This window comes from Hylobates moloch, unplaced genomic scaffold, assembly GCF_009828535.3.
Source record: "Hylobates moloch isolate HMO894 unplaced genomic scaffold, HMol_V3 SCAFFOLD_8, whole genome shotgun sequence".
Lineage (NCBI taxonomy): Eukaryota > Metazoa > Chordata > Mammalia > Primates > Hylobatidae > Hylobates > Hylobates moloch.
Window position 1 is genome coordinate 9,089,846 of NW_026652283.1, and position 72,089 is coordinate 9,161,934.

At 37.2% G+C, this 72,089-nt stretch overlaps 2 protein-coding genes across 3 annotated transcripts in view; one reads left to right on the top strand and one right to left on the bottom strand.

Annotated features, from left to right (window-relative positions):
• The first annotated feature begins 35,527 nt into the window (after positions 1–35,527).
• On the top strand, positions 35,528–53,324 carry KLRF1 (killer cell lectin like receptor F1). Of its 2 annotated transcripts, XM_032159013.2 has the most exons (6): positions 35,528–35,612; positions 40,611–40,709; positions 41,581–41,730; positions 50,107–50,246; positions 50,617–50,729; positions 52,737–53,324. In XM_032159013.2, exons 1-6 carry the CDS (start codon positions 35,528–35,530, stop codon positions 52,843–52,845), a joined length of 696 nt encoding a protein of 231 aa, XP_032014904.1. In that variant the 3' UTR covers positions 52,846–53,324. The 2 variants fall into 2 exon arrangements, with proteins under 2 accessions (XP_032014904.1, XP_032014906.1); XM_032159015.2 differs by lacking the exon at positions 41,581–41,730.
• A 13,350-nt stretch (positions 53,325–66,674) lies between these two features.
• The window catches only part of CLEC2B (C-type lectin domain family 2 member B), a 16,376-nt gene continuing 10,961 nt past the window's right edge, over positions 66,675–72,089 (bottom strand). Inside the window, exons 3-5 of the mRNA XM_032159020.2 lie at positions 70,922–71,085; positions 67,806–67,909; positions 66,675–66,831 (exon numbers count right to left, since the gene is read on the bottom strand). Coding sequence (XP_032014911.1) covers positions 66,723–66,831; positions 67,806–67,909; positions 70,922–71,085 — 377 coding nt within the window. The 3' untranslated portion in view covers positions 66,675–66,722. The remainder of the gene's footprint in view (positions 66,832–67,805; positions 67,910–70,921; positions 71,086–72,089) is intronic.

The following is a 72,089-nucleotide window of genomic DNA, read 5'->3' on the forward strand; positions in this document are numbered from 1 at the left end:
AGGCTCAAAAGGCTTTAAAAAGTGTAACCTGAGATTTCTTATGATAAAAAACGTTTCAGCAAGCCATTTTAAAAGGATCCTATAGGATAAATAATTATTCTTGGAGCACCTTTTGCAAATAATCAGGCAAAGTAAACTAAGACTACAATTTATTTTGCAAATAAATTAGTCCTACTATGATGTTTTCTTTGATAACAATGGGAGACTGGAGAGAGAAAAATTGTGTTTCAAAAGAACCTATAGTACACCTGTTGCTAGATTCTATCGTTGTCCATTGTTTTTCAGCTTTTATTATTTGTCTACAATTTAACTAGACTGGATCCTGAATACTACCTACAAGTCTGCAAACTAATGTTTCCAAAGATCTTTTTTCTCCCATTTTTCTGACTTGGAATCACTAGAAATTATAACTGCTTTTCTTAAAGCCCTGTAAACTGAAGCTAGACAACTTATTTATATGTATAAACGCGCACACACACACACACACACACACACACACTCTCTCTCTCTCTCTGTCTCTCTCTCTCTCCCCACATTCGTGACTGCCTCCTGATGTGTGGACATCTCAGTAATATAGCCTGAATCAGTTATCCAAGATTGTTTTCCCTTTTGTTGCTATAATCTGGCTTTGGTCCCCCTCTTTTTCCCTCCTTTTCCCCCAGTCTTTCTTTGCCTACATTTCCCCCCTTCTTTCTTCCTCCCCTTATTTTACTCTGTGGGACATAAGACTCCATGATCTAGAATGAGCCTTCCTAACAATGTGGGCCCTATCCTTCTAGGAATAAAGCATCACAGTGACAAGGGATCAGACCAAGTCTGTGACCAGAAACTCATTTCTTCTACAATACTTTCCCCAAAATATTTTGAACAATAGGGGGGATATATAAAAGAAAAATAAAATCTCAGGACCTCAAACACACTATGCAAAAGGGAAAGTTAGGCTTGGGAACTAAGTCATGCAAAAACTGATTTTTTTTTTTTTTGATACCAAAGAGATGCAATTTCACATGCTGACTTTATATTATGTAAAATGTAAATTTACAGAGTACAATCCAAATGCATAATTGGCTGTTTCTCCACTCCTTCTTTTTACATGTAAAATGTAGATTCAGTGAGTGTGAATCAAAGCCTCATAAGAATGTAACCACTTGCCTTGTGGTTACACAAGAATGTAACCACTTTCCAAAGAAGGTTTTGAGATTAATATTTAAAGACAAAAGAGTGAGCAGGGCTTTTCTTTTCTTTCTTCTTTCTCTTCCTGCTCACTCTCTTGTCTTTAAATATTGAAGTCTTCAAAACCTTCTTTGGAAAAAGTCAAGTCTCAGATTGTACTGTAACTTGCTTGTTTTTTTGTTTATTTTTTGTTTTTTTTTTCCCCCGTGTGCATCCTCAACCTTGACAAAATAAACCCTAAAACTATTGAGAATTTCCTCAGTCATTTTTGCTTTTGGTTTACAATTTACAATCTTCTGTTTAGCTCAGTTCATTATTGAAAGTGGATACAAAAATCTCCAACTATTATTGCTTAATTGTCTTCTTTTCCCCTTTAATTCTGTTTTTGCTTTATAAATTTTGGGGTATATTTTTAGGTGCATATAGGTTGAAGATTGTCATGTCTTTATGACAGATTAGCCTTTTCATCATTGTAAAATGCCCTTTTTTGTTTCTAGAAATAATTTTGATCTCGAAGCCTATTTTGTCTTTTCATAACTGTATTCATGATATACCTTTTTTATTATTTTATTTTCTAACTATTTCTGTATTTTAAACCTTGATGTGTCTCTTGTATACAGCACTTAGTTGGATCCCGTTTTGTGTCAATTTTTCTAATATCTGCCTTTTTTTTTTTTTTTTTTCCAGAAGCAGTGTCTCACTCTGTCTCCCATGCTGGTGTGCAGTGGCATGATCATAGCTCACTGTGGCCTTGAACTCCTGGGCTCAAGTGATCCTCCTGCCTAATCCTACAGGTATGTACCACCACCCCTGGCTAATTTTTAAACAAAGGTTTTTGTAGAGATGGGTTTCACTATGTTGCCCAGACTGGTCTCCTGGCCTCATGTGATTCTTTCACCTCAACCTCCCAAGTGCTAAGATTACAGGCATGAGCCAGTGCTCCCAGCCTCCACCAATAGCTACCTTTAGATCACGGTGTTGAATCCATCTAAATTTAATGTAATAACTGATTTGTTAGAGTTTAAATCTGACTTTTGTTGTTTTCTATATGTCTTATGTCTTATTTCTTTATCATTCCATTACCATATTCTTTTGTGTTAAATAGATATTTTCTCCAATTTAACTGTATTGTTTTATTTTAATACATTTTCTCATCTATTTCTTTAGTGGCTTTTCTGGGGGATTACAATTAACATTCTAATTCATTAACAATCTAGGTAAGATTAATACAATCTTAATTTTAACAGTATCTCCAAACATTACTCTTGGATACCTCTGGACCCTCCCACTTTCTTTATTGTTGCCATATAAATTACAGCTTTATACATTAAATATCTACACAAGTCTATAAAGTATGCATCTATACACATTTATAATTATTGCTTTATGCAATTTTATTTTAATAAGTTAGTAGAAAAATATAATTATTAAACAAAAATACATGAATACTGTCTTTTATATTTACTCATATAGTTACCTTTACCAATGATCTCTATTTTTTCATGTGGATTCAAGTTACTACCTAGTTGTCCTTTTATTTCAGTCTGATGGACTGTCTGTAGCATTTATTGTAAGACAAATCTGCTAATAACAAATTCTTTTAGTTTATATTTAACTTGGATTGTTAATTCTGGTAATGGGATTGCTAGATCAAATGGCAGGTCTACTTTAGTTCTTTGAGAAATCTCTGTACTATTCTCCATAGGGTTTGTATTAATTCACATTTTCATGAGGAGTGTATAAATGTTTCCTTTGTAGCACATCTATGTCAACATCCAGAGTTTTTCAATTTTGTAATTACGGCCATTCTTGCAGGAGTTAGATTATATCTCATTGTGATTTTAATTTGCATTTCCCTGATTATTAGTGATATTGAGCATTTTTCATATGTTTATTGGCCATTCGTATATCTTCTTTTGAGAAGTGTCTATTTATGCAATTTGCTCACTTTGATGGAATTGTTTGTTTTCTTCTTGCTGATTTGAGTTCTTTGTAAACTCTGGATATTAGTCTTTTGTTAGATGCTTAGTTTGCAAATATTTTCTCCAATTCTGCGGGTTATCTGTTTACTCTGATGATTATTTCTTTTGGTGTGCAGAAGCTTTTTCATTTAATTAGGTCCCATTTATTTATTTTTGTTTTGTTGCCTTTTCTTTTGGAGTATTAATTATAAGTTCTTTGCCTAACTCAATGTTCAGAAGAGTTTTTCTTTAGGTTTTCTTCTAGAATTTTTATGGCATCAAGCCTCAGATTTAAGTCTTTAATCCATCTTGAGTTGATTTTTGTATATAGTGAGACATAGGGATACAGTTTCTTTCTTCTACATGTGGCTGTCCAGTTTTTCCAGCACCATTTATTGAATTATTTCCCCAATCTACGTATATTTTGTCAAAGATCAGTTGGTTATAAGTATTTGGCTTAATTTCTAGGTTATCTATCTATCCTGTTCCATTGGTTTACGTATTTAATTTCATACCAGTACCATGCTGTTTTGTTTATGATCGCCTTGTAGTATAATTTGAAGTCAGGTAATGTGATGCCTCCAGATTTGTTCTTTTTACTTAGGATTGCTTTGGCTATTCAGGCTCTTTTTTTGGTTCCATATGAATTTTAGAATTGTTTTCTGTAGTTCTGTGAAAAATGATGTTGATATTTTCATGGGAATTGCATTGAATCAGTAGATTGCTTTGGGCAGTGTGGTCATTTTCATGATATTGATGATCATATTATTATAGGAATTATTAAGAAATTATTCTAGGCAGATAGGATAAGTGGTCCTTGGTAAGGTTTTTTTTCTTTAAATAAAAGCAGCTCCAGAAATGTTTCTTTTTTAGTAAAAAAACGGCTTGAAGGGCCAAGCCAGCAAGCTTCGATATGCAAATGCCGGCTGTTAGAAACTGGGTCCATCCAGTATGGCAATTCCCACTTTCTTCTCCTTGTCACCACATGTGCCAAGCATCATGGCCACCCCCAGAGGTCTCCACTGTGCAGAAAATCATGGCGGCCTGCATTTGCATATTAAAAGACTAGGGTGGGAAAGCCAGTTTTTTTGCAGGCTATGTGAATGACATACCAAGTCAAACCAATCCCCTGGGCCCTATAAAAATCAGACACCACCTCCTCCAGCCTCCTAATACAACAGACTGTTTTCCACCACACTTGGGATTTCCTCTCTCTGCTTGGAGCCACCCCCACCCCTCACCGACCCCCCCCGACCCCCGGTCTCTGTACCTGGGAGCTTCTTCTTTCTTTCTTGCCTATTAAACTCTCTGCTCCTTAAAACCACTCCATGTGTGTCCACATTGTTTTATCTAAATTGGCGTGAGACAAAGGACTCTGGTGTTCCTCCGTTCATTGAAGCTGTATCAATATTTTGTATCATTTCAATGCACTACTATAGGCAGCCCATCCCTCAAGTTTCCCTCTTAAGTTTTTGGGTCAGCTTTTGCTTTGCCCCAGCTGTTATTCCATATTAAGCAGCTACAATGTACAGCAATAGGTGCTGATTGTTTTTGTCAAATACCCCTAGGGAAAAAGCCATTTGCACTGAGCAAGCTCTGTTTGAGATCAAATAAAGTCGTAGGTGGGAATTTCCCAGATCATGTTGGATAGTTTGAATAATGACAGTACTCTGAGAATAATTTTTGGGACTTCTAAACCCTTTATGCCCCCTCTGAGACCTGTTGGGCTACAGTTGACTACTGCTACTATAGTCGTAAGACCTAGTATAGTTTTTCAAGGCTACTGTGAAGCTGAGGAATATGGAATAGGAATAGAGCAAGTTAAATCTCCACAAAGGTGACTGTTCTCAATTAAATTCACCTATTTTCTTGAGTAAATGCTTGCCAGATTTTTGCAAGTCTTTGGTTAAGTTACAGTATTCTGAGGAAGTTTGTTTTGACAATTTTTGTCAATGTTCTTGTTATTTTATGAAGGAATAGCTTTTTGTAGGTGTTTATTCCACTGTTTCTGCGGATGTCTGGCAAGACAATTAAGCAGGTAATTATGAGGGCATGTAGAACACATCTTGGAGAATTTATTCTCAAGGTGGCATTCTATAAAATTATGTAAATATTTAATCTGAGAAGTGAAAGATGAGACAGTTTGCCAGGTGAATAAGGCAGGGAAAGAAAAAACAACAACTTTGTAGACAAGGGTAAAATGTACAAGTCTTAGAGATGGGAGAAAGAATGGTCCACTACAGTGAAACTGAAGAATGGAACAAGAGACAAAGCCAAATTACAAGGTGAAATAAATGCTGTTAAATAGTCTGGAATTATTCTAAGTGCAGAAAGAAAGTAATAAATTGTTATAAATTTGGGACAAATTGCAATTAGATATTAATATTTGGAAGTGCCACTCAGTCTAACAGGTGCAAGATGAACTGGAATAAAGGGATACCATAGAGAGATGACTGCCTTTAAGACCAATGCAGTGGAAGTAGAGATGATGGAAAGTTTGTTGAATTAAAGACATTATTAGTCATTACAGTCTATGATTTATTAGATAGGGTTATTTAATCAGAAAAAATGCAGACAGAGAGTCAAGGATGGCCTTCATGCTTTGATTCCTAAAACTGTGGGCAGTATTCTTTCAAATGAGTCAGAAATTAGGCGGTAAAATTAGATTTAGAAAAGAATCAAAATGATCACTTTTGTTTCTGGAATATGTGGGAGATTGAGTTGGATATTTTGATGGACTTTTGGATATATGGTGCTAGCCCTAAGCAAAGGAGTCTGATCAAGAAAATTTATCTATCTATCTATCTATCTATCTATCTATCTATCTATCTATCTATCTGCATATACGTGTGTATGTATGTATATATGTGTGTGTGTGTGTGTGTGTGTGTGTGTGTGTGTGTATGTCTTCCTTATCTTTCGCTTTAAAAACTGGTTTTCCATTTACAATGGGTGCAATGGTGTGTCTCCACTTTGGACTGAAGCCTCATTCTCTCAGCACCTGGGAGTCAAAAGCTTTCAACTGAATCTTCCTTGTATGGCTCTCAGCTAAACAGAACTGCCTTCTCAAAGTCACACTCTCTCCCAGCGCCAGATGTATCAAACGGCTGGTTCATGTGGGAGTATAAAAGCTTGGACTTGTTGCCTTATATCAAGATAAACTTGAAAGGGCACTCACCTCCAGAGCTCCGTATACTGTTAGCTGAAGACTTTGTGTTACTGCATCACAATTCAATATCTGCCTTTGCCCAATCCTTTCTTTCTCATCCACAGATACTTAACATACTTTATGTAATCCTTCATCTGAGAGTCTGTTTTTGAGGAACTTGACCTGTAACACAGCCCGAAGAAATTTGGGGACAAATCCTAGCAAAAAATTGGGATATCAATCTTGATATATTTATTTTTTGGATGATACATATCATTTTACTCCCGAAGAGCCATACCAATCAATACTACAAAAGAACGAGCAAACAGAATTTCTCTGCAGCCTGTATCTCAACAAGCTGCTTCTCCAACTCCTGGCATCTGGCATTTTTTGGGAGATAATCATAAGGAATGTTTTGACTCTCCGATAAACACACGGAAATGAACATTTTGTAGGAAACCATAAACATGAGTCATACAAATAAAAAGCAAACATAGTTCCATTTACTGTCATCAGAGTATGTAGATCAATATTTTATTGCAATAGGAACTTCATCTGCCGTTTTTAAAGTAATCATTTCAACCAGGAGAATGGTGTATATCTGACTGAAAACCTCCCAGGACCATATCATGCGGGCAGATGATTTTTTCCAAAGAAATAGAAAGGAAAGTGCTGTAAAGACAAAATGTATACCTTTGACTCTAGTGGCTAAGGCTGTATATCTACGATTTCTACGTTGACCACATGGTTGGTTTGAGTCATAGGTGTACTGAGTCAAATGGAATCGAATGATAAAATCAAGGAGCATTTTGTATCCAGAAGTACAGCAGAACATATCAAATATTAAACTGATGCATAAAATAGGAAATATCTTTGTTTATCCAGATGTTAATACCAAAAAGTACTATTGCCCCATGCTTCACGATGAGTATCAGGAAAATAAGACCCATGGGAATAAAAAATGAATAACATAGTCTCTGACCTGTGTGTCTATAGTTGAATTTTATATATATAAGCCTTATAAATAAAATAGTTTACCTGCAAAGAAGTGATTGTAAAATAGTATGATTACACAATTACACAAGGTGATAAAAGGAAAAGTTCTAATAAAGGGGCTAAGGAGCTGTATGATAAACCAGTTGTAGGAAATACACTTCTCAGTCTTGCTTTGGATGTTGGAACGGTTTTTAAGTGTTCTGGTTTTAGGAAAACTCACCTTCTACCTTTCTTCAAAACTTCAGAATTCATTTGCCACCAAATAAGGAAGTAACTCCTACGCATCTGTTTCCTATACACGTTTCTCTTCATTTCACCACAAAACTATGTAATTTATAGGAAGTCAATTTAACTTCTTTTCTTAGAAACAAGAAGTTACAAATTTCAAGGGTATTTTTGGAGGTATTGGCAGTTTACAATTTCATTCAAGGTTATTGTCACAGTTTGTTACACTTATTAGTATAAGAAAAGCCTAATACAAAATATGTCAAACTAGCAAATAATTGAATTAATTTAAAAGAAGATAAAATGAGAACATTAATAAGAAGAATAAATATAGAACCCAACATACCTTAAATTTCAGTGACGCGACAAATTGGTTTTCTTAAAATATCTGTGTCTATATGAGCCCTAAGTAGGCTGGGACTGTAAAATCCTGTTAGTAACAGCGGAATCACCTTTGTATCATGACAGTGATGAAATTACTGTCTCTTGTCACAGCTGTGTGATTTGACTAATATAATCTGGCTTATATAATTCCCCAGCAATTAAATCTACTTTTCTGATTACACTATACCTGCACGTGAATAGGTCTATTTAGCTGGGGAAATAAAAAATCATGCTGAAATGTCTCATTTAAAAAGCATAACCCACTTGAAACAGGCTTTTGTAGTTAGTACTGCACCTTAAACTATTCCTGTCAAGACCACCAATGACCTTCATTTTACAAAACTAATGAGTGGTTCTCTGTTTTCATCTTGATTTCCATTTCTTTCTCTTTCTCTTTCTTTCAGTTTGGCTTGCATGAAACTTCTCTCCTTCTATGTCACTAGTCATTTCTCTGAAGAATCCTTTTTCACCACTTTGTTTTCTTCTACTTTATCTACACAAGCTTCCCAGATTATCTCATCCAGCCCATAGCATTAATGCCTTCCATATTCTTACAACCTGTTTTTCAGCTTTGATCTCCTTTTTGCATTCCATATTTGTCTGGCAACTGCTTAGTCATCCTCTCTACTTCAGTGTCAAATTGACATTTTGAATTTAAAATGTTAAAAACTCATCTTCTCATTTTGCCTTTCATAACAGCTTATTCTCCAGCTTTTCATATCTCAATGGTAGTTTTATCACATTCACACATATCAAAAACTCTTGAGTCAACTTTGTCCTCTCTCTCCTAAACACATCTAATCCTCAATGAGCAATGCACACAGAATCATACGTCCACTGCGACCACTGTATTTCACATTTCACGCTAACACCAACAATTGCCTGCTATTGTTAACAGTGTTTTAATTGTGATCTTTCTGCTTCCGTCTTGAAGCAATGGTAAAGAACTCCCTGGACCCTCATATTTATGCCTGGACCCTGCTTTGTTTCTTCAAGGCACTTTTCCACCAACCGAATTATTAGTATAAGATTGTTCTGTTTACTGCCTATCTCCCTTCATTTGAATGTAAGCAGCATAAGGGCATCAGTGTTGTTGTACTAATTGCTATATCCCTAGTGCCTAGAACGTTGCCAGGTGATAGCAGATGTTCAATAATTATTTATTTAGTTAATGCAGACATCGATGTGTACATATTATAGTGAGTGAGAGTGGGTAGATCGAGGGCGATTATATTAAAAGATGTGATCAGAGAGGACTTCTCTGAATAATCCAGATTTCTTCTAGATTTCTCATTTGTAAGTATGGTAGTGCTCCTGAGAGAAAAAGGCACTGCAGAAGTGATATGCAGATAGCAAGTCCAAGAAGTAAGAAGCAGAAGCCTTCTTACCTTGGGGTACCATATATTCTCTTTAGTTTTACCCTGCTTTGAAAGGTACCATAACTCTGTACCTCTCAAAATTTCATTTCCAATGGTCCAATATATACTCAGCATGAGCTTGCTGAAAAATCTCCAGCTCTTTTTTTCTGGGTAGGTGATACTGGTAGCATCCTGGCCAGGAGGTCTAGCCTGAGAAATAGAACTTTTTCAAATAGTGTGTGTTGTATTGATTCTTCTTGTTGCATCAGTTAACCACCAAACATTTATCATGATTTAAGTTTACATCCTCAACACTTTTCATACCTTTTCTATAGGAGAATGGTGGAAATCAAGGAGTAGTACTATGTCAACCACTGGAATATTGTGAGGACAAATACATCGGCTTTTACATGGGATTTAGGAAGAATCACATGATTGACAATGTCAGTCCACATCCCTTCTGATTATCCACAAATTAAAAATTGAGCTGAGATCTGAATGGTGATTGAATTTGTCTGGGAAGACACTACCATTGTTGTTTTGGTTGCCATTATTTAATATCTGACATTTAAAGACCCCACCATTTCCTTCCTTTAGGAGGAAAAAACATCTTGGCTTTTCTGCTGTAATTATTCTTCTGGATAAGCCTCAGAATCATTTTTGTTCTGATTTTGTCAAGGTATTAAATAATTACTGATATGTTGCTATATTATATATTTAATTTTCAGTTTTCTTCTTACTGGGCTTCTCAGAAAAATTTGACGTAATTGATCTTTACTTTTCCTTTATATACTTCCTTCCTTTGGTTGCTAGAGAAGTAGTATCAATAATACTAGTGATATCAACATCACCATCTTTACCACTTCTAATGCTGCTGCTGACTCAGAGATTGCTATCAATCTCTTCATGTGAATTATGCATAAGGGTTGTTCTGTGTTTCATATTAACTTTCTTAGGTGTTTTCTTTAAAGTAATCATAATTGTAACTATAGTATGTAGTTTACTATGTAATCTGATTTGACCGTGGAGGATTTATGATGAATTATTTTCATGAGACTGCACTGAAATTTTATACTCTCTGGTTAGAGATCTTTTGTTAATTTCTTCCCATAAGTGTGTGGGTGTGTGTGTGGGTGTATGTGTGTGTATGTGAATTTCATTTTAAAGAAAAAAACGAGAAAAAATTTATTTCCAGGACACAGAATAAATTGGAAATAGACATACTTTTTTTGTTTGTTTGTTTTCACTGCTCATTTTATTCAATTCAAAACAATATAAACATTCAGATACTCTTTGAGCTGGTTTCAGGATTTTAGATCTCTGTGAATAATTTTTTTTCTTCTTTCTTTTACAAGTATTCCAACCACATTTTTTGGGGGAGCAGACATATTCATTTTGCCATTGAAATTATGGCAAAAACCGCAATGAGTTTTGCACCAATCTAATACGTGCTTTCGTTTACAATTAGGTAGCTTTCAAAAGGCAGGGCCCAGTGGTCAGCCTTTTATGCATCTAATCTTGGGTAACAAAGACTGGCTGTAATGAACTGTAATCATCACTCCATTATAACTTGAGCTAAAGGATGTGTTGCATATTGTTTTCCTTGTAAACGTTAAACAGGGAGTAAGCATTTAGGACAAAGAATTTTCAGAAAAAAAAAATAAACACCACATTGAATGTTTACACAAATCTTTTTTTTTTTTTGAGACGGAGTCTCGCTCTGTCGCCCAGGCTAGAGTGCAGTGGCGCGATCTCGGCTCACTGCAAGCTCCGCCTCCTGGGTTCACGCCATTCTCCTGCCTCAGCCTCTCTGAGTAGCTGGGACTACAGGCGCCCGCCACCACGGCCGGCTAATTTTTTGTATTTTTAGTAGAGACAGGGTTTCACCGTGGTCTCGATCTCCTGACCTCGTGATCCGCCCGCCTCGGCCTCCCAAAGTGCTGGGATTACAAGCGTGAGCCACCGCGCCCGGCCCTTGTTTACACAAATCTTAGTGGAACTTACTTTGGCACAATGCCTAACAGACTAAGTTCCTAACTCTGTTTTTTATTCCTTAAAGAAAGAAAGAAAAGAAATGAATTTACAGTAATGTTGGAGCTTTCAAGCCTATTGAAGATTTGGGATAGAGTGTGCTAGAACAGATTGACATTGACAGTTTTCAAGTTCCTTTTGCAAGTTATTTTACTTTATATTTTAAAGAGGCAATATGTTTATAAAGCAATCAAATTAGCCTATTTGTTGTGTATAAACTTTTTATGTAATAAAGCAGGGAAAAAGAAACTCTAATTTCTTTACCAGCTTGAGAGCAATTGACTCTAATACAAGAGGGTTCCTAATCATTAACATATATGTTTATTTGCATTCATAAACTTGAAATGCATATTCAGTTGTCTTATTTGGTATTTAATAGTAGGAGGACATCCTAAATCAAAATTACTTTAATTTACATAATTGTAATCATTTCAATGTTTTTGGAGGGGGAGATAATCCTAAAAACTAAAATTTAAAAGATGAAACTATTCATTATTCCTGCTGTATAACAGAGGGTGAATGCAGGCAGATAATAATAGGTAGTGTGGCAATGACTGAGCACGGTGACCAGATCAGGGCAGATGCTTAAAAATTTTTAAAAAAATAATTAGAGTAATTGTTTTGTATGACTCGAAGAAAGAATCAGGTTAAATAATAGAGGGCACAGGGCCAGCAAATTAAAGCACATCACTTGATTTTGTGTTTCAAATAACTGCGTTGGAGTAAATGAGCTCCTCAGGCCAATTTCTGACACAAGGCCTCCACCTCACAGCCTTCCTGTTCTGCATTCCTGCAAGGGCTCCTGCGCGTAGACCTTCAGTTCGCTTGTGAACTGTTGCTCTCTAGTGGTGGTGTGAGGCCTTAAGGAAACACCTGCTACTGTGTGGTCAGGAGGTAAACTGCTGGGCTCTCATGTTGTCCTCCCTGTAAACACCTTCCTTTCTGCATTTGGACACCTTCACCAAATTCTATTTTCCATTTGATCATTAGCCAAACACTTATTAGACAAACAAGTGGGCCAGAAACTGATGGATGTTAGAAATACACAAATAAAAGTTATAGATTCTTCTATTTCATGTGTTTCATAAAGTATTATTGGTATATAAATTAAAAAGTAGACATTAGGTAAGAATAAACTCCATCACCAATATTTGACATTTCCTTTCTCAATTATAAATCATTGATCTTAAGTTATTGTACTTTCAAGAGCTGAAACATTCTAGGTATTAAATTGATACTGAGTGAGTGAATGAGTGAAAGAATGAATGCATGTATGGTAGAAGCTATTTTGGGGAAAATGGTCTTCAATGCTCAGGTATTATTAAGAGCAAGGCTGCCTTCTCTATCTATGTAGTGTTTATGACCAAGAGAAAAGGCTTAGATAAATGAGCAGAAACAGAGGATTTTGCAGTTTATTTTCTAAACTTTGGTCTTTTGTACTTTATGTGAGTGTTCAATCACATGGTTTTAATATATTTTTCATATATGTTTCAACTTTGTATGATGTGAAATCACAGAAATTATATCATCTGTTGCATTTTATTATATAATATCTATTTTTTTGATCCCATAGAAGTACCAGGGTGTTTATTTTTTTTCCTTTCAGGGGTCATTGTTTGCATAAAAAGAAAAAAAACTAATTTAACTAGATACTTAAGTGATTTGCAAAGCAGTGTGTTTCTAGCTGTTGAAGGACTAAGGTTTTAAGAGAGTATAGAACCAATTGTACTACTCATTAGTCTAGGGAAAGCTTGTGTGGAGAAACAGCTCCATGAAGTCAGATTTGAGGCCTCTAAGTCCTAGCCTCAGAATTTTACTATCTCTAGGTTACTTTGGAGAATAATATGATTCTTCTTATGTTTCTATTCTTCGTTTTCAAACAAGGATAACAATCTAAGCTGAAACTAAAGTGTGATAAGAGGTTCTAATGATATAATGCATGTAGAATACATGTAGAAATCACTTCATGTTTGAATTACCACTACCAATGCTCAATCAGAAAAACTATCTTAATATCCACCTTTGTCTTGTCAATTTGTTCCCTTTCTGTTTTATCAGATGTAGTTCTAGAGACTTCTAAGCCTTGCCATCGTACACTTTTTCTCTATATTTGAGCTTAGCCTGTATTGTAAATATAAAATCCTTTGAGGCACTTGCAGCTTTTACTAATATCTTTATTCTCCAGTACCTAGCACATTAGCTGACAAGCAATAAGTTCTTGATTTATTAATTTATAATGTATAGGAATTTATATTAACTTTTAAAATAATTCGACAATGAATATATAAATTCAGAGCACATATCCATTAAAGGCATGTAAGCAAATACATTATAAACATCTATAAGAAAAGGGCCCCATAATTTTTAAAAAAATGATTATGTGATATTTTATAGTTTTGTACCTCAAGAATATATTTTTTGCAGCTCACGTATTTTTAATATGCAAACTTTTTATTTAAATCTTTTATTTATTGAATTATTTAAAATATGCATTTTAAGGGTCTTCCATGCCTTTTCGTAGCTTGATAGCCCATTTCATTTTAGTGATGAAGAATGTTCCATTGTCTGAATGTACCACAGTTTATCCGTTCACCTACTGAAAGACATCTTTGTTTCTTCCAAGGTTTGGCAATTATGAATAAAGCTGCTGTAAACATTCATGAGCAGGCTTTTGTGTGGACATAAGTTGTCGACTCATTTGGATAAAGACCAAGAAGCGGGATTACTGGATTATATGGTAAGAATGTGTTTAGTTTTGTAAGAAACTGTCGACATGTTTTCCAAGTGGCTGTGCCATTTTGCATTTCGATCAGCAAAGAATGAAAGTCCTATTGCTCCACATCTTTATCAGCATTTGGTGTTGTTCGTATTTTGGATTTTGACATTTCTAATTGGTGCGTAAATGTTTTCAAAGAAAATTTTAAATTTCAATAGCTTTTGGAGTACAAGTGGTTTTTGGTCACATGGATGAATTATATAGTGGCGAATTCTGAGATTTTATTACACTTATCAATCACCCAAGTAGTGTACTCTGTACCCAATATGTAGTTTTTTATTCCAAAACCCCTCCTATTCTTCCCCTTCTGAGTCTCCAAAGTCCATTATATCACTCTGTATGCCTTTGTATACTCATAACTTAACTCCCACTTATATAAGTGAGAACATATGGTAGTTGGTTTTTCTGTAATGGCATGTTTTAATGTGAAATTACCTAGTGACATATGATAGTGATCATATTTTAATAAGGTTATTTTCCATTTGTATATCTTCTTAATGAGGTATCTGTTCAGATCTTTGGCCCATTTTTTACTCAGGTAATTCATTTTCTTATTGTTGAGTTTTAAGAGTTATTTATCTATTTTGGATTACAGTCCTTTATCTGATATGTCTTTTGTTAAGTATTTTCTTTTGGTCTGTGGCTTATCTTTTCATTGCTTTTTAAAATTTTATTTATTTATTTTTAAGTTCCAGGATACAAGTGCAGAACGTGTAGGTTTGTTACATAGGTATACGTGTGCCATGGTGGACTGCTGCACCTATCAACCCACTATCTAGGTTTTAAGCCCCACATGCATTAGCTATTTGTCCTAATGCTCTCCCTCCCCTTCACTCCTATCCCCTGACTGGCACTAGTGCGTGTAGTTCCCCTCCCTGTGTCTATGTGTTCTCATTGTTTAACTCCCACTGATGAGTGAGAACATGCAGTGTTTGGTTTTCTGTTCCTGTGTTAGTTTGCTGAGGATGATGGCTTCCAGTCTATCATTGATGGGCATTTGTGTTGGTTCCATATCTTTGCTATTGTGAATGATGCTGCAGTAAACATACGTTTGCATGTGTCTTTATAGTAGAATGATTTATGTTCCTTTGGGTATATACCCAGTAATGAGATTGCTGGGTCAAATGGTATTTCTGGTACTAGATCCTTGAGGAATCACTGCACTGTCTTCTACAATGGTAGAATGAATTTACATTCCCACCAAGAGTGTAAAAGCATTCCTCTATCTCCACAGTCTCACCAGCATCTATAGTTTCTTGACTTTTTAATAATCGCCATTCTGACTGGTGTGAGATGGTATCTCATTGTGGTTTTGATTTGCATTTCTCTAATGACAAGTGATGTTGAGCTTTTTTTCACATGTTTGTTGGCCATATAATGTCTTCTTTTGAGAAGTGTCTGTTCATATCCTTTGCCCACTTTTTGAATGGGATTGTTTGTTTCGTTCTTGTAAATTTGTTTAAGTTCCTTTTAGATTATGGATATTAGACCTTTATCAGATGGGTAGATTGCAAATATTGTCTCCCATTCTGCAGGTTGCCTGTTCACCCTGAGGATAGTTTACTTTGCTGTGCAGAAGCTCTTTAGTTTAATTAGATCCCATTTGTCAATTTTGGCTTTTGTTGCAATTGCTTTTAGCATTTTTGCCATGAAGTCTTTGCCCATATCTATGCTCTGAATGGTATTGCTTAGGGGGTTTTCTTTTAGGGTTTTTATGGTTTGTGTTTTATGAGGCCAGAATCATCCCAATACCAAAATCTGGCAGAGACACAACAAAAAAAGAAAACTTCAGGTCAATATCCCTGGTGAACATCAATGCAAAAATCCTCAATATCATACTGGCAAACTGAATCCAGCAGCACATCAAAAAGCTTATCCATCACAATCAAGTTGGCTTCATCCCTGGGATACAAGGCTAGTTCAACATATACAAATCAATAAATGTAATCCATCACATAAACAGAACCAATGACAAAAACCATATGATTATCTCAATAGATGCAGAAAAGGCCTTTGATAAAATTCAACATCGCTTCATGTTAAAAACTCTCAATAAACTAGGCATTGATGGAATGTGTCTCAAAATAATAAGAGCTATTTATGACAAACCCACAGCCAATATCATACTGAATGGGCAAAAGCTGGAAGCATTCCCTTTGAAAACTGGCACAAGACAAGGATTTCCTCTCTCACCACTCCTATTCAACTAAGTATTGGAAGTTTTGGTCAGGGCAATCAGGCAAGAGAAAGAAATAAAGGCTATTCAAATAGGAATGGAGGAAATAAAATTGTCTCTGTTTACAGACAACATGATTCTATATTTAGAAAACCCCATTGTCTCAGCCTAAAAACTCCTTAATCAGCCCAAAAATCAATGTGCAAAAATCACGAGCATTCATATACACCAATAACAGACAAGCAGAGAACCAAATCATGAATAAACTCCCATTCACAATTGCTATGAAGAGAATAAAATACCTAGGAACATGAATTTAGAACGTATGCCATAGTTGTAATAACAGGTAACTAGGGTTCATGGTAATCATCTATATATCCTAATATGTTAGAAAATATATTCACTTAAAATTAACTAGCTTAAAGATCAATGACAGGATGGTAAGAAAACAGTAGGCTCAAAAAAGACCCGCATCCCATGCAAAAGCAAGAGTGAATGCTAACAGTAGTTTCTCCATGTACCACAGAATGCTGCAATCATGCAGCCTTGGTTTGGTAGACGTTTGAATCAAAGAGCTTTAGGCAAGAGTTGGCAGAGTGCAATATTAAAAATATAGTTAGCTAAGTCTTAGTAAATATCCATATGTATAATATGAGTAAGGAGACAAGTCATGCTAGAATGACCTCGTATTCTTGGTGTTAAAAGACTCATCACATTAATGGTTTTGGAAAACAATGAAGATATCAGTATATGATTTTCACTGAGATATATGCCACAGAATGCTATAATATCTACATGAAAGCAGTGCTACCTCAGGTTAGGTGCCATTAGTTAGGAGAGAGATCATTTTCTATATGCCAGAATGTTTTGCGTTTCATTCCCTCTTACTCTACATTTTATAAATGCTTAGGTTAATATATTCAATGTATAGATGATATACAACTTGGATATCTAATACACTGAGTAATAGAATCATAAACTCCAAACATTCTGCATTTTGGAGAAAATTGAGAGTTTAGCAAGATGAATATTTGAAGTGTATTAAAATCTAAACTGAAGAAGTTAATAGGATGGGGAGAATTGTCTTTATTTGTAGATGTATGCAAGAGCACTAGGGAAAATTCAGTGACCAACAAGCTCAATATAAGACAAGACTGTGTGAAGTAACAAATCTTAGGTAAAATCACTACAAGTATATCTAAAAAGAAAGGGTGGAATTTTTTCCCTCCATTCCTGGCCCAGTTCTTCAAAATAATTTTTGTGTGATTGTTTCAAACCATCTTAACTTTCTCTTAGTTTTCCTCTGCATACGTGCACATATGTAAATGCCTACTTTTAAGAGTCCAGAAGAGAAAAAACAGGAAGTTGAATTAGTTGAAACCATAACTTAAGTATTATTTCCAGGAACTAAAGCTACTTAGCCAGAATCAGGAAAAGGGCTACTGGGAATAAGTTTGTTAACTTAAATTGTTCCAACAGCTGTCATATTAAGATGTTACACTTGGTTTACTGGCTCCAGAAGGCAGAATTGATACAAATTCTTGAAAGAACCATCCATATACCCCAGTTAATCTTGATTATGTCATGAGATTTTGTGTAGTGTTCAAAGATAAATTGTTATTGTTGTTGGAAAAAAACTGGTTACTTGGATTTAAACTTAGGTTAAGAAAATTGATTTAAAAAAATGTTCTACTTTCAAAAGTTGTTATTCTATTGATAAATCTGTTTTTTTTTTAAATGCTGCTTTATTTGATGTAAAACTACTGTTTTGAAAATATTGACTGTACCTATGGATTAATGTATCAAACAAAATTACCCCATGAATAAATCAAATATTTATTTACTTGAAGTATACAAAAGGAGAATGACATAAAGATCAATTAGCAAGGTTGATAAATCAGCAAGAAACAAGCTTCTCAGTCCTAAATTTCATCATGAAATCATTGAAACTCAAGAGTTGTGAATGACAACAACTGAATAGTGAATGTCAACATAGATTTTCTACAAGCATCAGGGTTTTTATCTAGGAACAATTTGGTTTGTAGGTCATCCTGGATATATTCAAGGGACCATTATTTTTGGAATTATACAATATAACTTGATGTTCTCATAGTCAAATGTGAATGCATTTCTCATACTTTATCTGAATCCTCCCAAATTAACAACCTGGCCCAAGCATATTCCCAAAATCAGTTTCTGAGCCTGAATGGAAGTTAAGCTCCCAGAAATCGCAGGGAGCTGTTTTAATAAGTAGTTAGAATAATTAGGGCTTATCTTTTGTGTGTCCTAATTTAAACAAATTAAATTCCTCTCCAAAATAGGTCTGATTCACAAACTTAATGACTATATGCTTAAATTTTCACCTATAGTTTAATGAAATGTTTGTTTTTAAAAGATTTTTGAAGTCCAAAATAGATTCCCAAAACAGTGTCTGGCATGTAATAAGTCCTCAGAAAATAATTCATAAATACTGAATGACTAGTAGGATATTAAAATGTGGTCACTCCTGCTGTTTACTTTTATCTGATGGCACAAGTGTCAAGAACAATTCTATAGGTGCTAGACCTCCTATACAGGACATGCTAACAAGCTTGCAGAAGTGTTTTTTTCAAATTTTGGTCTATCATCTGCTTTCAGAGCACATTAAGAGTTTATGAGTGTTCAGAGATTAGGAAGTGAGAATTTTTTTTATGAAGTGGCTTGCCAGTGTACTTCCCATTTCCCAATGTCTTTCTGTGTCAATAAGGAAAAGAACTTCTCTTTTACCTTAAGCCAAGTTCGGATTCTGACATATATTGGCAAGTGTCCTCTGGGAGTTGGAGGTTGCAGAGGTGAACACTTTCAGTATGTGAGGTTGTTAGAACTACACATAACCACAGAGTCAAAGTGGATGTGTAGATTAAGCCACACTTCCAGCAATGGTGAGGCTGAAGGGAGGGTTTCCTATGGGCCGGATGTAGATCTCATACAAAGCAGCCATTTGGGAAACATCCTAAAATAAAATTCACCTAAGACTGCTTCCTACCACAGGCAAGTCAACCTCAATGAAAAGAAGCTGGAAGTATAGAGTAGAAAGCAAAAAAAAAAAAAAAAAAAGTACCTGGGGAGTTGTGAGGGGTGAGGTACAGTGAATTGTAAGCAGGATTGCCAAAGGAGACATCACACATCAGACAACCGCATAGTACCCCAGGAGCAGAATTTCTGAAAAACTCATAGAAGTAGTCCAAAAAAAAAAAAAAAGAGAAAACATTTGGAGTGTCAGCATACAGATTAAAACTGTCCAGGCTGGTATCATCTTTATTCTGTGTTTATTTCTGTTCCCTTTGCTTCACCTTCACTCATTCTGGGGATCAGGGTTGGGGAATGGAAAGAGATACTAGAGAGGGAAGGAGCTCATGCAGAGCCCGTTATACTCACTTGCCCCCTTAATGGTCCCAAACTAAGCAGATCCAATCCAAGCTGAGAGAGAGGAAAAGTGTTAAATTAGATAAAAGTTGGACTTAAGATATTAGGCGGAATTGGATCTTTTATTATCTTCATTATCAAAAGACCATGAGATCCACAAAGGAAGGAAAGGAGAGGACTTTATTTTCAGAGGGAAAAACAACCCCAGAATTAGGGAAATGTAGCTTTGGGGAAAATCCGAAAGTGCACTCTCCAAAGAAGCGAGAGGGGGCTGGCATACATGTCTTATATAGTCAGTTTTACATACATACTGAGCAGGGTTGGGAAAATTCTGTGAATACTTATGAATATTCATGAAGGAAGTCAAGCACTTGTGCATTGGGTAAACAGATGTAACATGCACCCCACGGTCACTTTGGGATGGTGTTTTAACATTAAATCGGGTGGAATTTGGCTCTTTACCTCAAAAGGTGAACTATAGGGCACAAAAATAGTTTGTGCATAATCTCCACAAGCTGTCTGTAACTGGTTTAAGGTCTGTGGCCATTCATCAATAAAGAATGTTTATAAGATTGGGTCCAGCTGGGCGCGGTGGCTCACGCCTGTAATCCCAGCACTTTGGGAGGCCAAGGCAGGCGGATCACGAGGTCAGGAGATCGAGACCATCCTGGCTAACATGGTGAAACCCCGTCTCTACTAAAAATACATAAAATTATCCAGGCGTGGTGGCGGGCGCCTGTAGTCCCAGCTACTCGGGAGGCTGAGGCAGGAGAATGGCGTGAACCTGGGAGGCAGAGCTTGCAGTGAGCCCAGATTGTGCCACTGCACTCCAGCCTGGGTGACAGAGTGAGACGCTGTCTCAAAAAAAAAGATTGGGTCCTTTTTCCAATCTAAGTTATGGTAGGACAGTCTGAATTATGGCAGGACAGCAAGGCTGGGGAGAAGGTTGTCCGCTGGCATCAGGCAATCTATCAAGATATTTTGGAAATTTCCCAGCTATGGTTGTTTTGGCAATGCTTTTCAGCATTTCCTTCCTGTTTAATTATGGGAAGGAAACCTTATGGCAATTAATAACCCTGGCATACCTGACTAATCCCTCATCCGGCTAGCTATCAGATTCTGGTTTCTCATTTGTTTGTCTGTTTCTGTTATTTTACCCACAGGGAGTCTGTTTCATGTTCGTTGGGGTATATTTTATCACCAGAAATAGAGAGGATAATATTTATTACCTTAGAGAGAATGGAAAACTTATGGGAATTGCCTATGATGTGGGAAGAAATCAGTCTGACTTCCTAATAAGCAGGGGCAGTTCTGAGACAGAATATTGTTGCTGCTTTCTCTTTTAATGCAGTTTGACCGTATTTGTCGAATCAGTTACCTATTCATTTAATTTTGTAGTGTTGTTTAAGCATTTCCAATGCTTGTACACTTGGAGTCTATGAGAGCATTCACCATCAAGAGGTAAAACTTCCATGGGGGATGGGCTGATCACAGAGTGGGTGGTCAGCCATTGGGTTGCCCACCAGGCTTGGGGGAATAACCTTGCAGCAAAGTGCACTGTGGAAACCTGCTGCGAGTCTCATGGCATTCCCTCTTTTATGTCTTAACTGACATATAAATCTAACCAAAAATTCCTTCCTAAAAACTTTGTAGGATTTTAAAATTAATTAATTATTTTAGAGACAGGGACTCTTTCTGTAGCCAGGCTGGAGTGCGGTGGTGTGATCAGGGCTCACTGCAACTTCTAACTCCTGTGCACGTGATCCTCCCACCTCAGCCTCCCCAGTAGCTGGGACTACAGGCGCAGGCCCCCACGCCCAGCTGGATTTTTTACAAATAGAATAATAAATTTACAAGGTGGCAATTTCGACTCTTTTTACACATTTCATGGTACCCAGGAAGAAAACATTTTTCCCCCGAGAAGGGCTTCAGGATGGCTGACTAGAGGCCCTCAGTACTTCCCTCCACAAAGAAGAACCAAAACAGCCAGTAGAAAATCAGACTTGGAATACAGCATCTAAAAGAACACACTCGAATTAAGCAGAGAAGCGACAGGAAAGCTCTGAGGCAGGAAAGAGGCAGAAGGGAGGCAAATAGCTCAGCTGAAACTGTCTGGGAGCCCAGAGACTTCCTAGTGCAGGGAAAGTGTGTCCACATTCCCACCGCAGAGTCCTGCAGTCCTAGCCATGGGAGAGCCCTGGGGGCCCCGAGACTAGGATGGGGAGCTGCGTGGAGCCTGCACAACAGCACTGTTCCAGGACGGAGCTCAGGCGAGGTCCCACACACCTCCTGGACCAGGCCATTTGGAGCCCAGCCGCCACAAGACTTCATCCTGCCTCGGGTCTCAACAGCTTCTGCATCTCCACATCCCTGGAGCCCCGCAGACATCCTTCACTTCCCCCACAACGCCCCACACACCGGGAGGGCTGTAGTGGCACAAGGCTGATTGGTGCCGGCCGTGTGGCTGGGTCCCTGGCACTCTAGCCCCAAAGGTGTTCTACATCCCGGGGAATTGGCAGTGCAGTGCACTGGGGAGGCTGCCTCCAGTCAAAGAGAGCCAAAACACAAGCTCCCCAGAGCCTCACAGCCACTTGAGTGAGGTCGCTGCCACTGACAGCCACCCCAACTCCCAATAGCAAAGCCGCTGCGCACCGACAGGCTTTCTCCACCCACTGCCATCTCCACAGCCGGGGCTGCCACCACCCAAGCACGCCGCTGGGGGGCGCCTGGGGATTGCCCACTCTGCCAACCACAGCCTGAGCCCTGCGCACAACATAGGGGATTGGATTGTCTGAGGATAGGACCACACCACCAAGCAAAGCCTCTCCCCGTGCCTGAGCACACTGCCCAGGGGCCTGGGGATCCATGGCCCTGTCCCACCCGTAGCTCCGCGTATGCTCCTGCACCATCAGGAGGCCTGACTGAAGACCCAGCCTGGCTGCCGGCAAGCCCCACCGAGGCCTGGGGATCGCCTCGCCCCACCTACCACAGCCTGTGTGCGCCATCAGGAGGCCTGAGGTTGGACCCGCAAAGCCTGGCACCGCCCACAAGTGCCCAAGTGCATCATTCAGTGGCCTGGGGACCGCCTTTCCGCCACCGCTGACATCTGCACTCCTTTGGGGGCCCGAGGGCTGCCCGCCCAGCCCACCCTTTGCTGCCACCATAAAAGGTTATTCTAATGGAGGTAAAGAGTAGAATGATAGTTACTAGCAGCTGTGAAGGATGTGTGTGTGTGTGTGTGTGTGTGTGTGAGGGGGGGAGGTATACAAACATACAATTAGAAGGAATAAGTTCCAGTGTTCAACAGGACAGTAGAGTGACTATAGTTAACAACGATGTATTCTATATTTCAAAATAGTTATAAGAGAAGATTTGAAATGTTCCCAACACAAAGAAATAATAAATGCTTGAGGTGATGGAGATCCTAAATGCCCTGACTTGATAATTACACAACCGATGCATGTATCAAAATATCATATGTACCTTAGAGATACATGAAAATATTATGTACCAATAAGAATATAAAAAAGAAATAAAACAAAACAAGAATGCTTTTCTTATAAATCATGATGATAACAAGAACTATAAAAATTGCACTTTCAAATTAACTTGACAAGGCAAATCCTACCTATTTTCTAATATACTAGTTTCTAGCTTAAATGTAAAAAGCCAGTTATTTCAATGAATTCAAAATTTATTTGTGGAAGTAACAGAAATGTCTCAACATGCTACGGTTTGATCTATCATTTCTACACTAACTTCTGAGAGAAGATTTGACAAGAGGACTCTGGGATAGGAGCTATCTATATCCAGGATGATTCTATCTGAGCCACAGATGGACTTCTGTGGTCTTTTTGTGTGGTTCAGGTCTATTTCTCTGTCAGCAGATACCACTTGAATAGCAGGAGACAAGATATAGCTTGCTCTGCACTCCATCTTTCTTTTCTTTGACTCTGTCCAGCTAATTGTACAAAGTGTTTGGATCAAGCAATGACCTAGATTGTCATTATATTGGATCCAAGTTATTGGTGTGTTTATTGGGTTGGCCTAGCATTGTATTTACCAAGACTATGAGGAAAGTGGTGCTAAAATACGCTCCTGTAAATCTCCTGGCTTCCAGGCATAGTCCTTACCACAATGCGTAAGAGCAACCCAATTGCTGCCTGTACGGCTGCTGCAGCTGCTGCTGCTTCTTACTCCTCTTCTTATTCTTCTTCTTTTGAGATGGAGTTTCATTCTTGTTGCCCAGGCTGGAGTGCACTGGCATGATCTCAGCTCACTGAAACCTCCGCCTCCTGGATTCAAGTGATTCTCCTGCCTCAGCCTCCTGAATAGCTGGGATTACAGGCACACGCCACCACGCCCAGCTGATTTTGTATTTTTAGTAGAGATGGGGTTTCTCCATGTTGGTCAGGCTGGTCTCGAACTCCTGATCTCAGGTGATCTGCCCGCCTCGGCCTCCCAAAGTGCTGAGATTAAAGTGTGAGCCACCGCGCCCGGCCACAGCAATCTTCTTCTCTGCCAGCTGCTTCAATGACTGAGGAGCCCAACGTGCAACAAGGAAGTCTCATCTTCCTGTTCATCAGGATAATGGTCATATTCCTTATTAGAATAATCTTGCCATAGGCCTTAGAACCTCTAAACCCAGCACAAACAAGATCTTGGGAAAAGGAGACAATTTTCAAGTGAAGTATTAGGTGTGCTAGTACAAGGCTACTCCAAATCTGAATCCTAACTCTATGCTTTGGTTCCCAAACCTGTACATTCTGGCTATGGCAGAGACAGCAACATATATTGGTAAGGCAAATACCCCCTCTTATAAAACTGAATCCCACACTTGCAAACTGTTTTATTCCAACTGGTGTCATTAGTGTGCTTTCAGGAAGTCATTTCAATACCCTGGTTAGCCAGTTACTTAGGGGCAAGTAACTTCTTCTTTTTTTTTTTTTTTGAGATGCAGAAAACATTTTATTTTTTGATTACATGGCTCAGATAGTTTCATTCAGTGTCATCAGCAATGAACTTCATGAAACATGTTCATCTTTCCTGTCTAGGTAGATGTCACAGTAGCCCTGGTTTTTAAGTGTTGCCTCTAAAACTTGTCCTCTTTCCAGCATTCTCTTCTCTTTTTTTTTTGAGACGGAGTCTCACTCTGTCTCCCAGGCTGGAGTGCAGTGGCGCAATCTCGGCTCACTGCAAGCTCCGCCTCTCAGGTTCACGCCATTCTTCTGCCTCAGCCTCCCAAGTAGCTGGGACTACAGGTGCCCAACATCATGCCTGGCTAATTTTTTTTTTCTTTTGTATTTTTATTAGAGACGGGGTTTCACCGTGTTAGCCAGGATGGTCTCGATTTCCTGACCTCATGATCCGCCCGCCTCAGCCTCCCATCCAGCATTCTCTTCTTTCTCTCAACCTGCCACTCTTGAAAACTCACTTTTCTTTTGCATTTTGTCCTACGTGTGAAAACTATTGAGCTGAAGTAAGACCCAAGGTAGATTCCAAGGGCTTCAGATCTACCCCATCAAGGGCACAGAATGGTTAGCAACAGAGCCCCTTGTTAAGGTCAATCATGGTTAATAACATGAATCTTAAGTTCTAATATTACTTAACAGTACCTAAATTCTAACATCCTTAATTTCACAAAAACAAACTTTTCTAACACTTCTTACCAGTAAAGGATTTAGCTCACATGAATATACTCTGAGATAACCCTAAGAACTCTGCCTTGCTTTGTAATTCCTGCCAGTGCTGCATAAGCCAGCAGTTCTCAGCATCTTTTTATTCTAGCTGATCTCTAGTTTCTCTGGTAGCTTTTAATCACAGATGGAGCTGTTAAACAGGACATAGATTCTCTGAACCAGTTCATCCTTATTTTGCTTGAGATTTTTTCCAGAGTACTGTTTTGACTTTTCAAGGTCAAGCAAGAAACATCCAGGGACTTTGCACTTATGAGTCCTAGTCTTGCATTTTTCTACTTTGGCCACACCGGGTTTCTTCTTTGAAGGTCCACGCTTTTTCTGTCCTTTACCAGCAGGTGTTACACATACATTTTTGGTCTTTGCCTTCTTCTTCCTCAGTGGCTCCACTATATTTTTGGTCTTTGCCTGCCTTTTTCTCAGTCGCCCCATGATATTTTTTGGTCTTTGCGTTCCTTTTCCCTGATTGTTCCACCACAGGTGCAGGCACTTCCTTAGTTGGCAGCTTCCTCTCTGAAACCTCAAGGTTAGCGTCAGGATCACCTGGTGGTTCACTGAGATTCTAACCAAGATCATGCTCAACCAGCATCATCAGATGAATCATGCTGGCAGACAGCAGCCTCATCCAGCTCTTCTTCATCTGAGACAATTTGGTCCTCATCATACGAATCTTCTGCTGGCACAGGAACTTCCAAATCATTACTGTCATCATTGTCATCATCACCATCACTAATAACTATTGGAGGTTCCTGGATGGTAGGCTGCACATAACAACACTCCAGACTCTCATCGTCACTGCTTATTTCGAATATCTTAGCTTTCTTCTCCTCATAGGAGTAGCATTCATCATCAGAGTCAGAGTTGATCACTACCACAGAGCTGGTCTGTCTCTTCTGAGCTCTTCTGGCCATAGAAGACCCGTGGTTCTCATCACTGCTTGAATCGACATTAAGGATATATCAATTCTCCTCTGGGTTGTGCAAGTGATGCAGCTCTTCTTTGTACCTGTCCATGTCTGGTCTTGCAGCCTCTGGTGTGGCCAGCAGCAGTTCACCTCCAACTGCCCGTGGAGTGTGTGCGAGATCCCGAGCAACTGGGCAAGTAACTTCTATAGGCATGAACTGATTGTCAATCTTTCTTTGTTGTAAAATATCAAATACAATATTGTGTGACGAAGCATGACAATGGATAAGACATTCTGTAACTCTAAGTATTGATGTTAGTAGAAGCACTGTAGGCATAGAAGGCAAATCTGTTCCTAAAATATGTGATTATTCCTATGAAGACCAAGCAGCATCTAGTCCAAGATGAAAGAGACTTAAGTAATACATCTGCCCTCAGGTGACTTGCTGGTAAATCTCCTGGTTCCAGGCATAGTCCATGCCAAAATGAAAATGTTTTCCCCTTAAATTTTGCATTTATTTATTTATTTATTTATTTTTGTATTTAGAATTAGTCTTAGAATGCCAAAAAAAATTGTCAGTATTTTTTTGTCTTCTTCAAATTATAATATTGAGCAAGTGCAGGTAGCCAACTAAAAGCAGCTAGTGTGTGCTGTTCTCACAGGAGAAATAGAAAGGGCTAGTAAATACAGCACCTTCAACTGAAGCATCCAGGTACACACATTGGGATTCATCAAGAAAACAACTCAATCCGTGGAGGATGAAGTAAAGCAAGTCAGGACGACTGCCCGCCCGGGAGCAACATGGAGCCAGGGGAGCTTTCCCCACCCTGGGAAGCAATGATCTTTGCAACCCTTGGGTCAGGAGATCCCCTTGTGAACCCCTCCCACCAAGACCTGCAGTCTGACACACAGAGCTACAGGGAGTCCTGGAAGAGTAGCCTCTCAGGCACACGCAGAGCCCTGGGAGCCTTAGGTACCATGGCTTCCCAGCAAAAGTGGCTGGGAATTTAGACATCTCAACATCCCTAGGAAAGAGGCTGAATCCAAGGGGCTGAGCAGGGATTGGCCGCAGGCCCTGCTTCCATGGCACCTCACAGGATAAGACACACTGGCTTGGAACTCCAGCCAGCCACTGGTAGCAGGGTTATACTTCCCCTGAGATGAATCTCTCAGAAGGAGGGGCTGGACATCATTTTTGCTGTTTTGCAGCCTTAGCCATTGTTGCCAAAATCCAAGGTGACTAAGGATTGGAGAATCCCCCAAAATAGCATAGCTGCTCTACAGAGAGGCTGCCAGACTGCTTTTTTCACGTGGGTCTTGGATCCCATTTCTCTTCACTGAGCAAAGTCTCCTGACTGAGGTCCACAACCACCTCCACAAGTGTTTTTGAGCTGGCAACAGGTCTGTACCCCTCTGGGATGGGGTTTCCAGAGGCAAGAATAGGCCACCATCCTTGCTGTCTTACAGCGTTAGCCATTGTTGCCTTCAGGGAGTCTGAGGCGACTAGGGACTGGAGTGGTCCCCTGGCAGAGCACAGCAGCTCCACAGAAAAGGGCCAGATTGCCTTTCCATGTGAATCCCAGACCCTGTTTCTCTTTACTGGTTGGAATCTCACAACTGAGATTTACAGCCACTGGGTGTTTTCCAGTTGACAACAGGTCTGTACCTCCCTAGGATGGAGCTCCCAGAGGGAAAGGCAGGCTGCCATTTGTGCCATTTCATAGCCTTCACTGTTGTCACCTTTGGGCGTTGGAGAGTCTGAGGTTATGAGGGGGCTGGTTGGACCCTCAACACAGCACAGCTGCTTTACAAGAAAGTGGCCAGAGTGCTTTTTTATAGCAGTCACTGATCCTGTTTCTCCTCACTGGGTATGACTACCCAACTGGGATCACCAGCCACCCTCACCAGTGTGTTTGGGCCAGCAACAGGTCGGAACATCCCTGGGATGGAGCTCCCAGAGAGAGAGGCAGGCTGCCATCTTTGCTGTTTCACAGCCTTCACTGTTGATACCTTCAGGTACTGGAAAATCCAAGGTAACTAGGGACTGGAGTGGACTCCCAGAATACTGCAACAGCCCTACAAGAATGGTGACCAGATTGTTACATGACCAGATTTTTACCTTGACGCCATATCTCCTCACTGGGTGGGTCTTCTCAGCCTGAGTGTCCAGCCACCACCTGCTGTGGCTATCGAGCCAGTAGCAGCTCTGCAACTTCCTGGACAGAGTTCCCAGTGGGAGGGGCAGGTTGCCATCTTTGCTCTCTTGCATCCCTCGCTCTGTCTCCAGGCTCTGGAGAGTCTCTGGGGACTAGGGGCTGATCTGGCCCTCAGCACAGAGCACCCACCTCATGAATAAGTGGCTGGACTGTTCTTCACACACATGCTGGACCTCACTTCTCCTCCCTGGGCACAGCCGCTGGACCTGGTACTGCAGCACAACCACCCTGCCCCCAACTTACCACTTCAATCAAAGGCAGCCCACCATTTCTCTGAGGAGGAAATCACAGAGTCAACCCACAACCCCTCCACCACTGCAGTTGCAGTAGTGCTGCCTAACAGCCGTTGGGCTGGGGAAAGAACAAAGGGCCTAGTGACCACACTGTCCCCTCCAGCACACCACAGTCATCATACAGAGAAGAGTCCAGCCGCCTTTCCCTGGGAACTTCCACCTCCCAACTCTTCACCAGGCAGGGCCTCTGGCTCATGACCACAGAATGGTTGCCCCATACATGGCTGACCATACCCATTGGTAGTGGCCCAGAGTTCCCCTGGGGAGAGGCTTCCAGAGACATCCAGCAGTTCCTCTGCCACAGGGATAGAAACAGTTCTATTCCTGCTACCCTCAGTCTGGGGAGGAAACAAAGATCCTAAGGGCTACACTCAAGCTTATAGCATGCCACAGACGCCATAGGGAGAGGAGACCATTCCCTCCTCCTGGTGACTCTTAATCCTCTGCTCCCCAAAAAGTGGAATACCAAGCTCATGCCAGCAATGCAGCTGCCCCACCCCCCTGGCTGAACACTCCCAGTAACAGCAGCTCTGCATTCCTCAGACATGAGACCCTCAGGGGCAACCAAAAGCCCATCTGCCACTGCCTCTGCAGCGGTACTACTCCTGCTACCCTCAGGAGCAAAGACCCTAAGTACCTTATCCATACCCCCAACAAGCAACAGTCGACCCAAGAGAAGCAAAGTTCATCTCCCACAGTTCTCGCACACTCCCCCTGCTCGTCACCAAGCAGGGAAACCCTGTCTTGGGCCCATAGCACAGATACCCGCATCCTGGGCAGACTGCACTGAGCAATTGCTGACCCACACCTCTCTGGGGTAGAGCCCGTAGGAGGTAAATAAAAGACCTTCAGCCACAGCCACTCCTAAGGTCCCTTCTGCTGCTGCCTCCAAGTTGGAGAGGAAACATAAACACTGAGATCACCCCAGAGCTGTGGGGGAAAGCCCAGGAATGACAAGCCATAATCTACAGCCAACACTCAAGTGGGAGAGGATCCCAAACTTTCAGAACATTGAGAGGCAGCATGGCTGCAAATGTGAAGAAATATAAGGGAGCCACACAACTGATCAAGAGCCAACCAACTGAACACTCTGTCTAAGCACAACCTACTGGATCACATCCCAAAGCTTTAATACCAAACTACTTCACTACATACCCCCTACTCCATCATGAGACCAAAGACAAGTCAGTTGCAAGTAAAGACCCTGCACAAAGCCTCAACCCTGTGAATACATCCAGAAAAGAAGTCTACTAGCTATATGCAATCTACATCATGGCTAAAGAAACACTCACATGCAGAGAAGAGAAAGAAGCAACACAAGAACTCCAGCAACTCAAATGGCCAGAGTTTCTTATGTCCTCCAAATGACTGCACTAGTTATCCAACAAGGGTGTTTAACCAGCAGAGCTGGCTGAAATGACAGAAATAGAATTCAGAATATGGATAGAAATGAAGATCATCAGGGTTCAGGAAAACGGTAAAACCCAATCCAAGAAAACTAAGAATCACACTAAAACAAGACAAACGCTGACAGACAGAATAACCACTATAGAAAAGAACCTAACTGATCTGCTAGAGCTGAAAAACACACTACAAGAATTTCACAATACAATTCCAAGTATTAACAGCGGAATTGACCAAGCTGAAGAACTTGAAGACTAGCCCTCTAAAATAAGACAGTCAGACAAAAACAAAGAAAAAAGAATGAAAAGGAAAAAACAAAATCTTCAAGAAATATAGGATTATGTAAAGGGGCCAAATCTACAAATCATCGACATCCCTAAAAGGGATGGGGAGATACAAGCTGGCATAATAACCAACTAACAGTACAATGACAGGATCAAATCCACACATATCAATACTAACCTTGAATGTAAACAGACTAGATGCCCCATTTAAAAGGTGCAGAGTGGCAAGCTGGATAAAAAAGCAAAGCCCAATGGTATGCTATCTTCAGTAGAACCATCTCACACACAGTGACACACAGGCTTAAAATAAAGGGATGGAGAAAAATCTACCAAGCAAATGGAAATCAGTAAAAAAACAGGGTTTGAAATCTTAATTTCAGACAAAACAGACTTTAAACCAACAAAGATGAAAAAAACAAAGAAGGACATTACATAATAATAAATTCAATTCAATGAGAAGGCTTAACTATCCTAAATATATATGTACCTAGCACAGGAGCACCCAAATTCATAAAGCAAGTTCTTAGTCACAAAGAGCCTTAAATGTTTACACAGTAATAGTGGGAGACTTTAACACTCCAGACAGATCATCAAGGGAGCAAATTAACAAAGATACTCAGGACCTGAACTTGACATTGGACCAAATGGATTTGATAGACCTTTACAGAACTCCGAACCCAGAAAGCCAATATATACATTCTTCTCATTGCCACATGGCACATAATCTAAAATTGACCACACAATCGAACATAAAACAATTCTTAGCAAATGCAAAAAAAAAACAAAAAACAAAAAACAAAACAAAACAAAAAACAAAATCATGCCAAACACACTCTTGGACCACAATGCAATAAAAATAGAAATCAAGACAAAACAAATCACCCAAAACCATGCAATTACATGGGAATTAAACAACATGCTCCTGAATGACTTCAGGGATAAATAATGAAATTAAGGCAGACATCGAGACATTCTTTGAAACTCATGAGAACAAAGATATGACATACCAGAATATCTGAGACACTGCTAAGGCAGTATTAAGAGAAAAACTTATAGCACTAAATGCCTACACAAAAAAGTTAGAAAGATCTCAAATTTAACACTCTAACATCATAACTAAAAGAACTGGAGAAGTAAGAGCCAACCAACCTCAAAGGTAGCAGAAGACAAAATATAACCAAAATCAGAGCTGAACGGAAAGAGATTGAGATACAAAAGAAACATCAAAAAGATCAACAAATCCAGGGGTTGGTTTTTTGGAAAAAAAAAAAAAAGTCTCTTGTTCGACTAATAATGAAGACAAGAGAGAAGACTCAAATAAACACAATTAGAAACGACAATGGGGATGGTACCACTGACTCCCAGGAAATATAAATAACCATCAGAGACTACTACAAACACCTCTATGTATGCCAAACTAGAAAACTTCGAAGATATAGATAAATTCCTGGACATGTACAGCCTCCCAACACTGAACCAGGGTGAAATTGATTCCCTTAACAGACCAATAATGAGCTCTGAAATTGAATTAGTAATAAATAGCCTACCAACCAAAAAAAAGCTTAGATGGATTCACAGCCAAATTCTGCCAGATGTACAGAGCTGGTACCATTCCCACGGAAACTATTCCAAAAATTTGAGTTGAAAGGACTCCTCCCTAACTCATTCTATGAGGCCAACATCATCCTGATACCAAAACTGGCAGAAGCACAACAAAAAAAGAAAACTCGAGGCCGGCATCCTTGAAAAACATAGATGCAAAAATTCTCAACAAAATACTGACAAACTGAATCCAGCACCACTCAAAGAGCTAATTCACCATGATCAAGTGGACATTATCTCTGGGATGCAAGGTTGGTTCAACATACACAAATCAATAAATATGACTCATTTCATAAACAGAACTAAACACAAAAATTACATGATTATCTCAATAGAAACAGTAAAAGCTTTCAATAAAATCAACACCCTTTCATGTTAAAATCACTCAGTAAACTATGTATTGCAGAAACATCTCAAAATAATAACAGCCAGCTATAATAAACCCACAGCCAACATTATACTGAACAGGTGAAAGCTGGAAGCATTCCCCTTGAAAAACAGCACAAGACATGAATGCCCACTCTCAACATTCCTATTCAACATAGTATTGGAAATCCTTGCCAGAGCAATCAGGCAAGAGAAAGAAATGAAGGGCATCCAAATAAGAAGAGAGGAAGTAAAACTATTCCTGTTTTCAGACCACATGATTCTATATCTAGAAAACCCCCTACTCTTGGCCAAAAAGCTCCTTCAACTGATAAACAACATCAGCGAAGTTTCAGGATACAAAATCAACATACAAAAATCACCAACATTCCTGTACACCTATACACAACACCCAAGCTGACAGCCAAATCAGGAATGCAATTCCATTTATGATAGCCACAAAAACAATAAAATACATAGGAATACAGTCAACCAGGGAGGTGAAAGAGCTCTACAAAGATAATTACAAAACATTGCTTAAAGAAATCAGAGATGACACAAACAAATGAAAAACATTCCATGCTCATGGGTCAGAATAATAAATATCATTAAAATGGTCATATTGCCCAAAGCAATTTACAGATTTACTGCTATTCCTATCATACTACCAATGACATTCTTCACAGAACTAGAAGAAAACTATTTTAAAATTCATCTGGAACAAAAAAATTAGCCCAAATAGCCAAGGCAATCCTAAGCAAAAAGAACAACACTGGAGGCATCACATTACCCAACTTCAAATTATACTACAATACTACAATATCCAAAATAACAAGGTACTGGAAAAAAAAAAAAAAAAGCAGACACATAGACCATTGGAACAGAATGGTCCAATGCTGACACATAGACCACTGGACAGAAAGCCCAGAAATAGTGCTGCACAACTACACCCACCTGATCTTCAGCAAAGCTGACAAAAACAAGCCATGAGAAAAGGATTCCCTTTTTAATAAATGGTGCTGAGATAACTGGCTAGCCACGTGCTGAAGATTGAAAGTGGACCCCTTCCTTATACCATATACAAAGCTGAAATCAAGATGGATAAAATACTTATGTTTAAAACCCCAAAATATAAAAAACCCTGGAAGATAACCTAGGAATTACCATCCTGGACACAGGAATGGGCAAATATTTCATGACAAAAATGCCAAAAGCAATTGCAACAAAAGGGAAACAAAACAAAACAAACAAACAAAAAAACTAATTAACTGTAAGAGCTTCTGCACAGCAAGAGAAACTATCAACAGAGTAAACAGATAATCTACAGAATGGGAGAAAATTTTTGCAGACTATGCATTTGACAAAGGTCTAATATCCAGATCTGTAAGAAACTTAAACCAATTAACAAGCAAAAAATAACCCCATTAAAAAGTGGACTAAGGACATGAACAGACACTTTCTTGTTTTATTTATCAATCTTAATTTACTTCTTATCCATTTGGAGTGTCAAATAATGGACAAAGAAATTGTAATTATAAATTAAAGAACAAATTTAGCAAGTAAAAATAAACAAAAATAACACAAAAATGTGTTATTCTTTTGTCATTAAGCAACAAATATATTTCTGATAATTTGTCAAATATTTTCTCCTTGAATTAATAGTTTGTCTTATTTAAAAGGGTATATTGTGGTTTTTTTTAACATTTTATTTTAAATTCAAGAGTACATGTGCAGGTTTGTTACATAGGTAAACTCGTGTAATGGGGGTTTGCTGTAAAGATTATTTCTTCACTCAGGTATTAACCCTAGTATCCATTAGTTATTTTTCCTGATCCTTTCCTTCTTCCCACCCTCCATCCTCCAGTAGGCACTAATCATTAGGGAAATGCAAATTAAAACCACAGTAAGATACCATCTCATAGCAGTCAGAATGGCTATTATTAAAAAGTCAAAAAAATAACAGATGCTGATGAAGTAGTGGAGAAAAGGGATCACTTATACACCATTGATGGGAGTGTAAATTAGTTCAACCATTATGAAAGATAGCATGGTGATTCCTTAAAGACCTAAAACCAGAAATACCATTCGACCCAGCAATCCCATTACTAGTATATACCCAAAGGAATATAAATCTTTCTATCATAAAGACACAAGCATGCATCTGTTCATGGTAGCACTGTTCACAATAGCAAAGACATGCAATCAACCTAAATGCCCATCAATGGTAGACTGGATAAAGAAAATGGGATACACATACACCATGGAATACTATGCAGCTATAAAAAAAGGATGAGATGATGTCCATTGCAGGAACATAGATGAAGCTAGAGGCCATTATCCTTAACAAACTAATGGAGGAACAGAAAACCAAATACCACATGTTCTCACAAATAACTGGGATCTAAATGATGAGAACACATGTACACATAGAGGAGAATGACAGACACTGGGGCCTACTTGAGGGTGGAGGGTGAGAGGAGGGGCAGGATCAGAAAAACTTAATTATGTATACTAGTCTGAATACCTGGGTGATGAAATAATATGTACAATAAACCCCTGTGACGTGATTTTACCCATATAACAAACCTACACATGTAGCCCTGAACCTAAAAGTTAAAAAAAATCAAATTATATTGTTAAATTATCAGCATGATTTATAAACAATATTGTTTTAGGATAAAGAATTTGTTTGGCAATTACAAATTATTAAATTAAATATCAGTATATTAGGGAGGGTAATTCAAATGATATAAATATTTAGGCTATAACAAAAGGCAGCTATATATTATTTACCTCACCTCAAAAAAGGGCATAATTTCCATTCCCTTGACTTTAAGGGTAAATTAAGAGAAATTTGTAAAGCACTCAAAAGAATATTCAATTCAATATGTGGTGGACAGTTGAGAAATTATGTGTTATCTATGTCGTGGGAAAGCAACTTTTAAAAACAAAACATTTCCTCTGAGGTTTTCACAAATAAATGAAACTGTGAACCCTCATATGTACCGTGAAAGGACAATTTGAGGAGCGTCTCTGATTAGCAGCAGATTTATTATTCTTTCCTCATTTCATGTTATACTTAATAAAACAAAACATACCTGTATACACACACATTCACTCACATTGAAGATGCAAGATGAAGAAAGGTACATGACATTGAATGTACAGTCAAAGAAAAGGAGTTCTGCCCAAACATCTCAACTTACGTTTAAAGGTATGGAATTTAATTTTGCTTTTCAGTTGGTGTGAATTAACATAGTAGTTTCCCATATTCTGTTCCATTGTGTTACTGGATTGTTTCAGTATTTGGGTGCTTTTCTTTCTCTGTCTCTGTATCTCTCTCCCCTTCCCTCTCTTTCAATATTAATAATGATTTAAAAATAACAACCACTCGGCCAGGCGCGGTGGCTGACGCTTGTAATCCCAGCACTTTGGGAGGTCGAGGCGGGTGGATCACGAGGTCAGGAGATCGAGACCACGGTGAAACCCCGTCTCTACTAAAAATACAAAAAAATTAGCCGGGCGTGGTGGCGGGCGCCTGTAGTCCCAGCTACTCGGAGAGGCTGAGGCAGGAGAATGGCGTGAACCCAGGAGACAGAGCTTGCAGTGAGCCGAGATTGCGCCACTGCACTCCAGCCTGGGCGACAGAGCGAGACTCCGTCTCAAAAAAAAAAATAAATAAATAAAAAAATAACAACCACTCTTACTATGTAAGAAACACCAGTTGCAGGCACTATACAGAATGTTTTATCTATGTTCCTTCATTTAATCTCACAAATTTCCTATGAGATACTCTCTCTCTCTCTCTCCCATTTATCAATGTGGAACTGACACTTGTAATATTTTGTCTGATATAATTTCTTAAGGACATTCTCTGAGGAAATATGCACACTCAGTTAAAATTAATAATTTCAAATTAGTGAATATTTGATGCCATTCACCACCTTATCATTCATAGAATATGGTGTTTTAATGCTTTTTTTTTTTTTTTTTTTGAAACGGAGTTTCACTATTGTTGCCCAGGGTGGAGTGCAATGGCACGATCTCGGCTCACTGCAACCTCTGCCTCCCAGGTTCAAGCGATTCTCCTGCCTCAGCCTCCTGAGTAGCTGAGATTATAGGTGCCCGCCACCACGCCCAGCTAATTTTTTGTATTTTTAGTAGAGATGGGGTTTTACCATGTTGGCCAGGCTGGTCTTGAACTCCTGACCTCAGGTGATCCGCCCGCCTCAGTCTTCCAAAGTGTTGGGATTACAGGCATGAGCCACCGTGCCCAGCCTTTAATACTAATTTTTAATTCAACTTCTCAAAAACTTTAAAATATGATTTTCACCAAGTTGACTCAAAATAAAGTTTATACACCAGCAATCAACATTTTAATTTGCTACTTCAAGCCTACCCTCCATACATAGTGCGATTCCATCATGCCACCTTAATGTGATTTGGCAAAAGAGATAAGCAGAAATTAAAGACACAAATAATCACAGTTATAGAGACTGTCTGTTCTGTTCTGTTGCTTTCTAAATATTTCTCTTTTAATAACTTCACCCATGAAAATTTTACTTATCTCTTGAGTCTTTCCACAAGTATCATCCATCACTGATTCATCTTAGAGTTACATACGTGCTATGTATAAGAAATTTATTGCTTCTTTCATGTGAATTTTTAGATTCCCATATTTTCAAGTCTTTACTTCCTACACTCAATTTTTATTTCATTTTTGGAAACTAGAGATATTAAACCTGAAAGACTACAACATGTAGTGACTTCTCTGCAGACTTTTTTCCACACTCTGTTCATAATTGTCTCTCTGAAGCAAAAATGTGCAGATTTTCAGCTCCCAGATATTTAAGCAACACATACTAATATTTATGTCTTGTACCTTTAGCTAATATTTATTAAAGCTTGAGGTAAGACATATTTTATGTGAACTACATTGACAATGTGAGCCTTGGGGTTGTGATGTTCATTCATTTAACTTAATTTTGTGATGGCATATTTGTAAATCTTTTCTCATATATTGAAAAATCTTTGTTGCCAGTGATAGTAAGAAATTACATAATTGCTCTATCCCACTATACATATGTAGTAGTTTCAGAATCACTATAGAAATAATATAATAATATAGTTACTTAAAACAGATTAAAATGTTTTGCAGTTTTAAAAAATCCTTAAGATATATTCCATTGAGCATGCATAGTTAAATGTTTTAAAATCACTTTAAGTAATTCCTCTCTCTATAGTGAAGACACTAACAATACCTAGTTAGATTCATTTTCTTCATTTTTTATGGATTTTTTTTCATTTTTATTTAACTTATTTTATAGTAGCATAAAACATTTACATATTTTCAGTCAAACTTATATAATGAGGGGCCAAGTGTGGTGGCTCATGCTATTAATCCCAGTACTTTGGAAGGCCAAGGCAGGATGATTGCTTGAGGCCAGGAGTTCAAGACCTGCCTGGGCAACAAATCAAGACCCCCCCATCTCTACAAACAATAGAGATAAAAAAATTAGTCAGTCATGGTGGCACATGCCTGTAGTCCTAGCTACACAGGGTGCTCAGGCGGGAGGATCTCTGAGCCCAGGAGCTCAAGGTTACAATGAGCTATAATGGTGCCACTGCACTCCAACCTGAGCAACAGAGCGAGACTCTGTCTCAAATAAATAAATAAAAATTTTAAAAGTTTAAAAAATTACTTTCAGAGAAATCCACCTTGCATAAATCCAGCACCCTTCATAAAATTTACCATTTTGTATTTCTATATTTTCAGTGTTTACTTAGCTATTCTCACTCTTTTGTTCTTTCAAATAACTTTATAAAAAATTATTCAGCCTCACTTATCACAAACAACAAAAAATAGAACAACCCGATGTAGCTTTTACATCTAAATTACTTCCTAGTCTATCGTTAAGCTTAGGGAGAATTTATATTTTTGACACATAGTTTTCTTATCCAAGAACATGATCAAATGAATGTTACGCAGTTTTCAATTAGTTTAGTTTTGTTTTGTTTGTATTGGGTTGGGACACTTGTCGAGTTTCTGTCTAGTTTTCTTTCTGTTTGTTTTTTTTGGTTAACTATCCATGAGTAATGAATTTCTTTCATCTATGTTTTCACAGTGGTTACTGGATTATACAGGGTACTGATTTTAGTATGTTATTTTTATTAATGCAGCCACTATTTTTTGTTTCTGGAATTACAGTATTTTTTCAATTGATTCTTTTATTTTACCAAATCTGTACTCATATTACCTTCAAATAATTTTACCTTCTTTTTCTAATATTTCTACCTGTAATTAGAATATTTTTTCTTCATTGAATTATATATTATGTCTTCATATTAAAAAGTAGTGGAGATTTGAGCTATCTTTCTTTTTCTGGACTTAAGCAGAAAAGCTTCTTTCAGTTTTCTCATTGAGTAAGATGTTAGCTTCATTAGACATAAAAATATTATGTTGAACAAGTATCTATTAATTTCTGTTTTTTAACATGAAGGTATGAGATTTTATCAATTTCATTTTTTACATCTATTGAGATGATGATAGATTTTTTCCCTAACTTAATTAATGTAATATTAATATGGATTTCCTACTATTGAATGATCTTTATATTCCTAGAATAAACCAATCATGGTTATAATATATTTTGGTTGCTGATAATGTATTTACCATTTTTGTATAGACATTCATAAGACTGATTTTGGTTTTTTATTTTATTATTTCTGGTTTTGGGTGGTTAAAAGGCTTGTGTTTTAACCATTATAAGTTAAATTAAACCATTTCCTTGTAGGAGAAAACACAGGATACTTACTTTCTCCATTATTCAGCATCTTTTTAAATTTTTTTTTACTTTTATTTTTATTTTATTATTATTTTTTGAGATGGAGTCTCGCTCTGTCACCCAGGCTGGAGTGCAGCGGCGCGATCTCGGCTCACTGCAACCTGTAGTGCTTAGGAGAAATAATAAGTCTGAGCTGAATTTCAACTGCTTTCCACAACTTTTTTTCCTAATGTTTTCTGATAATTATTTTTTAAGTTTTAAAATAAATATATGACTTTTTAAAGACACATGCTTGATTTCTTGGCATTTATTGCTTATCAATATTAATATATCAAAAATTCAAAAATATCTCAGAAATGTGGAGTATTCATTAAATGAATTCTGATAAAATTATTTTAATATGTTTGACAATGTTATGATAAGAGAAAACCTGCAAACTATTTATCTAAAATATCATTCTATAGGGTTCATCATGTGCTTTCTTGACAGGGCTTGACAGCGTCAAATGTGGTTTCTCTATTTTCTCAGGTTTAAAGAGTATTTAGAATCTAAATTTCCGCATTAGTAATTCAATTTATTGACTGAACAATAAGAATAATTTCGGTTACAATAGGGGATTCTTATCAATTATTATGATAGATTTACATAAATTATCTTTGATAAGGACAAAGTGTTTCACAAAGTGTAGATATTCACTTATTCAGTATAACATAATTATTCGTGTAACTTCATAAGTCAGTGCCCAGCAGACCTAAATCCTCTGGATGAGGTTCTCTACTGTCTGTCCAATGATAGCAGTTTCTTGAATAATAATCATTGAACAAGCACTCTTATCTTAAACCTCACAGTGTAAGTATATGAAAAATACAACAGTTCTTAAAAGTTTAGCATGTAATAATAAGATGAAATATTATTCATGACTTACGAAGGATTTTAGGGTTTTTTTTATTAAAACAGCAGGATACCTAAAGCCATATTTAGTTCTGATTCATCCTTAGTAAATAAAAAAGGCTCAAAGGACTGACTTGTAAATGTTATATTAATGATTAATTAGAAAGTGTTTATGTGGATATACATGTATTATCTGTAAATGCATGTGCACGTGCGTGAGTGCGTGTGTCTCTGTAATGGTTGGAAAATTATTCAGCATATAGAGTAAAATTCTTTCTACAAGTTAACAATGTTAAATATTAGCAATTTCTTAGGATTTGATATGACACGTATCATAGCTTCTGACCATCCAGAGTGTTATCATTATTAAATAAATGTATATATTTTTCTATTTACTTAGCCTTCATGCTTTTGATTGCCTAATATCTTTTGAAACCCAAAACTAATATTTTATACAATCCTATTATTACAATTGCTATTATATTACTTCCTGGAAACATACTTTTCTAAACTAAGTCATGTGATTAATGTCTCAGATTATTCAGTGATGTTGCACTGGTATAAAATCTTACTGGGAATATCTGGAACCGTGAATGGTATTCTCGCTTTGACTTTGATCTCCTTGATCCTGTTGGGTAAGTTTAGAAGATCTTAATTAAATAAAAATATGAAAAATGTTTACTTGTCTCTTATAAATCTTTTTATAATTATTCATTCATTCTTCACTACATTAACCAAGATTGAATTAGAAGCTACTGCATGTAAAGCTCTATTAGTACACTCCACAGTGCTATATTTAATATGCAGTCAAATCAGGTAAGTATCTTGTCCTCAAGTGGCATACAGTCTAATACGGAGAAAGGAGTGTATGTGTAGAGTGTGTGTGTGGGTGTGTGTGTGTGTATGTGTGGTATTTGAAACCATTTTTCTGTGTTTCTTGGATACTTTAATAGATAAAATTTTACTGTTTTGCTGAAATATTTTAATACATTTATCTAAGGTTGCATTTAGTTTGCTTTTCCTTTTGCCCAACAAATATTCACTGAACAACTACAACACTCCAAATATTACAAATTCCCCAAAATTTTTAAGAAAAGAATAGTCAGGGTGAGGAATGTGATATTCTAGTGGGAGAAGCACGTATTAAGTAATTATGGTACAATGTGCTGAATACGGTATTGGAGGCTGCAGCAAAACATTAAGAAAGGATGAAAAGAGCCCATATACTTCCCAGAGCAGAAACTTGGCTTTATTTACTATTGTATTACCAGTTCGTAGGAATGCCTGGCATAGAATAGATTCTCACCAAATATGTGTTGTATAAATGAATTGATTGTATAATATTTTGAATTCTTTCCATCAGTAGACATGAAAATTTTAAAAAGATCCTAGTGACCGCTTCAATTATTTCTTGTTCCAATCATCAGAATCATTCCATTGAATGTGTCTCTGAGACATTCCATAGAGAAGATATTTACCTAACCTTAAAATAGTCCTGTATTCAAGTTTCTCAGGGAGTATTGCTAAAATGCCAAAAAGGAAGTTATTCAAATACCACTGAGTATGAGGATATTGGAGACCTAAAAGTGAATAATGGCACAAGAAGAAATATAAGTAATAAGGACCTTTGTGTTTCGAGATCTGCAGACCAGACAGGTATGTCTCAAGGCTTTGGCTTATCCTGGTTTTAATCTTTTGGACTCTCTAAATGTGAAGTATTTTCGAACAGGTATGCAATAGATTAAACTAACAAGTAAAGGTTTGGTGTAAGTCTACTTTTCATTCAAAACTCGATTTAGATATCTTTAAACTTGTTGCAGTGGGAGAAAATTGTAAAACAACATAAGAAATAGGCTCTGCCCTCCAGGAATTTAAAATGCAGTTGATACATATAAATATGGAAAGTTAGTTGTTACTAAAAAGCAGTATGTAAATAGCCATCCTTGTTTGTCACTTATTTATTCTTCTTTTTCTGAAATACAGACTGGATAAAAGTCAATATTTTAAAAATTATTCATTACGATTTTAAGCTTAGACTTTTAAGCTTAGAAATTCCAGTCATACAGAATTTTGAAAACATTACCTTCTATTTTTAAATGTTTAACTTTTTTTTTTTTTTTTTTTTTTGAGCAACAAGGCTGTTTATTTCACCTGGGTGCAGGCGGGCTGAGTCTGAAAAGAGAGTCAGCGAAGGGGAGACAGGATGGGGCCATTTTATAGGATTTGGGTAGGCAAAGGAAAATTACAGTCAAAGTGGGTAGTTCTCTGGCGGGCAGGAGTGGGGGGACACAAGGTGCTCAGTGGGGGCGCTTTTTGAACCAGGATGAGCCAGGAGAAGGAATTTCACATGGTAATGTCATCAGTTAAGGCAAGGACCGGCCATTTTCACTTCTTTTGTGGTTGAATGTCATCAGTTAAGGCAGGAACAGGCCATTTTCACTTCTTTTGTGATTCTTCAGTTACTTCAGGCCATCTGGGCGTGTACGTGCAGGTCACAGGGGATGCGATGGCTTAGCTTGGGCTCAGAGGCCTGACATTCCTGCCTTCTTATAGTAATAAGAAAAATAACATAAAATAGTATTGAAGTGTTGGGGCAGCGAAAAAAAAATTTTTTTCGGGGGGTAGCATGGAGAGATAATGGGCAATGTTTCTCAGGGCTTCTTCGAGCGGGATTAGGGGCGGAGTGGGAACCTAGAGTGGGAGAGGTCAAGTTGAAGGAGGATTTTGTGGTCGGGGTGATATTGTGGGGTTCTTAGAAGGAGCATTTGTTGTATAGAATGATTGGTGCTGGCCTGGATACGATTTTGTATGAATTGAGAAACTAAACGGCAGATACAAGGTCCGAATAAAAGAAGGAGAAAAATAGGTATTAAAGAACTAAGGATTGGGAGGACCCAGTACATCCAATTAGAGAATGCCCAAGGGCGTTCAGCGTAATTACTTGCTTGGTTGGCAAGTTTTTGGACCCTATCCTTGAGTTTTCTTATGTTGTCATACACCAGGCCAGATTGATTTAGGTAGAAACAACACTCTTCATTTAAGGATATACAGAGTCCTCCTTTTTCAGCAGTGAGTAAGTCAAGGCCTCAGCGGTTTTGGATGATAAATGCAGCCAAAGAGTCAACTTGGGCCTGGAGGACTGATAAAGTTTGTGATATGTCTGTGATGCTAGCAGAGAAGTCATTAGAGAGGCTACGGAAGGTCGGAAGGTCGTGACAGAGGTTGAAATGCCTGCTATTCCAGTACTGAGAGCAATAGTGGAGGCAGAAAGTCCTAAACCAACAAGCAAGGGAATTAGTGGATTAAGTCTTTTTTTGTCGTGTTGGTGTCATGAGGGGAACAGGGAACTCTTCAGTCCTATTTGCAAATTGAATTTTGGGAGTAAGGAAAACTAGTGTGCATGTGCCTGTCCAATTAGCAGGTAGACACATGTAGGTAGAGGATCCACAGAGGAAGAAGAGACCTTGTATGAGGCAAAACTGGAGATGCAAAGTAAAAAGATAAGAAGGAGTGCTGAAAGAGGTGTCTTGTACCCAGACTCCTAGGGATCCAGCTGGGGTGGCAGCCATCAGAGGTTGTAATGGAGACTGATGGGGTAAATGCATAGAGGGGGAGGTTCGATTTTCATGGTGTATGAGAAAATGTTGAGTGTCTACTAGCAAACTTTCAGTGTTATTTTTGGGGCTGGGTATAAATAAACAAGAAGAGGGCCTGAGAGGAGAGTCTGACTAGCAAGGGGAAGGTAGCCAAGGATGGAATGAGATACAGGGTAAGTGTCTTCCTAAGCAATAATTACTGCTAATGTTTTTAAGTTTGCCAGTATTGATAGAGGGCTTATCTGTAATACAGAGCTGGAAGGCTCCAATTGTTTCAGCGACGTGTGTAGTTGGGCTTTGGAGATGAAGAGTAAAGGAACATCGAGAAGGTGAAAGATTACCTAGGGGAATTCCGGTGGGTCTTTGCCGAGAGATACATAAAGGAGTGGCCACAGGAATAGTAGTTTGTGTTGGGAGAGGTCCAAATATGGGGGGAGTAGAGTTGATATAAGGAGAAAGGTTTTTTAAGTAAGTGCGGAGGAGGGCGGCAGCTTGCTGATGTGAAATGTCTGGGGAGGTCTTGCTGGACCTGTCTAGAAAGTAAACGAGTTCATCAGGAGGGTAAAGGTGAGGGCTATTAAAGGAAATTCGGAGGTGTAGGGAGACAGGAGATGCTGCCCAGTCTACATGTAAGGCGGGGACAGCTGTGTAGGTGCTGGAAGAAAGGGAAATGCAAAGCCAGCAGTTGTTCGCTAAGGAGAGATTAGAAACGGCTAGGAGAGAATGAGTAAGGTTGGTAGTGTGGTGGAGATAGCTGGGGAGAGGTAGAGAGTGACATAAGAATGGGAATGATCCCTTCATTCTATTAGGTCTGTTCGTCCTTACCCTACTTTTTGCAACAGGGCTTTACGAAGTTACCCCCACTACTTGGACCGAGCCCCCAAAACTAGTCATCCCTACTATCTTCTGTCTAGTCATACTCCTATTCACCATTCTCAGTTACTTATAAATGCCCTACTCTTGTTTCCACTGCTGGTTTACACTGTTTCTCCAAGCTATCACAGCTGATATCTCTTGGCGCTATCCCCAAACAGACAGTCTTAACTCCCTCTTAGAGAGGATAGATGATCTTTGCTGGCAGGGCACCCTCCAATACTTTCACCCTGATGAAGTTCTATTCTTTACCTTTAAGTTTAACTTTTTAATACTTAACTGAAAATTTTGACATTTATTTTATTGTATGAGATGATATATTATGACTTTCCAGATAAATGTATAATTATTATAAAAGGATTTTTTTCTAATCTACTAGTTCACATTGCCTCCTTTATCATAGGTGAAAATTTTATATATTTTATGTTCTACTTATTGACACTCTCTTCATTTGGCTTATCTGTCTGTTTTACAGGTGTATGTCCCAAACCAATAGATATTGTAGCTTTACCTCATATTTTATTGTCTCCCCATCTGTAATGTCTGTCATTGTGTTGGGTATCATTGCAATGACACCTTAGAAAAGTTAAGGCAGCTTTGGTAGGTAAACATGGAATCATGTACATGTCATTAGACATTAATTAAAGTAGGTATAAATACTGTATATTGAGCTATAATATATTTATTTCCTATTCCTTTTTTTAACTGTGGTACAATTCAAAAAGTTGAACCTTTAAAAGTAAACAATTTCATGATGTTTAGAACCTTCAAACATTGTGAACTACCATGTTTATCTGGTTGAAAAACTTTTCCCAAAAATAAATCCCTTACATACCCAACAAGCAAATCACTCTCCGTTCTCCCTCCCCTTAGCCTCTGACAACTACAAATCTACTTTCAGTCTATATGGATTTACCTATTCTGGATTTTCTTGGAATAGAATCACACAATATTTGGCCTTGGGCTTCCTTCACTTAGCATAATGTTTTTAAAGTTCATCCACATTTTATTCCTTTTTATGGGTGAATAATAGTCCATTGTGTGTGTATATCTATAAATATAGATACATATATATTTATATGTATCTCTATATCTATAAATACATATATATTTGTATGTATCTCTATATCTATAATAAATATATATTTATATGTATCTCTGTATCTATAAATATTTGTAGTTTTATGTATATCTGTAAATATAGATATGCACAATGTTTGTGTGTGCAGAGCTTAAAGGTCAGCCAAAGGTGAGATCTTAGGACATTTTCAGGTAATTTCTGAGCATGCATCCAGCCCAGGGCTTGTGCCTGGCCATCCAGATTTTCAGGATTATGTGGGAGCTTTTCAAAGTCCTTATTCCTGAAACAGCTCATTCCCCAGCTTTTCCTCTCAAGCTTTTCAGTTAGTCCTATTGTTTGTTCTAACTGTTATACCTTGCCTCATGTGACAAAAGCTAACACATTCAACTTAATTTTTACAAACATCCTTTGGTAGCCTCATGGCAGATATCTAAGTCTTCTTTACTAGCAGTGATATATACTGCTAAAACAATTCAAGAGTCCATAGATGCTCTGGATTTCATCGAAACTCATGAAAAACAAACTCAGTTACATGTTGTCTGCTAATTCTACACATAACACCTCACCTGACTTGAATAAAAATTACTACTGATAGCAAGGCCACCTCTTTGCTAGGCCAAACGAACCACCTACAGCCAGGCCCCTGCTTCAGGGTGAGCCCTGAGAACAAGAGAGTTTATATTGGATCCCAAAAGACAAGTGGGTCCCAGGTTGGATAATCTCCAGTAAATTGGTAAAACAATTACAATACTTACTAGGGTTAGATGACAACATTGCCAGTCTACTCCTTAGCTTCTGGAGGCAATCTTTCCTTCTGCACCTCCCTCTGTATCCATGAGTGGCAGGATCCCGCTCTCACATAGGGATATGGTGGGCATGAAAGCAGGCCTCTTCTAGTAGACATTTGCTCTTTTACCATATTAATTGAGGTTGAGTCTTCAAAACATAAACAACTTTGACCAGCTCTGACCGACTCTTAGACATGAATGCCCAAATTCCTCTTATTCCAGGAAGCACTCATAAGTTAAAGTGATTTTTCTGGGGGGTGAATAGCTTTGAGGAAGGGTAAATTAAAGGGGCAATTCCCTGCTCAAATATTAAAATTGGCCCCATTTTGCTAAAAGATGCTTTCATCCTGGTTGTCCCCCAAGACTATTCCTTTGCTCATCCTTGAAATGGACCTTCTCAGTCAGCACGTGATCTCATGGAAAGCTTTTACACTATTGGCGGGCACCACGTAGTGGAAAACAGTTAATCTTCCCCGCCAGTGTGAGTGGTAAATACTCCAAGATAACAAGCAAGGCAAAGAATTGCAGGATTGTGGTCTGTTATAGCTGACTTTGTCAAAGGAATTCTATTCTTTACCATGTTGCCTTTTAACTTCCTGGTATGGGGTATGTTTAAAGCCACTACTAGAGAATGAAGGCTAACTATAGACTACAGGGAGTTAAGAAAAATTATTCCTTTTATTAGAGCACATCTACTGCATAATTGCTTTAATGAATGACCTTCAAAACATGGGTAAATAGTTTGGGTACAGACTTAGCTAACATGTTTTATTTAGTAAAAATTTTTCAGGAGAATCAATCACAATTTGCCTTCACATTTACTTGGTTGCTGCTATGAACTGAATTGTGCCCTCCCCCTAATTTATATATTAAAACTTTAATCCCCAATGTGATGGGATTTGGAGACGGGGTCTTTAGAAAGTAATTAGATTTAGATGAGGCCATGTGGCTGTGCCTTACTCGGTTTGGGGTGCCGCAGCAAATTACCATAAACTAGGTTGCTTATAAACAACAGATATTTATTCCTCACAGTTCTAAAGACTGGAAGACTGAGATCATGGTGCCAGCGTGATTGGGTTCTGGTGAGGGCCCCCTTCTCTGTTGCAGACTGCCAGCTTCTCATTGTAATCTCTCACGGCAGATAGCAGAATGACTCAAGTTATCTCAGGACTCTTACGATTACTAATCCCATTCTGATATCTGTTCTTAGCTCCCAAATGCCCACCTCCTAATACCATCATATTGGGAGGCAGGATTTCAGCATATGAATTTTGGGGTATGCAAATATTCCGTTCATACAGTTTTACCTCTGAATTCCCAAAATTCATGTCATTCTAACATGTCAAATGGAAAAGACAACACACCAAAAGAGAAAGATATCAGATAGGAGTATTATATTCAGAACATAGAAAGAATACTTATAACTCAAAAACACAACCCAGTTAAAAATGAGCATGTAAAAGTGAATAGACATTTCTCCAAAAAACACTATACAAAAGGCCAATAAGCACTTGAAGAGATGTTTAATATGATCATTCATTAGGGAAATGTGAAATCAAAAGCAGGGTGGAAAGCCACTGCACACCCTCCAGGATGGCTATAATCACACAAAAAGAGCAAGTGTTGGTGAGGATGTGGAGAAATTGCTCACATATTGCTGGTAGAAATGTAAAATTTTATAGTACTGTGGAAAACAGTTTGATAGTTCTTCAAATTATCACATGACCCAACATTCAACTTTTAGGTATATATTTAATAAAATGGAAGACATATGTCCTTACAAAAATTTGTACATGAGTGTTCATAGTAACAATATTCTTAATAGCCAAAGAATGGAAGCAGCTCAGATGTCCATCAGCTGACGAAGAGATAAACAAAATGCACTACATACATGTTATGAAATATTCTTACAACCATGAAATAGAATGTAGTACTGATACGTGCTACAACTTTTATGAACCTTGAAAACATTGTGCTGAATGAATGAAAAAGCCAGATACAAAAGGCCACATATTGTATGATTCCATTTGTATGAAAGGTCCATCATAGTTAAATCCATAGTGACATAAAGCAGGCTAGTGGTTGCCAGGGCTGGGGGAGTAGAAGATGAATAGTGACTACTTAGTGTTTATATGTAATGAAAATGCTCCAGAATGAGATAAGTGATAGTTGTACAACATTGTGGGTGTATTAAAAACCACTGCATTTGCACTTTAAAATGGCTAAAATGGTGAATTTTATGTTACGTGAAGAAAAATAATCACAATAAAAAATAAATAAGAAGAGACAGATTGTAATGGGCCGTAAGTTAAAATAGTTATATTGGCCTTTACGTATATTTTTATATATATCTCACTTTTTCTCAATACTATGCCAAAAATCTCAATATTTTCCATCTAATTTAATTTACCTTAATATTAAGTTAGGAAAATCAAAGAACTTCATAATATTGCAGTTATTAAGAGGTTGAAAATAAAGAAGTTGAAAATAAATTGTTATTCTTGACATAATCATTTAATTATTAATTAATATTAAGAGGGAGAAAGGGATACACACACAAAACTACAAGGAGAATGATTTTAAAACTTTGTGTGGTTTTTACTTGCATTTCCTCTAATGATCAGTGATCTTAACCACGATGAGGTACTAACTCACACCAGTCAGAATGGCTATTATTAAAAAGTCAAAAAATAACATGCTGGCGAGGGTGTGGAGAAAAAGGAATGCTTATACACTGGTGGTGGAAGCGTAAATTTGTTCACATTATGGGAGACTGTGTGGCAATTCCTCAAAGACCTAAAGACAGAAATACCATTCGACCCCGCAATCCCATTACTGGGTATATACCCAAAGGATCGTAAATCATTTTATTATAAAGACACATGCATGTGTATGTTCATTGCAGCACTATTCACTATAGAAAAACATGGAATCAACCTAAATGTACATCAATAGTAGACTGGATAAAGAAAATGTGGTACATATATACCATGGAATACTATGAAGCCATAAAAATAAATGAGATCATGTTCTTTGCAGAAACATGGATGGAGCTGGAGGCTATTATCCTTAGCAAACTAATGCAGGAACAGAAAGCCAAACCTTGCATATTCTCACTTATAAGTGGGAGCTAAATGATGACAACACTTGGACACATATAGGGAAAAAACACACACTGGGGCCTAATTGAGGGTGGAGGGTGGGAGGAGGGAGAGGATCAGAACAAATAACTAGTGGGTACTGAGTGCTACTTGGATGTTGAAATAATCTGTACATCAAACCCCCATGACACAAATTTACCTATGTAACAAACCTGCACGTATACCCCTGAACTTAAAATAAAAGTTAAAAAAAACCTTTGTGTGGATAAATTCTAAGTGATACAAATTATATTTTATCTAATCTCTCAAATAGCTATTTTATTTTGTTCATGCTATTTTAGTCAATATAATAGATCTTGCATCAAAAATCCCATTATGTCTAGGTTTTGCTTCATCTCATTAAATTAATTGTCTTAATTCCCAAGGACCATCATTTGTGTTTTGGCCATCTTTTGTGTCTGGACAATTTGCTATGAGTGATTTCATTGTAGCTCAACTCTTATTTATACAACATATAAGTATTGTTCTTATGGCCAATTTTCAGAGATGCATATGTAATTTAATTTCATTTTGTTTTCTACATTTCTCTGTAGTACTATGCCAATCAGAATGGCTCAAATACCAAGGGAAGTGTTATTGGTTCTCTAATGAGATGAAAAGTTGGAGTGACAGTTATGTGTATTGTTTGGAAAGAAAATCTCATCTGCTAATCATACATGACCAACTTGAAATGGTAATTGGTCTAGTATCAGGGTTATGGCATCTTTGCAGTAAAAAATGGCTTTCCTCAAATATCTTTCCATCTTTGCATTAAATCATCATTTATCTTGATTATGGAGTTTTGGGCACCCTCTTAAATTTTGTATTCCAAGCGAGTGTCTCACTTCTCATGCTAGATCTGGCCCAAGTTCATATATTCAACTTGCAATTGTGTGTGTGTGTGTAACATATATATGATATAATGTGTGTATAAGTAAGATATGAGTTGATTACCATAAGAATCCCCATGCAGAGTGCTTTTTTGCAATAACATTTAAAATATTCAGTGTGTCTGAATTGCTAAAATATTTTGTTCATTTAGTCCCTCATTGTCCACATTTTAGGCTTTTATACAGAAAAACCTAAGACAATCAAACTATGTATGGACTGGGCTTAACTTTACCTCCTTGAAAATGACATGGACTTGGGTGGATGGTTCTCCAATAGATTCAAAGATGTGAGTCTTTCTTAAAAAGCAATCTGATTTATTGTTTATTGTAGAGTATGTCTCCTCCAGGTTCACCAAATTCAACTCTGAAATAGTTACTGGTACTACAGAATTCAAAAGAATGAAAATTAATTTAGTATTTACAGGAGTAATGATGGATATTTTGATTTGATTTTTAAAGAAAAAGTATTTGAAAATGGTGGTTTATGATTATAAAATTTCTCACACTTTATATAGAAAAGTAGATTGAATCAATGCAGTCTCCTATTTTTAAAGGTCTCAATGTTTTCTTTAGCCATCTTCAGCAATAAAATAAAACCAGTGTGCATTTTTGTGTTATGTGATTATCATAGTGTCAAAATACAAATGATATATACAACATAGAACAAGATTCTCCATAAGTCTCTGAACAAATGCATGGAATTATTGATTTTAAAAGTTCTGTCAACATTTTTGTGTGCATTATTTTATAATAAAATATTTAATTAAAAATACAAACAGTAAAACAGGTAAATTCAAAATCCTATTCCTATGTTAGTAGGCAAGATAATGGTCACCAAAGATGTTCACATTCTAATTCCAAAATGCTGTAAATGTGTTATTTTATATGGCAAAAGAGCCTTTGCAGGTATGATTAAATAAGGAATCTTGAGATAGGGATATTATGCTGGATTATCTGGGTGGTCCCAATTAAATCACAAGAAAATCCCGGTTAAATCCTTAGAGGAGGGAGGAAGCAGAATTAGAGTCATATTGGGAGATATGAAGTGGAACACAGAGATTCATATGATGTGAAAGCACGTCTGTGTGTGAGCCAAGGCACCCAGATGGCCTCAGATTCCTCCCTAGTACATCGAGAAGGTGACTCTGCAGATGTTTTGATCTTAGCCCTATAGGGCAGTCTTGGGCTTCTGATACTCATAAGTGTAAGATAATAAATTCGCCTTGTTTTAGGCCACTAAGTTTGCGGTAATTTGTCATTGTAGTGATAGAAAAATAGTACATTATACTAACTAACTTAATGGTGTTATTGTATTATTTTCCCCTTATTTCTATTTCATCATTAAATATTACATATTTTCTATCCGACTGCACTAAATCAATATAAAAAGTGAATAAAAAACGTTATTTGGAATGAACTATAAAATTATGGATGTGTGTCATCTGAGAGCAGAGTTGTGTCACTGAACGTCATGAAGTTGCCAAACTTGGTTTTGTCTTCATTCCAAATCCATTCATCACTACCCTTTAGGGTTGAGTTTTAACTCTAGATCATGCTTGGAGTTTTTTGTCCATAATATGTTCAATACAAAATTTGAATCTAAACTTGGACAAGGTGTATTTTCTAATATGAAAATTCAGTGCTTACTTGCCTTTATAAATTTGGAAGCTTTGAAGATCATGTTCACCTTTTCCAAGATTCTTTCTTGAACTTTTTCCACAGGTCAAACAAATTTATCAGAATATATCACTAACACTACATTATTTTATTATTTTATATATAAATGTGTTAATATTTTTAATATGTTACATTATAAGTAAATAATGCAATAAGTATGCAATTTATTATTTAGGTCATGCACAGGTCGCTTTGTGTATTGAGTTCTTTACAAACATCAATTCATATAACTGCTAAACAATATCATGAAGTATTATTATCATTCTTATACAATTAGATATAAGAAGGCAAGAGAGGTTGTTAAGTGAGGTGTCCAAATGGAGTTAATCTTATTTTAATCTAATTGAACTACATGGGGCAAGAGAAGGAATACTAGAATGGGAATGTTGAGGGAAATTTATTCTTACCTCTGTTAGTTGCAGACTCTGTGGCAACTCTTGACCAACCACAGCTAATAAGGCTAAGTTACAGTTATTGTAATCGTTAGTGAATCCAAGTATGTAAAAATGCTCTGAAATTTTTAATAACTTTTTTACTTAAAAGATGATATTAGCAGAAGACAAAATGGATGTCTTCAGCAACAATGATTAACAAAGTATTTATTCTCTCTTCCCTAGATTCTTTATAAAGGGACCAGCTAAAGAAAACAGCTGTGCTGCCATTAAGGAAAGCAAAATTTACTCTGAAACCTGCAGCAGTGTTTTCAAATGGATTTGTCAGTATTAGAGTTTGACAAAATTCACAGTGAAATAATCAATGATCACTATTTTTGGCCTATTCGTTTCTAATATTAATTTCCAGGTGTAAGATTTTAAAGTGCAATTAAATGCCAAAATCTCTTCTCTCTTCTCCCTCCGTCATCGACACTGGTCTAGCCTCAGAGTAACCCCTGTTAACAAACTAAAATGTACCCTTCAAAATTTTTACATGATAGTATAAACCAATGTGACTTCATGTGATCATATCCAGGATTTTTATTCATCGCTTATTTTATGCCAAATGTGATCGAATTGTGCCTGTTTTTCTGTATCTTGAGTTTTAAATTCTTAATAATGTCCTAAGCAAAATTTCTTATATTTCTAATGGTTGAATTATAATGTGGGTTTATACATTTTTTACCCTTTTGTCAAAGAGAATTAACTTTGTTTCCAGGCTTTTGCTACTCTTCACTCAGCTACAATAAACATCCTGAATGTTTTCTTAAATAGTAGCACCTTTATTTCTATGATGGAAGCACTAAAAGTAGAATTTCTATGTAAAAGTGTTAAATGTGTTGTTTTATATTTTATACAATTTTTATATGTTGCACTTTTCTTTCCAAATTTAGAAGCTTTCAAACTTATAAGAAGTTATTAGGTGCAGAAAAAGAATATACTTATTTCCTTGAGCAGTGGTTTGTAATTCTCCTTGAAGAGGTCCTTCACATCCCTTGTAAGTTGGATTCCTAGGTATTTTATTCTCTTTGTAGCGATTGTGAATGGGAGTTCACTCATGATTTGGCTCTCTGTCTGTTATTGGTGTATAGGAATGCTTGTGATTTTTGCACACTGATTTTTTACCCTGAGACTTTGCTGAAGTTGCTTATCAGCTTAAGGAGATTTTGGGCTGAGATGATAGTGTTTTCTAAATATACAATCATGTCATCTGCAAACAGGGACAATTTGACTTACTCTCTTACTATTTGAATATCCTTTATTGCTTTCTCTTGCCTGATTGCCCTGGCCAGAACTTCCAGTACTTAGTTGAATAGGAGTGATGAGAGAGGGTATCCTTGTCTTGTGTCGGTTTTCAAATGGAATGCTTCCAGTTTTTGCCCATTCAGTAAGATATTGGCTGTGGGCTTGTCATACATAGCTCTTATTATTTTGAGATACGTTCCATCAATATCTAGTTTATTGAGAGTTTTTAGCGTTAAGTGGTGTTGAATTTTGTCAAGGGCCTTTTCTGCATCTATTGAGATAATCATGTGGTTTTTGTCATTGGTTCTGTTTATGTGATGGATTACATTTATTGATTTGCATGTTGAACCAACCTTGCATCCGAGGGATGAAGCTGTCTTGATTATGATGGATAAGCTTTCTGATGTGCTGCTGGATTCAGTTTGACCGTATTTTATTGAAGATTTTCACTTCGATGTTCTTCAGGGATGTTGGCCTGAAATTTCCTTTTTTGTTGTGTCTCTGCCAGGCTTTGGTATCAGGATGATGCTGGCCTCATAAAATGAGTTAGGGAGGATTCCCTCTTTTTCTATTGTTTGGAATAGTTTCAGAAGGAATAGTACCAGCTCCTCTTTGTACCTCTGATAGAATTCGGCTGTGAATCCATCTGGTCCTGGGCTTTTTTCAGTTGTTAGGCTATTAATTACTGCCTCAATTTCAGAACTTGTTATTGGTCTATTCAGGGATTTGACTTCTTCCTAGTTTAGTCTTGGGAGGGTGTATGTGTCTAGGAATTTATCCATTTCTTCTAGATTTTCTAGTTTATTTGCATAGAGGTGTTTATAGCATTCTCTGATGGTAGTTTGTATTACTGTGGGATCAGTGGTGGTACCCCCTTTATCATTTTTTATTGCATCCATTTGATTCTTCTCTCTTTTCTTCTTTAATAGTCTTGCTAGCGGTCTATCTATTTTGTTGATCTTTTCAAAAACCAGCTGCTGGATTCATTGATTTTTTGAAGGGTTTTTCGTGTTTCCATCTCCTTCAGTTCTGTTCTAATCTTAGTTATTTCTTGTCTTCTGCTAGCTTTTGAATTTGTTTGCTCTCGCTTCTCTAGTTCTTTTAATTGTGATGTTAGGGTGTCAATTTTAGATCTTTCCTGCTTTCTCTTGTGGGCATTTAGTGCTATAAATTTCCCTCTACACACTGCTTTAAATGTGTCCCAGACATTCTGGTATGTTGTATCTTTGTTCTCATTGGTTTCAAAGAACATCTTTATTTCTGCCTTCATTTTGTTATTTATCCAGTAGTCATTCAGGAGCAGGTTGTTCAGTTTCCATGCAGCTGTGTGGTTTTGAGTGGGTTTCTTGTTCCTGAGTTCTAATTTGATTGCACTGTGGTCTGAGTGACTGTTTGTTATGATTTCAGTTCTTTTGCATTTGTTGAGGAGTGTTTTACTTCCAATTATGTTGTCAATTTTAGAATAAGTGCCATGTGGAGCTGAGAAGAATGTATATTGTGTTGATTTGAGGTGGAGAGTTCTGTAGATGTCTGTTAGGTTCACCTGGTCCAGAGCTGAGTTCAAGTCCTGGATATCCTTGTTAATTTTCTGTCTTGTTGATCTTTCTAATATTGATAGTGGGGTGTTAAAGTCTCCCGCTATTATTGTGTGGGAGTCTAAGTCTCTTTGTAGGTCTCTAAGGACTTGCTGTATGAATCTAGGTGCTCCTGTATTGGGTGCATATATATTTAGGATAGTTCGCTCTACTTGTTGCATTGATCCCTTTACCATTATGTAATGCCCTTTGTCTCTTTCTATTTTTGTTGGTTTAAAGTCTGTTTATCAGAGACTAGGTTTGCAACCCCTGCTTTATTTATTTTATTTATTTATTTATTCATTGCTTTCCATTTGCTTGGGAAATACTCCTCCATCACTTTATTTTGAGCCTGTGTGTGTCTTTGCACATTCAATGGGTCTCCTGAATACAGCACACCAATGGTTCTTGACTCTTTATCCAATTTGCCAGTCTGTGTCTTTCAATTGGGGCATTTTGCCCATTTACATTTAAGGTTAATATCATTATATGTGAAATTTGATCCAGCCATTATGATGCTAGCTGGTTATTTTGCCCATTAGTTGTTGCAATTTCTTCATAGCGATGATGGTTTTTGCAATTTGGCATGTTTTTGCAGTGGCTGGTATTGGTTGTTCCTTTTCATGTTTAGTGCTTCCCTCAGGAGCTCTTGTAAGGCAGGCCTGGTGGTGACAAAATCTCTCAGCATTTGCTTGTCTGTAAAGGATTTTATTTCTCTTTCACTTATGAAGCTTAGTTTGGCTGGCTATGAAATTCTGGATTGAAAATTCTTTTCTTTAAAAACGTTGAATATTGGTCCCCACTACTCTTCTGGTTTGTAGGGTTTCTGCTGAGGGATCTGCTGTTAGTCTGATGAGCTTTTCTTTGTGGGTAACCCGATCTTCCTCTCTGGCTTCCCGTAACATTTTTTCCTTTGTTTCAACCTTGGTGACTCTGATGATTATGTATCTTGGGGTTGCACTTCTCCAGGAGTATCTTTGTGGTGTTCTCTGTATTTCCTGAATTTGAATGTTGGCCTGCCTTGATAGGTTGGGGAAGTTCTCCTGGACAATATCCTGAAGAGTGTTTTCCAACTTGGTTCCATTCTCCTCGTCACTTTCAGGTACATAAATCAAACATAGGTTTGGTCTTTTCACATAGTCCCATATTTCTTGGATGCTTTGTTAGTTTCTTTTCACTCTTTTTTCTCTAATCTTATCTTCTCACTTTATTTCATTGAGTTGTTCTTCAATGTCCAATATCCTTTCTTCCACTTGATCGATTTGGCTATTGATACTTGTGTATGCTTCACAAAGTTCTCATGCTGTGTTTTTCAGCTCCATCAGTCATTTGTGTTCTTCTCTAAAGTAGTTATTCTAGTTAGAAATTCATTTAACCTTTTTTCAAGATTCTTAGCTTCCTTGCATTGGGTTAGAACATGCTCCTTTAGCTCGGAGGAATTTGTTATTACCCACCTTCTGAAGCCCACTTCTGTCAATCTGCTCCTTTAGCTCGGAGGAGTTTGTTATTACCCACCTTCTGAAGCCTACTTCTGTCAATTCGTCAAACTCATTCTCCATCCAGTTTTGTTCCCTTGCTGGTGAGGAGTTGTGATCCTTTGGAGGAGGAGAGGCATTCTGGTTTTGGAATTTTCAGCCTTTTTGCAGTGGTTTCTCCCTATCTTCGTGGATTTATCTACCTTTGGTCTTTGAAGTTGGCCCCTTCTGAGTGGACGTCCTTTTTGTTGATGTTGATGCTATTCCTTTCTGTTTATTAGTTTTCCTTCTAACAGTCAGGCCCTCTGCTGCAGGTTTGCTGGAGTTTGCTGGAGATCCACTCCAGATCCTGTTTGCCTGGGTATCACTGGCAGAGGCTGCAGAACAGCAAAGATTGCTGCCTCTTCTTTCCTCTGGAAGCTTTGTCCCAGAGGGGCACCCGCCATATGCCAGCCAGAGCTCTCCTGTATGAGGTGTCTGTCAGCCCCTATTGGAAGGTATCTCCCAGTCAGGATACATGGGGATCAGGGACCGTGAGGAGGCATTCTGTCCCTTATCAGAGCTTGAACGCTGTGCTAGGAGATCTGCTGCCCTCTTCAGAGCTGCCAGGAAGGGACGTTTAAGTCTGCTGAAGCTGGGCCCACACCCGCCCCATCCCCCAGGTGCTCTGTCCCAAGGAGCTGGGGGTTTTAACTATAAGTTCCTGACTGGGGCTGCTGCCATTTTTTCAGAGATGCCCTGCCCAGAGAAGAGGGAATCCAGAGAGGCAGTCTGGCTGCAGAGGCCTTGCTGAACTGTGGTAGGATCCACCCAGTTTGAACTTCCTGGTAGCATCGTTTACACTGTGAAGGTAAAACCACCTACCCAAGCCTCAGCAATGGCAGACGCTCGTTCCCCCACCAAGCTCGAGCATCCCAGGTTGAGCTCAGACTGCTGTGCTGGCTGGGGAGAATTTCAAGCCAGTGGATCTTAGCTTGCTGGGCTCTGTGGTGGTGGGAACCACTGAGCCAGTCCACTTGGCTCCCTTGCTTCAGTCCCCTTTCCGGGAGAGTGAATAGTTCTGTTTCACTGGCATTCCAGGCACCATTGGGGTATGAAAGAAAAAACTCCTGCAGCTAGCTTGATGTCTGCCCAAATGGCTGCCCAGTTTTGTGCTGGAAACCCAGGGCCCTGGTGGGTGTAGGCACTGGAGGGAATCTCCTGGTCTGCGGGTTGCAAAGACCATGGGAAAAGCTCAGTATCTGGGCCGGAGTGCATGGTACAGTCCCTAATGGCTTCCCTTGGCTAGGAGAGGGAGTTCCCTGACCCCTTGCACTTCCTGGTTGAGGTGATGCCCCACCCTGCTTCGGCTCAGCCTCCTTGGGCTGCACCCACTGTCCAACCAGTCCCAGTGAGATGAACTGCGTACCTCAGTTGGAAATGCAGAAATCACCCACCTTCTGTGTCGATCTCGCTGGGAGGTGCAGACTGGACCTCTTCCTATTTGGCCATCTTGCCAGTGTTCTAATTCTTCCTTTTTTTTGAGACAGGGTCTCACTCTGTCACCTAGGCTGGAGTGCAATGGCATGATCTCAGCTCATTGCAACCTCTGCATCCTGGGCTCAAGTGATCCTCCTGCCTCAGCTTCCCAAGTAGCTGGAATTGCAGGCATGCACCAGTATGCCTGGCTAATTTTTGTATTTTTTGTAGAGACGGGGTTTTGCCATGTTGCCCAAACTGGTCTTGGACTCCTAGACTCAAGCAATCTGGATGCCTCGGCCTCCCAAAGTGCTGGGATTACAAGCGTGAGCCACTGCGCCTGGCCTTGAGGTTACATTCTAAACAGGTTTCTTCTCAATTATAGGTCCCTAACCTCCCTTTTCTTAGAGCATCTACTTTAGCAAACTTATAATTGTAAATTCTTACTCTGCCCTTTTGACATATCAATCTTTTAAAAATCCTCTGACAGATTTTATAATCCAGGAATGTCTTCCTACAGGACCTGGGACCATCTCTTTGAAATGTAATCCTCAAGCATGATAGAGCCCCTATTTCCCAGTCTCTGTGGGAGGGTAGGAGCCTAAAACTTCAGTGTGATACCTTGCTTCACTTTATAAAACTATCGCCTGTCATGGGATTTGTCAAAGTCAAATAAAATGTAGAGACGAATCTCTAAGTTTAAAATGTTTTGATTAGAAAGTAAGAATTGTAAATTAGGGCATATATACCAACTGGGTAGTCTTAGGTATATCCAAAGAACAAAGAGAAGGTTGGAGATTTTATTAAAGGAGCAATGTTATGTAAAGAAGGTGCATTGGCACTAGTAAAATTTTGGGCAGCTGGCAAGTTGTGATTGGTGAATGACAGTCGTAGGTGAAACTAGTCTTAGAATCACAGTAGGTTATTTTAGTAGCTATTGGAAAAACTGGTTTTAGGTTACAACAAGCAGTTTTAGCAGCCAGGCTTGTAGAAAATTAAATTTTTGGAGCAATGGTATGTGCCCTGAGTGCTTTTTTTTCCTGGCCTGTTTACTCTGCTCTGGTTGAGTATCACAAAATGACCTAATTTGTATGATCAACTTTTGCATTTTTCTCTTTTGATCAAGACTCTTTCTGAAAGCATTGTTAGTCAACCATTTTGAAGTTAGGCTTAATTCCCTCTGGTACCAGGATAGGCCGATCTTGGTTGTCTCTGTCTCACATGAGAGGAAGATGTGGAAGCCTCTATCAGGGATCTGGCCCATATTTGCTTAACAAAAAGATCAAAAGAAAAAAAAGTTTGTTTGGAGTCTAGCATCAAGTTTTATAGAGTATTTTAATACTTTCATTGGCATCAGTAATCATCTCAAAGCATTGGGCCAATGTTTCGTTGGGGAAGATGGCTTCATAATGATTCAATAGGAGATAAGAATAAAGCTTAAAAATCATAATATAAAAATAATTAACAACAATATAACACATTTAGTTTGTACAATGATTTTGAATTAAGACCCCAAGCCTAAGGGGCAACAAACTAGACAAATCCAAAGATCTGAAACCCGTTTGTAGTCACTGAGTTGCATTTTATGACTGGGTTGAATTAAACCAGAGAATGTCGCCTTTATAAAAGAGACTACTAATACAATCTGAAGAAAAAGTTGTGTTAGGAATGTTGTCAAAGATATTCACTAGATTTACTAAAAGGATTTCTTGGGTCAAGTTTTGTCAACTTATCTAAAACAGTTGCTAACTGTGAAATTTTAATTCCCGTGTTATCTTGCCAAATGAAAACCTTAAGGAGGAAAAGGGTATCCTCATGATGTGGAATTTTGTTCCAATATCTTAGGAAAAGCTGATGACAGCATGAAAAAAATCAACTTTTCATCCTGGTTTGTACTTTGAATGTCTCTGATTATGGCATCAGGTGGTTTGGTAAACTTTTTGTGTGATCCACACATTAGGCATAAGATGTGTTTTTTAAAACATCTAGTTTCAGCTTATTGGGCTTGAGGAACAGAGAAGTTCTCATTTTAGTACTTTGATGCAATAAAGTTGAATTGGAGGAATGTAGAATAATTTATGGCCTTGTCTAGCCTGGAGATGAATAACAAGAACTCAGAAATAATGTACAGAGTTATGATCTAATAACAGGTATATTCTAGCTTTTTTCCCAGAAACTTCTTTTCTACATTGATTACACAGAAATATCAGATTTTAAAGCCTCTTGAGGCTGGAAAGCCAAACCAAGGGAAACTTTAGATTTTATCTATAGTATTAAGGTCTTCGGGACTTCTAGGAAGTAACAGTTTTTATTTACTCATTGTAAGGCTGTGAACCTTCAAAGTTAAGCATGTTATGTATATTGTTAAATATGACATTTTAGTCAAAGCCTTAGTAACGTAACCAATGTTTTTTAACTGTATTCTGCTATTAAGAGAGAGCAGAATTTTATTGGACTTATGGAAATACCTTTATGTAAATAACCATATTGCCATAAGAATACTAAAAAGTACATTTTAAATTTTGAAGGAATCAAGGAAGGAGGAAAAATACCAAAGGGTTTTATCTTTTTTAAAAAAAGTATATTTTATCAAATTACCATAAATTATAGATAGCTCAAGAGAGAAAATTTCTTTACACATAATAGAATATACAAGAAACTCGAGAAACTTAACAGCAAAAAACATGTAATCACATTACAAAACAGCAAAGGACATGAATAGACATTTCTCAAAAGAAGACAAACAAATGGCCAATAGATATGTAAAAAAATGTTCAGCATCACTAATCATCAGAGAAATGCAAATTAAAACCACAGTGAGATATCACCTTACCCCATTTAGAAAGTCTTTTATTAAAAAGCCAAAAAAAAAAAACCACCACCTGCTGAGGATGTGGAGAAAAAGGATCTCTTATAAACTGTTGGTGGGGATGTAACTTATTGCAGCCATTCTGGAAAATAGTATGGAGATTTCTCAAAAAATTAAAAAATAGGGCTGCCATACAATCCAGCAATTCCACTATTTTGGTATTTATCCAAAGGGAAGAATCAGTATATTAAAGGGATACATGCACCTCCTTGTTCATTTTGACACTATTCATAATAGCCAGGATAGAGGATTAACCTGTTTCTACCGATGAATGAATGGATAAAGAAAATTTGCTGTATATACACAATGAAGTAATATTCAGCCATGAAAAAGAATAAAATTATGTCTTTTGCAGGGACATAAATGGAACTAGAGGTCATTATGGTAAAATAAGCCAGGGACACATAAGTGGAATCTAAAAAGTTGATCCAAGGAGGTGGAGAGTAGAATGATTGTTACCAGAGGCTGGGAATCATGTGTTGGGCATAGGGGATGAAGAGACACCATTTAATAGTACAGCTATATAATCAGATAGAAGAAATAAGTTCTAATGTTCTATAGCAGAGTAGGTTGACTATAGTTAACAACAGTGTATTGTATATTTCAATATATCTAGAAAAGAGGACTTGACATGTTCTCAACCCATAGGAATAATGAACATTGAAGGGGATGGATACCCTGAATACCCTAACGTAATCATATATTCTATTCATCTAACAAAATATCACATGTATCGCATAAATGTGTATAAATGTTATGTATCAATTTAAAAACCAATTGATCAAAACAGAAGCACAGGTCACTGTAAAATAATAATTTATTTAACCAGAGTGATAATCAAAAGACTTCAACAACAACATAGAAAGTTACATGGATGCAAAAATCTTCATTATTTTAAAGCTCAGTTTTTTAAGTAATTACAAACCTAGTAAAGACAACACAAAATTTATTTTGATGAAATGTAAAATCTTTTTATTTTAAGCCAGCTACCAAAAGGGCAAAGTAATATCTTTTGCAGTGTAATTGTTTCTCCTTACAGAATGTTCATTTAGATAATCTGGAAGTTGAACCCGATGAAAAGGACACTTGAATTTAATCAGACACAGGAACAATGTGTCTAACATTATAAGTGCAACAATTAGATATATCAAGAAAAGCAAAGAGTACAAAATCAAATTATATTGAAGGAAAACACTGCTTTTCTAGGCCTTCATGGTAAGTATTTTACTGTCAGGATATAACAGCAGAGTTAGAACCAGAGGAAAAGAGTTACTGGAGTGGACAACAAAACAAAAAGGCCTTCTCAAGGTTCTCGATGGTATGAAAACCTAAGGTAGTGATGTATGCCTGCAAATCACATGCAGTAGGGTACAGCCAAAGTTGAACCACTGGGATATAAATCTGAGAAATTTGGAAAGGAAAATTTTATTTCAAGAAGTGAAATTATTATGTAAATGAATAGGAGAGCATGTTTAACCTGTAACTAGGGAAATTAAATAGATCTCCAGGAAAAAAAAATGGCTGAAACAGACACTGTGGTTTAGAATAAGGCTGTTAAAGACACAGATTTTGTGATTATAAATCAAACCTCTTGCAATTTTATGAAAAGCATATACATATTTTAAGAAAACCTTGTAGTTTCAAATATTGAGGATCAGATTCACCCTTGATACCAATGTTTACTTTTTAGAAAAACGTGTAAGTATATTTTTCTCAATCTCACCCAACTCAATCACACATATAACCTCTTTTATAAGACCCATCTTCTATAACTCTTCTTTAACTTGCTTAGATCTTTTATAATTTTTTAAAACTTCCAGTCTTAGTCTTATAATTTTTGATTTTATTTTTTCTTTTGGGACAACCAATCATTTTATCTTATGACAGAAAATTATTATGTAAGATTTTTTTCATACAAAATTACTCTTTAAAATTTATATTTTGATTGAAAACCTAGATATTATTAGTCTTTTGATAAAATTTAAGATGCTAGAAGGAACTTATTTAACAATTTGTTTTAATTTTTTAACATTTATTACCCAGACATTTAATGAGTACCTAATATTTAACTTAACTAAGGTAACGTTAAGATTTTCAGTTATATGAAAACTTCATTTATAAACATTTCTTTTATCAATAATTATCTAATTTATTAACAATTATATCTGAATTACTTATGAAAATTCAGATATTAGAGCTACTCATTTTATTTTTTATTAACCAGTTTGTAGCTAGTTAATATCAGATGTGTAAGTAAGAATCTTGAAGTTAAATGCATGTACATCTCGTCATTAACTCAGAAGATATATTTGTATTAAATCATAATTAATTTTTAATTAAATATATTAATTCAATAGACATTAAATCATTATTTAATAATTTAATTAAAATGATATAAATTAATAATCTAATAATTAATTAAATTACTGTTAATAATTTATTGGTTAAATTATTAATTTGATATAGATTGTTAAATTAATCTTATTTATTAAAAATTATTTATCAAAATAATATATCAAATATTATTTTGTTTTAAGTTGGGTTTATAGGTTTATGACTTTAAAATATCTAGTAGGGGCAAATATAAAACTGACCAGTTAACTCAGGCAAAAATGTATGTTGACAATTTTGAAACCATTTCTAATTTTATTTTAACAAATTAAAAACAATCTATTTATTTGAGATTTAAGTCATGTGAACTAAAGAAAACATTTGTGTAATTAAAATATATTTTATATGAGTGCCCATTTATCTAAAAAAAATTTAAAGAAATTTCTGTCCAACAACAGCATATTTTACCATTTAGACTTAATATATAATCTAACATATGTAAATACGTAGAAACACTTCTAAACATATATATATAGAGAGAGAGAGACCTTATAGCTCAGATTTTCTATTTTAGTCATAAAATAGTAACACATTATTAACTCATCAGTTGATTAAAAACAATTGTATCTAAATCTTATTTTTTTTTTTTTTGACAAAATGGGATAAGGCTAAACCTTAAGTTTTGTTTTCTTTTACTTTGACTTTGTCAATAGGCAATTTTACAAAGGCTGTGAACAAAATTTTGGGGAAAGACAGGTGAGTCAGTTAGCAACATACTGGATCGGACAAGGAATAGTTAACTTTGAGAATGTGACTCAATTATGTGAGGAGGCCCCCAAAAGATTTTAACAAGGTTCATACAGTATTTTCTTGGTCTCAGATACTTGGCTTTGGTCATAATAATGTTGCTATTCCTTTTAGTACAGGAAAAGTGGAATTTCACCTTTTGCTTTTAAGAAACAACATGAAAGTAAAAATGATTTTCTTTTATATTTTCTGACTTTCAAGTGTTTTTACTTAAATAACCAGTATGCCAGAATATTTGAGGAGTTTGGAAAGAGTTTAGCTTAGAGAAAGATAAAGAGGAAGAATTATAAGAGAAGAGGAAAGCCCTGGAGAGGAAAGAGTCTCAGCTAGCTTCGAGATAGTATTTTGTAGCGACGCAATCAATTGAGATAGGAGGCTTATTTGGAGTGCATAGTTTTATAGCTGTGGTCTTTTAGTTTAGATTTAAGAATAGAGGGTTTTTTTTGTTTTGTTTTGTTTTGTTTTTGAGACAGAGTCTCTGTCGCCCAGGCTGGAGTGCAGTGGCGGGATATCGGCTCACTGCAAGCTCCGCCTCCTGGGTTCACCCCATTCTCCTGCCTCAGCCTCTCCGAGTAGCTGGGACTACAGGTGCCCGCCACCATGCCCGGCTAATTTTTTTTTTTTTTTTTTTTTTTTGTATTTTTAGTAGAGACAGGGTTTCATCGTGGCCTCGATCTCCTGACCTCGTGATCCGCCCGCCTCGGCCTCCCAAAGTGCCGGGATTACAAGCGTGAGCCACCGCACCCGGCCTAAGAATAGAGTGTTGAATAATCTCTATAATATTTGAACATGTTACCAGCTAGAGTCACAAAAAATATCTTGGCATGCCTTTAAACTTTGAGAATCCATTTGTAACTACATTTATCTAGGTGATTTTGTTTAATGCCAAATACACAAAAGCCAATTAAATGCAAGCACTGATTATGAAAAGGCCAAATAAACCCAAGAAGGAAGATCAACTGCCTTCTCCAACTGAAGGAAAAAATAAAAATGCTTTCGGTGAGGCTTCAGCCTGAAAAGAGAAATCTGTCACCCAGACCTTACAGTGGAGCTCTGCCAGGAGGAAAATAGTCCTCCCTAACAGAAGATCTTCCAAGCAGAGGGAGAAAGAGGTCTCTGAAACAAGAAGAGGAAAGATCCCTCCTCATCCAAAATCCAGATAACACAGAAGCAAACTAAAATTGGGAGTTCAGTCCAAGAGACTCACCAGGGAGAAATGAGGCAACCTGCAGAAACAGTGGGGTCACAGGAGTCAGTGAGCCCCAGTGTGAGTACATCATGCCCTAGCTCTGTGGGCCAGTGATTCTCCCCAAGCTGAGTCAGCTTTGGAACCCAGCTTGACACCAAGTAGGTCAAAATCAAAATAAAATATAGGGACAGATCTCTACACTTAAAATATTTTATTAGAGAGGTGAGAATTGTAATTTGGCAGAAATGCGAGGACCAGGGGGTCTTTGGTTTGTCTAAGAACAAAATGAAGGTTGGAGATGTTATAAAAAAAAAAAAAAAAAAGGAAGTTACGTATTGTTTTGAAAAAAAATTTATTGGCCCTAGTAAAGTTTTGAGGAGCTGGCGAGTTCTGATTGGTGTGTGACAGTGGTGGGTAAAACCAGTTTTGCAGTCACAGTAGGTTAATAGCTGTTAGATAAAACTGGTTTTAGGTTACAACAGGTAGTTTTAGCAACTGGGTTTGTAGATAATTATATTTTGAAGCAATGCTATGTGCCCTGAGTGCCTTTTCCCCCTGGCCTGTCTACCCTGTTTTAGTTGCATATGACAAGAATGACCCCATTTTTTTGATCAACTTGTACAGATCGAAGAAAGTTTAATTTTCTTTTGGGTAAAGCCGGTTAGCAAACACATACGGTGTATGATCTCCTCTTCACCTTCACTGTTAAAGCCCCACCCCCCTTTGTTTTGACAGATTTTGGTTCAGACTGAGTCCTAGTCTCTTTTCCCTATTGTAATAGTCTTGAATAAAATAGCCATTGTCCATATAACATTGTTCAGTGCCATTCTTGTTCTGTCAGGAGGTAACTTCATCTTTCCATTTATATCTTTGTGGTCTCCCAGTTTCACATTTTGTTCAATAGGCCATAATCTCCTATTCTGGTACTCAAATTGTTCCATATTGGGTCATGAAAGTCCTGTCTAAGTGCTATGTCTATCCTTGATCCCCACAATTGTTTTCGGGTTTACAGTTAAAAAAGAAAGAAAGAAAGAAAGAAAAAAACTCAGCAGAATACCTGTAACCATTTTTTGCCAATCTTTGAAGTGGCTTTTATGTGTAGCCTGACACATAAGCAGAATTAACCAGACAGGTACAAAACTTGAACTTTGTTTAATTAAAAAAAATGCTGGTTTTACACTTAATAGTGTTACTTTCTGTTTTCCCCATTATCCGAGACATTTAGTGTATTTTTTTCCTGCAAATCCATTTTCTTTCTGTGTAACATCTAGCTGTTGCTGCACCATCATCACTGAGGTAAGCACATCCTTCACTCCCTCTCATGCCAAACCTGCAACAAAGGGATTAACCATTATGTAGTCACGTGATTTCTTCCTTGCCCACTGACACCTTTAAACAAAAATTCTATTGTCTAAAGTGCTGAAAGGTGTGCTATCGCACAGTTCTCTCTTGGGCTAGTGTTGATACCTATACTAGTTTAGATCAAAAGAGTTTCTTTACCAAGAATTTGTACATGTTAAACTGGCATTAGGTTGGTTACATGTAATCAGTGGAGCTACCAGTTCATATAAACCAATGGTTTTCAATTAGGGATGATTTTGGTTCCAAACCAAGGGACACTTGACAATATTTGGAGATGTTTTTTATTGTCACAAACGAAGGCAGAGGTTGAGTAGGGTGGATAGTTTATCCAGGGATGCTGCCAACACCCTACAATGCACAAAGAAAAGTGCCCCTTTTCTACGACAGAGAGGTATTCAGTACAAAATATCAGTAGTGTTTCTATTGAGAAACTCTAACATAAACTAAGTGGCTAAGTGACTGAGAGTCACCATTTGGGATGTGTACACACATTTTCCAAATTATAATGCTAAAGATATGAAGCCCATGACAAATTGCATAATAGTGAAATTGCAAATAAAATCAGATTAAAATGAACATCAAACTGAAATTGTACTGTAAAAGACATCAGAAAATAGGCAACAAAAAGTTTAAAGAAGAGTCATATAATTGGACAAGATAGTTTATAATCAGACAAAAGTTTAATTGGGGTGGGGGGAGTTGTGTATATGAATCTCAGGTCTTTATTTTCAAAATAGCCAACTAGGAGATCTGTTCCCTTATATCTTAATTTCCAACCTTCATGGCTGCCTCCTTGAATGAATCTCAATATATATTCAATCTCCTCTCCATCTTTCTAACATGTGCAAAAATCTTGGGCTCTAGAGAAATTTAGCTAAAGCGTAAGTCCTAGAGAAGGCTGCACTATCTAAATTTAAGTGATCCCAGAAAAAATAAACTCACGATTTGGTAAATGTAGCTCCATCTACCCATTGTCCTGTTCGATTTTTTGCCATCTTCAGTCCAATCCAGTGATCAGAACTGCATTTGTACCGCCTAAGAAAATTCTTTAGAGACAAAGTTAATTTCAAAATCATACATGCCGATTTTTATGACAACCTACCGTGTACCTCTTGTTTTTTTGTAGGTTGTGAAGTGCAAGGCAACGATTGTTCAACTCCTAGCTTCACTAGAAAATAACTATGGAGTTTTTAAGAAGTACTTTATTTTTCCTCTGACCTTCAGTTTTTTTCGTGAAACAAATAGGTTAGATACATTTTCTTTAGATATGATTCCAAATTGATAAATGTTCAATTTGAATATCTATTCCTTCACAGTTTTCAAACTGTGAGCTCCTAGAAAGACAAGTTTGAAATTGAGCTCTTGCACAGCGTTTTCAATTACCAGATATTTATTATACTATTTGTCCACTTCCCAGTAAATAGTAGTAGCTTCATTTTAGTGTTACTTTTTACTTCAGTTTATCTTCCCAAACTACATAGGTAAATACACACACATACACATCCTCATATATCTAGTTTCTTTAGAACCTAATTATCAAATTTTATTTTTCTGCTAAACATTTAAATTTCCAAATACATCATTCAGAAATAAATGCAATGCTTTTTTTCCTGACATTTCTTCTTCTGATGCATTGTTTGACTTACCTCGACCTTGCTTAACCCTCGACCTTTTTCTTTAATCATAGAATTAGAAAGTCCTTGAGGCTACTCTGCTACTAAATAGCTTGGAAATTATAAGCTTCACACTGTATCACTCTACTTTTCAATTTAAGAGAAATATAAAGGAGTTAGGCCAGATCACAACACTATGGTCAAATCCTATCTACCCCAACAGTGACACCTGTGACTTTTGACATTTTAATACACTGTCTTCACAGCATTGCATAAACTAATTTGAAAAAAATAATTAGTTGGGCTAAGTTTTGGCTTTACAAATAAACAGATTAATAAAAACATTGTCCTACATTCAAAGGCCTTCATTTACATGAGGAAAATAACGTAAACATAATGTTAGAAAATAGTCTACTAGATATGGAGAAGTTATGAGTGTGATTAATACAATGTGAAACTGGAATTTACGGAAAAAAAATATGAGTTTTTAAGGGTAACTTTGACACAGGATGTGCTCTAAGGGAAGAGTAGAATATTCCGTGTAAATGCAGATGGCCAAGGAGAAGAGGGTAATTCGTAGTCTAGACTCAGGAAAGAACTTCAGGAAAGGCTTCAGGACAGAGCTTGACTGGTCTTGGTGACAGAGAACTGGGAGATGTGTTTCCTAGTCCTGCTCTATGAAAAATGTTAACATTATTTGCTCAATAAAAGCTTGCCCCATTTTAGCCCCTTGTTAGAAGTGCAATAATTCTAAATAGGTGGAAATAGATATAAAAATATTTTGTAAGACGAACTTTATCTCATATTATTTTGTAATTAAAATGCACATTTAAATTAAACTATTTTAAATAATCTATTACAATTCTTATGTAAATTTCTTCTCCACTCCACAGACAGCTTTACTTCCTTCTGTTTATCACTTAAATTTTGCCAGTGTATGTAGTACATAATAGTCATCCATGATCTTCAAAATACATCAGGATATTTTATGATCAGTGTTTTTTCTTCATCCAAACGGTACAAGCATTCTTCTCTGATACATTTGAAGATTTCTCTTAAGTTCAAAACTAATTATTTTTATGTACTTCTGTTCTTCACATTCCATGATCCTCACTATTTATTTAGTCAGTCTTGGCTGACAATATTCCTATAGTGGACATATTTATCTTAATATTGATTGTCTTTATATTTCTTCACCTTTCATTTTATTAACACTCATTATTTTTTCCAACTCACTGCTAGTTAAGCTTTCTTTCCCCCCAAGAGGAACTGTAAGGAACAGTCAGAGTATTTCTCAGAATGTTCATTTTCAAAAGTCTTGCAAAATTCAGCAGCAACATTATTGACTACAGAAGCCCTTCCTATGATATTAAGCTTGCACCTTAATTCTTGATTTGCAGTACCTACTCCTAATCCATCTAGCTTTCAACATTTTATTACCTTTTGTTTCTTGCAAAATAGTTTTGTTTCCTTTCACTGACCTATAAATTGGCTCTGCCTGATTCGCATGCATTTAAATTTGAACCAATCTTCGGCAGATTGTGTAAATAAACTTTGCTCACCACAGAGGTAACACACAATTGTCTTTTAACAATGTTGACTCTTGTGCTATTCTACTTTTCACTGAAACACTTCTCAACAGCAAATTATTTGCAAAAAAATTTTTAATCAAGTTAGAGTACCTCTTATATTTTCTTTTCATTCTTAAAGAGACCAAACAAAGGTAAGTAAACATGTATGTTTACAATATAAATGACTAGGGGAAAGAACAAATTTCACTACTGCAGAGGTGCAGTTGTTCAATCCCTTGTTAAAGTTCTTGGAGAGCCTCTTTACTCATAGGGATTTTGTCATGTAAATCAAAATTTATTCAACAAGGATCCGTTAGACTTTTCATTTGTACCTGCTTTGTGCATAATGCTAAGGATAACATTTCACAGAAGACATGGTATCTGCTCACTGAAAACTTACACTCTGGCCTAGGAGGAAATTTTGATTTTCCTCTCTATTGCATTACTGGTAGAGAGTGTTCTAGTGGAAGCTGCCAGGGGACCTCAGAGACAGGCAGCAAAACGAAATGAAGAAGTCAGAGCAAAGTTTCTCTCAGGAAGTAGAATGGAGAATCCCCTCCTTCCTCAGACAGTTCTCCTTTCTTGGTGGAGTACTGGCTCTTAAAACGTTTTCAAACATTGTCAAGCTCTTCTGTGTACACTCTTTAAAATATAAAGATAGGTATTAAGTCTACTACTTGATGTTAGTCTTACATTCTTCAAACAAAGCATCACTAGGTGTTTCATCTTTATGTCACATGGCATATTCTGAACACCTTCAATATCCTGCCTAGATAGGCATGAGTGAAAAGACTTCAAGATTATAATGGTATTTTAATATTTCTAATGCTCTGACTCAAGAAAATTCACAAAGAATATATATTAAATTACTTACCATTTCTTCTATGTTGTCAATTATAGTTAGGTCAGCATGTTGAGTGGAACAGCTGTATTTACTTGAATTCCAATCTCCTTCTTCTTTAGAGAAATAATAGCATTTGTTTTGGAAACCAATCCAATCATATGGGCATAAACTCTGAGAATCTTGAGTTAGTTTAACTGGAAATGAGACAAATATATATATTAAGTACCATATAGAATAATATGCTACCGTGTTTTGAGATCACTGGACGCAGGTTTTTGATGTAAAAGATTATGGTCACTATGAAATTTGTATATCTATTATACGATAGGTTGAAAAAATTTTATGTCTTTGTCATGTTAGGTCAAATGACAGTAGTTTAAGATTTATCAGGGCATTTCTTTCAACTTCAACTTCGGTGATATATAGGCCTTCCAGGAGCCACCAGAATTATTCTACTTGTGTAGGTTACCGTTACCATTGCTGGGTAAATGAAATAAAAGGAAATCCTAGCATTATCTAAGAGTAATGCAAGTAATAATTTGTATTAGTCACTAATGAATCTAAATACATGATTTAATCTACAAAGAAGCAACAAAAAATTTTGCTTTGTAAAGCAAAATACAAAATAAGTTGGACTGCTTATTGTCAGCTAGGAATCACCATCACTGTATAGCTCTGGTTTAGCCAATGAATGGAACTCACATGAGATTTGGAAGGTGGAAGTAAAGCAGAAGATATAATTCCTGGAGACCATGAACATAGGAACTTCACAGGTCTTTCCATGTGTTCCCCTGTTGGAGTCTTGGCAGCTAGATATCTTAGCTTCTTAGACTTTCCTCCAAATGCATTAGTGCATTATGCCAATATTATTAGTGACCATTTCTCCTCCAGCTTGCAGCACAGCCCCAGCCTTGAGCTATGCATCACTTCTAGATCTTCCCACATTCATGTTATCCCTAATTTCTACATTAAAAGCCTTGTTCTCATAATATGTGTTTGTATTTTGGAACACACCCAGACTGAATCAGTTTTTGGCACCAAACATGATTCTAAGGAAACCGAACCTTGAGGATGAGATACGGTGTTAGTTTTTTAATATCATTCACTTTAAAGGCATTGATCCAACTACTAGTTATAAATAGAATACTGATGGCAGTGAAGCACAGTGGCAAAATAATCAGTTAAATTATCACCTATA

Bases quoted from the DNA above. Each gene is read 5' to 3' on its own strand.
- KLRF1 (XM_032159013.2), top strand. From the start codon at position 35,528: ATGCAAGATGAAGAAAGGTACATGACATTGAATGTACAGTCAAAGAAA. The intron at 35,613-40,610 runs GTATGGAATTTA...TTAATGTCTCAG, and splicing joins ATCTCAACTTACGTTTAAAG to ATTATTCAGTGATGTTGCAC. The intron at 41,731-50,106 runs GTATGTCTCAAG...ATTTCTCTGTAG, and splicing joins GAGATCTGCAGACCAGACAG to TACTATGCCAATCAGAATGG.